The following is a 72,089-nucleotide window of genomic DNA, read 5'->3' on the forward strand; positions in this document are numbered from 1 at the left end:
CTATTCATTAAATATATTAGATTTTACATATTTATATCACAAAGTATACTTTTCATTCGGGTATACCCTTTTTATTATATAGATGTAATATTTTCTTAATTCTATTTATTTTTATTTATTTATTTTCATTTAACTTATTGATACACAATACCCTGTTGGGTCATCTTAATGGCTGCACTTTGTTCCGGACTATGTTCCACCATTTTAAGACAAATGGATAGTTGTGTTTTCATATTCAAGAGATTATAGATCAACCTTTTTTGGATTTGCATCAAAGGTTCTTCAACTTTCATGCTTGATAAATTTGTTTATGAATATAGATTGATCTGTTGAAAATAGTTATTTTGAGTTAGATGCCAAATGCTCTCCTCCTATTCAAATATGACATTGAAGGGGTGAATACAACATATCTGCCCACCGGCAACTTGTCACGCTGTCAGTCTCTGTTTTCCTGGGTGTCCACTAGTGAGCTCACTTCTCCTTAGGCACTTCACCATAGGCACTAGAATTCCTCTAGTCTCTTCCCGTCTTCACAGTAATTGCACTCCAATTAATTGCACCAGGTGCAGGCAATCTATTGTCATTTGTCTCCTTATAAATACCTGTCTTTCCCTGTTGTCTGTATGGAGTCCTTACCCTTCGTGTACCAATGTTCTCATCTCCCGAGACTTACCCTTGCTATCTCGTCCTCTGAGTTCCCTTTCCGTTCCATCCGGTTCTCTCTTTTGTTTCGTTTGTCTCCTTGGACTGTTTTTTTTTTTGGATTACCCTTTTTTGTTAAAGGTGCTGTAGGGAACTTTTGTAAAAAAATGTTTTTAACATATTTATTAAACCTGTCATTATGTCCCGACAGCAGAATATGAGACAGATAATCAGTGAAAAAATTGCAGAAACTCCATCGCTCCCGGTAAAAAATAACCAATCAGAGCTGCGGTCCGTAACTTTGTTTTCCTGGTGCATGAACATCACACAACTATAGTTGCCACACATTCAAATACGATTTTCAAGAAAAAAAAAAAATTAAATCCTGGGAAAAATAAATGCAGAACATGTTCACATAGGACACTATAAACATGGATATATGCATGAAAGCATTCAGAAAAAAAATTGGGCACAAATGGGTTAAATATGAACACAGAAATCCGCTGTTAACAGGTTAATATAACATTTCCCATTCCATGACTAGTAAAATAACAGCAAGCCATGTTCTTCTTGTGAGACAGGTCAGGTGTCAGCGTTAAAGTGCAATACTGCCACCTGGGAGCTCAACCAGGTACTGACGACGAGTGTTTACATGTGCTGTTATCATAAGAGAACTGTTCATTTTAATACTGGTATATCGCCACACACTAAATTAACATGATATCGATAATTGTTGTTTTGAATATCATGGTTATCGTCATACATATTGCGACACCCCTAATATGCAAATACTCCTAATGCCATCCCAGATGTGTATGACTTTCTTATTCAAATAAACAGAAAATAATCAATTTCTGTTCATCTATATACAGCATTGTAAGTGATTATAGGTCGCAAAATGGTAATGCTCCGAAAAACACACACATGCCAATCGTGATGTAATAAAAGAGCCCAGTTATGAGACATCAAAGTCTTGTGAAACGAAACGGTAGGTCTGAAAAATATGTACATTTTCAGCCTATTAACTATCAGCCATGGCTTTTTCTTATCTTTTCTTTTCTTTTCTTTGTGAACTGTTCTTTTAAGGAAAAGTTTTCTGTTTATGTGAACATATTCACTGTTTTGTTGTGTATTTATGGCTTGATGTCTTAATATCTTTATTCTATAATATTCTTGCTGCTGTTAAGGTGGCACTTTCTATTTGCAGAGCCAAGAGGTAATCCTGAAATCTCGACATCATCTAAAGAGATCTGTTTAAAGGGGTCATATGATGCTGCTAAAAAGAACATTATTTTGTGTATTTGGTGTAATGAAATGTGTTTAATCCATTTGAGTTGGCGGTGGCAGCTACAACAATACTACAAGGAGAATAAAAGGTACACCTTCTTTCTTTGTGTGAACATCTGGGCGGCGTTATGCAAATCTTCCCACATACTGACGTTGATATATGGGGGCGTTAGAACAAGCCATTTTTGGTGGGCGTGGACGAGTCCACTTATTTAAAATTTCCACTTATTAATTCATATAATAAGATATATAACAAAACGTGTCACAAAATTTGAGTTCAAACATAGTACAGTTTGATGAAGAAACTGAATAACATCATCTCTGTTTGCATGTTAGTGTTTTGACATTTAAATATCTCTAGTTTTCCTTATATGCAAATATTCTGAACTAAAAGTTGTACATTTGCATACTAACATATCTGTTGAATGCAGTGTCACATGCAGCAGACATGTCCAACAGTTTGAGGACGGATGATCTCGAGGTTCTTCTCACCAGTTGTAGTGTTACCAAAACCTGCTTAAATGTGGTAGACATGTTTCTTGTGTACCTACAGTTATAAAATCATGTCATTCAATTAAAAATTTACCACAGAACACTGTATTGGGCCACAGCTTGTGCCAAGAATGCAATCAGACCCTTTGATTTTTTTCCCCCTTTGCAGATTCATTATATAAAAAATGATTTTCCTCACCAGTCAACATAATTCTACACTCCTTTCCCTATAATTAAGTGTGGAGTATAGACAGAAACAAACAAACAAAAACTCTAGTTTAAAGCATTTCAGCACTAGGCATCATAAGAAAATGTTTAAAAAACGAAGTGGTCATTTGCATTTTACGTTCTAGTTATATTGTAAAAAGCAACTTAAATTGCATTAATGGTATACATTTTATCAGTTTATGCATTCGCTGCAATCAAACCCATGTTGATGCCATTGCAAGTGTCATTGCAAGTGCCATGTTGTACTGTTTGAGCTAAAGGAAACCTATTTAAATATGGAATGGCAATATTTTTGTGTTGCTACTGGATTCAACAGACCCACACATCAACTCAGCTTTTTCAACTTGGCTTTATTGCTAAAATTTTAATAAAAACAAATAATTTTAAATTAAACACTCAATGAAACATGCAATTTAAATAAATATACAGTACAGAAAATAGGTAGGTTACACATTACCTGTCTTATTATTTACTATAAATAGCATGAAGAAAATACTTAGCATTGCACATAAATGTAGTGAAAGTCTCTAAAGTTCAAGACTGAAATGTTATTTTTGAACTCCACTCATTTTTATATTGTATTGACAAAAAAAGTTGTCTGATAATTGTTCAAAAAATAATATCATTTGAGTTCTGCAGAAGAAAGTCAGTCACACAGATTTGGAACAAAGGAAATAATGGCAAAGTATCCAAAATCTCCCCGTAATTCCAACATTAGTCTGATGAGTAAATATGTAGTATGTAGTATATAATATGCAAATTATTTGGATGTTTTAGTTTGAGTGAAATGTTTTGGGGCTTTCCCAATGCATTACAGGTATTCTCTAGCCATTGAGTGTATATCAGTGGTACACTTGTTATTGTGGTGCGTTTTGGTATTGAATGAGCACTCCAGTTTCAGAAACCAATACAAATGGCTTTCCACTTGAAATGGAACACCTGATACACCCTATTTTATCAAAAATGCTACAGTAAAAATCTGTTAAATTTTTTACGGTAAATTCCCCTACTATATACGGTGAAAAAATGTATTGGAAAATACATTGTAATTATAAGGAAGAATACCATTTTTGTAAGTGGAAAAATAAATAACCATGTTTCTTTCTTAGATTTTTTTTTTCTTATCAGTTTTGTATATTAAGATTCTTCCTTTGCATACTCCTCTAAATGACATGGGTCATAATGGATTTACAGGGTATAATGGGAACAAATATAACTTACACAGGCAATACAAAGTATGTAAAAAATATAGAAAATACAGTAAAATAAACATATAAATAATAGCTTAGAGAGTGATGAAAGAGAAAGAAAAGAAAAGAGGACTGTATGCTAATTAAAAAAAAACTGTCAACAAAAAATTCTTCACAGAATAAATGTGCAGTGCAAGTAGCAATAAAGTGACAAATTGTAAATTGTCAAGTGGTGATAAAGTGTAAAGTGTAAAGAGTGTATGCCTTATGAGTGTATGAAGGTCCAGCAGGTAAAGTGCAGAGTGCCATTAAACAGGCTGAGTTTATCCTGATGATACAGGTGGAAGTGGAAGTGGGTTTTGACTATTTATCAGTCTAATGACCTGGGGGATTAAACTGGAGTCTGGATGTTCTGGCCACAGTGCTCTCGTACCACTTGCCAGACTTCATGTGTGTCCTTGATGATGCTGCAAGCCCATTTGCAGATCCCTTTTTTTGTGTATGTCCTGTAGTGAGGGGAGATGAATTCCTGTGATTCTCCAGGCAAGATTTATCACCCTCTGTAAAGACTTTCTATGCTGTGTTGTGCTGTTGCCAAACCACACAGCAATGCAGCAAGTTAACACACTCTCCAGAGTGCTTCTGTAGAAGTTATGGAGAATCTGTGATGACATGCCATATTTTCTTAGCCTTCTGATGGAAGTACATTCTTTGATTGGCCTTACTTACTAGTTTCTTTGTATTTACTGTCCATTTACTGTCTGTCATGAGGAGGATAGTAAGTTGAAAGTAGGATGCTTTGGCAGATTTAATGCTTTTGCAAACATCATATCTTGATTTTTTGCATGCTTCAGAGCGCCCAGATTTAAAAGCCACAGAGCGAGCATGTAGACTGGAGCGTACTTGTGCATTATTAGGGTTGTTTGTTACCATGATGGTGTTTAGTGTCTGTGTGAATTACACTGTGCACCTTCTTTAAATGTTATTATTTATAAGCTGCTTGTGATGGGCTTCGGTTCATCGTGTGCTTTTCTTTTCACCACCTGCATATTGTGGTTATCAGTGTATTACAAAGATACAAAACAGATTTCAGTAGTTCAATAGGTTGGTATATTAACATTATATCAGTTAATTAAATTATGGTATTTAAATGTAAATCAAGTTAAAACCGTAGAACCTAAAATGTTTCTACCATATTTCATTTTGGTCATGAGCTTTGGTCATTTTGGTTGATAAAATGTTATGCATAGGTTATTCCTATTGTTTTTCAATGATGAAGGTATCCAAAGTGGATAAAGACTTGGAATGAGCTTCTTTCTGTTTTTCTGGCCTTGCTGTCCGACACATCCACAGAAAGATAGAAAACCCTGTCAACAATAAAGTTGATGGGCAAAGTAATTGTATTATCATCTTATAAAACGGTATGTATTCAGACATACTTTCCTCCTATGATTTTGTGTCTATGAATAAACCTACCTTGAACTGTATTTGAAATGCAGAATATGTAGAGTATTGGGTAGCTGGTATATCCATAGCCAAGAAAAACCAAACCCCATGATGTACCCAGCAGACACATGAGGCCCAGAACTGTGCTGGCATCCTTCACTGGTATTTTCTTATTCTTGTTGTCCAATTTCCTTAGCTTAAAGATCTGCCTGGACACTGTGATTAGAACCACTGTGTTGAACACAAATATGATGGTGAAGTAGGAAAGGTTCACGCCATACAGGATGAGAGGCTCTGTGATCCAGCAACTGTAGAACATATAATAAAAAATGCTAAAAGTAAAGAAGAGCTAAAAGCAAGGTAACGATGAAAAGGTATTGTTATAATATTAGGACTCACACTGGATTTGTTGCCTTCGAATTTAATAAGGTCACATTTCTGGCACCATAGAATGTATGTGTGAGTTGCTGAACCGACATCAAACTTCCAACAAGAACAGCAGGGACTCCTGTTAAGAGGAAGAGAATGCAGGATGAGCAAATCTACACTTCTACACTTATTACAATTTTTGTAATACTTAACATGCAAACTGTCATTGTTTAACCTTTTTTTTTTTCATGAGATTCAAAAGACATGATATAGGAAGTATGTATCAGAGTCATAAAGCAAGTTTAGACCTTTATTATGAAATAGAGATATACATGTAAAAAAAAAAAAAAGTTAGTTTGCATGCCAAGAGTTTAAAGATGATTTTAAATCTAGTTTTGTGTCTAAAAAGTGTATAAAAAAAAAAAAGAAAAAAAAAAAAGAAAGAAAATATATATCGGCAGAATATTCATTAATGACTGATCATTTCTTTAACACAAACTAAGGAATGTCCGTTTGCTTACATGTTCTTTAGGTTTGTTTGTTTTTTTCTTTTCTTTTTGGTAACAAATAAAAATACTGAAATAAAAATAAAATACTGCAATACTGGCCATACTATTACTGAATTCAGCTTCATAAATACTGTGAATAGTATGGAAATACATGGTTCCCTTTCAGTCTGTCACGTTCAACGTTACGAATGGGATCTCGCCCGAGAGTCCAGTCACCTTCGAATGGTACAAAACGAGCCAATGGTACACAAAGCACCTTGGTCTGCGGGATTTGCATCGCGAACTCCGCCCCGCAGAGCGGGTATATAAGGAGTAATGCGAGCAACTCGCATCCAAGATTTCGCTTTGGAGCAGAGCACATCGCTTGCTGCAATCACCGGAGTGTTACAAGCAAGAGCTGGTGTTGGTGTGACGCTGCAATTCAGTGGTTCGTCTGGGTTTCCTGCGACAGCTCCTGCGTTCCCCTGAGCACTTCAACTTCAAATTTCTTTCACAAAAGAGATACGGGCCGATTTGCATCTTTTTAAAGATGTCATTTCACCTGTGTGTTTCTGGGTGCGGTCGATGCATCGCTCCTCGTGACGGTCACGATCACTGTGTCACGTGTCTGGGTTTCCAGAACGCTGAGACTGCGTTCGTGGATGGCTCATGTTCTCATTGCGGGGACATGACCATCTTGGTGTTGAGATCGAGACTTGATTACCTTAAAAGTTATAGAGTCCCCTCTGCCACACCCCATTCTAGCTCTTCTTCTCGTAAGAGGGCTACTTTGGCTGGTGGCCAGGGTGATCTGAGGGTTACTGTGTGGGCTTCCCCGATGAGCCAACCTCTTCGGGCCACATCCTCCTCACATACGCCGCAGCCGGTTGAGTTTCCGGATGAGTTTGGTGGACCCTCTCAGGCTCCTGACATCTCATTCGGGGCTCGCGAAGAGGACCGTATGTCGATCGCCTTCACTGCCCTTCACTGTTTGCTGGGATTCCCCCGGTGGAGCTTACTGTTGCGATGCAACTGTGTCCACAGAGCGCCTCCGCTTGTCGTGGTGGTCCCAAGCTGCCCTCAAAGGCCTGTAAGTTCTCATCCACGCTTGTGGCCAAGGCTTACAGAGCTGCGAGCCAGGCCGCTTCTGCCCTGCATGCCATGGCCTCACTTCAGGTCTATCAGACCAAGCTGCTCCGGCAGATGCACAAGGGCAGTGCTGACCAAGGGGTTTTGCAGGAGGCGTGCACTGCTACCGACCTCGCTCTCCGGGCGACGAAGGTCACTGCGCGCTCCTTGGGTGAGGTGATGTCCAATTTGGTGGTCCAGGAGTGCCACCTATGGCTGAACCTGGCAGACATGAGGGAGTCTGATTGGGCTCAGCTCCCAGGATGGCCTCTTCGGCGACGTGGTAGAGAGCTTTGCCCAGCAGTTTTTTGCCGCCCAGAAGCAGTCGGAGGCCATCAGACACATTCTGCCCCGGCGGCCCACTGCTGCTTCAGCCTGCTCGTCGCCGAGGGCGCCCCCCTGCCGCCTCCTCCACTCCCGCTCGGTGAATGCCTCCACAAATGCCAGGCCAAGCGGCGTTCCTGAGACAGGCGACCTGGAGTTTGAGACGTCAGCTCATCAGGAGATGGTCGCAGGACCACTCCTTCTGCCGGAGGAGGGCCGGGGGAGAATCCCTTGTTCTTGTTTTTTTTTTTTTTCTGCCACTGGCCCTGCGGCTGGTGGTACCCAAACCTTCACTAAAAGAGCTGCTTCCTCTACCTCCGGGTCCCAAGAGGCCAAGAACGACAGTTGGCGATGTGCTTTCTCGCCGCTCTCGTTCTCCTCTCCCCTTGCCAGTTTCCATGCAAAGCCGGCTCAAGAACGCTTTGCCTTCTCATGCCCTCTTTGCTACTTGGAGTCAGACGAGTGCCCGCACTCCGCCCCCGCTAAGAGACGCTATGCCTCCCATGTCGGGGCTGTCTGCTCCACCATGCTGCCCCACTGTGGGTACACCTGTAGTCCCCTTGACCCCGCTGGTTCGGTTCCTGGGATATGTCCAGCTGGAATATGCTACCCAGTGTATTCTGTGTGAGCTATAGGGCCTCACTCGTGCTGGCCTCACGACAGGGTGCTATCACTCACACGGGTCGCTGGAAGACAGCCATTTTTTTTTTTGTTTCATTGTTTTGTAAAGGACCCCATTCGTAACGTCGAACGTGACTGACTGAAAGGGAATGTCTTGGTTTAAAATATAACCCTCGTTCCCTGAAGGAGGGAATGGAGACGTTACTTCCCCTTGCCACATCGCTGTTCCGCTGAACAGCTGGGTCACTGACTCGCCTCCTCAGCGAAGACTTTGATGCGAGTTGCTCACGTTGCTCCTTATATACCCACTCTGCGGGGCGGAGCTCGCGATGCAAATCCCGCAGACCAAGGTACTTTGTGTAACATTGGCTCGTTTTGTACCACTCCATTCCCTCCTTCAGGGAACGAGGGTTACATACGTAACCAAGACGTTCTCATTGATTCAATACGCACTGGTGTTCTTATGGATCACTATTGATGTTTGGACTTTGTAGACATCATCAAGTGGAAAAGTTTAGTACTACGCCCAAACAAAATCTTACTGAAAGTTAATTATCTGTGATATTAACCTCAAATTTGGATCACCAGTTTAGATTGTGTTTTCTTTGGAAGATTAGTTTTGCCATTGAACAAAACTATACAAAATTTAACTGTGACTTTTTAATCTTACAAAAAAATAAATAATAAAAAAATTCTCAAGATAATGACTTTATATTTCACACTTGCAAGTAATAGACTTGTAATTGTGATTTTACAGTTTTCAGTTCTGACTTTTTACATCTTGTAATTCTGTTTTATTTTTCTCTTAACGAAACTGTCACAGTATGCATAACAGAAATACAAAATAATTAAAAGCAAACTGTAATTGTTACTTTTTATTTCACATTTTTGACATTGAGTTTATATGTCACAATTCCGAATTTTCTTAGAATTTTGATGAATTAAAATTTTGATGTTTTTTTTTTTCCCAGAAATTGCAAGTTCATATCTTGCGGTTCAGGGTTCATGACGGAAATGAAATATGACTTAAACAGATTATTGATCCAAGGATCTTCCCCCCAGTTTTATAGTGGAATAATTATACACATCCTTACAATTACAATAGGGTTTGCACTTGAACATCTAAATATGTAACAAACACTGCCTCCACTGACTTACTGTACAAGTTGTTCAGTAATTCAGTATCAAGGGAAGTCGTGGCCTAATGGTTAGAGTCAGACTTGAGTCTCATACCAGATTTTTGTGCAGATTTGAGTCTCATACCAGCAGCCACATGTCAGTGTCAGATTCATTCCCTCACTTGTTACTTAATGTTAAATGTTAAAAAGTTTATTAGTTAATGTTAAATTTGATGCTTACCCCATCCGATCAGGGACAACTTGACCATGTAGTGTCTGATGTTAATGTTGAACACTCTGATGAGAAGAAGGTAGAGGTGCATGGCTTCGATAGCCATCCAGGTGAAAGAGCACAGCAGGCTGTAGTGTATCATCACAGCAATAAACACACACACTTCATTCACTGTCAGTGTGGCGGCCCACTCGCTGAACATGAAGCTCAGGTTGAGGAGAAACAGAGCAGCGCTCAGAGACACGTGGATGCTGTTGGACACTTCTGCCCTCGCGTTACTGCAAAAACACACAAACTGTATATCAGTTTTAATGTTTTTTTTTTATGTCATCCATTGTGACTTGATACATTTAAACAACCAATTTTTGGATTAGTGTAAAAATTAATCTGAATCAAATTGCAGATTATATAACCATTTATATGAAAACAGAAGGATCAGCACCTGCTGAAAATAAACAACAAGACAGTACAGGCAGAAAAGAACGCAGACAGACCGCATCCTACATAGCTGATGTACGATAAGATTTCCCAATGCTGTCCATCAATGTTATTCACCTCAACCTATTCAGAGTGTAGGAGAGATACAGGAAATGTGGTAGTGAAGGAGGGAATTAAATTAAAACAATATCCGCACAGAACGGTTTCTGTTACCTAGTAATGGCCTGAATGAATGGCTCAGTACTCACCAGAAGAACAGCGAAAGCAGTCATATGGTCACAGGAGCACTCAACAACATCTACACTGATCTGAGTGGTGTTACAGCCATCCGTCTTCCAGGTGTTACTTCCTTCATATTCCATATTATTAATACATTTTAGTACAAATAAATAAATACAAATAATACAAATAAAATAAAGAGTACAGGTGCATCTCAATAAATTAGAATGTTGTGTTCATTTATTCCAGTAATTCAACTCAAATTGTGAAACTCGTGTAACAATTCACCAATTTTTTTTTTTTTTTTTTGGTCTTATGAAGTATTCTAAATTGTTGAGATAGTGAATTGGTGGGTTTTTGTTAAATATGAACCAAAATCATCACAAATAAAATAACTATATAATTAAACTACTTCAGTCTGTGAGCAATGAATTTATTTAATACACGAGTTTCACAATTTGAGGTTGAAATTATGAGTTTTCGTTTTTGACTGAAATACTGTATTCCTTTAGTTCCCACCCACCGTGTTCATCATAGTATTGACAGGAATATTTGTAGCTTTTCTAAGAATATCAACACAAAAGCAGAATTAACAAATAATTACAATTATTTGAATATTTTAAGAACATCTGAAAAGGCAAGCTTACGGCTGAGTGGTTTGTGTAGTTATTGACTGGAAAATGTATTATAAGTGGATTGGTCAAATTCACAATGTCACGTCCAATAACTTCAACCCGTATGACTTTGGACATGATAGAATAATTTTTTGTCTGTAAATCCACAATCAGACAAACAGGCAGTTTATATAATAAACTGAGTGAAGGGGTTAAGTTAACAGTTTCAATAATTTTATAAAACAGTCAGAACAAGAAATTAAAAAGTTTACATTAAACTGCTGAATGGAATTGTAAATGACTATTCCAACTTTCTGCACGGCCTCAGAGATATTTTGGAAAGCTTCCACTGGGATCAATGTTTGTACTGATGGAGATTGATCAGACACCTTAAAATGAAAATGTATTAATTAAACATTTGCTGTATTAATTCATATGAATTTGTACATAATACAAGCGTTCTCAGCTGTAAGTACACAACCACAGACAACAGGCAGTTTATATAATATAGAGTGAAGGGGTTAAGGTAACAGTTTCTTAGTTTATAAAACAGTCAGAACAAATGAAATACTTTACATGAAACTGCAGTTTGAAATAGTAAAAACGGTAAGCCTCCACTGGGTTTAATATCTGTTTTGTTGGAGCTGTATTAGACACCTAAAAATGAAAAGAAATTAAGTAATTTAGATTACACTATTAATTATAATATATATTTTATAACCTTTTTAAGCAGTGTAAAACATTTAAGCTGAAAACTGTTTCATAGTGCCATCTTAAAAGAAAACGATGTAATATTTTGGATATTTGGAAGAAGAGACTTACTTTTGGAACGGTGACTGGAACAAGAATATTTGTTAAGTTCATCACAACCACAGTCAAATTTAGACCCCCAAAATTGTAGTCAGTGGAATAATTTGTCTTTTCCATAATGTTGTGTATGGCTTCTTTCTCCAATCTGCACAATAATGCCATTGATATGTATGCAACCAAACCCAGACAGATTCATACATTTTGTTTAGATCTTAAACACAAGATAAGTACCTGTTGATGATATCCAGGGCCGTTTCATTTCCTAGAGTTTCAGGGAAATCATTGGTAATACTTGGAAAGTTTGGTGGTAATGAATCTTTCTGATTCTCTGAGGGGCAAATAACTCTGACATTGTCCGTTTCTTTGCAACAAAAGTTATTTGTAAACTGACATGCTGGATTCTGTACTAAAAGAAATGAGGAAAAAATATTGTAAGTAATCAGACACTTGTTTCTTTAATTTACAAATTATTAGACCATGACATTTTCACAAGGAAAAAATGAAAACTGATTAGCTTGAAACTGACAAAATTAATTTGTTTGTAATAAACAAAAACATTTTAACAGTTTATAGTTTTGGAATAATTAAGCAATGCGGCTCACAAGGGCTGCATTTATTCAATCAAAACTACAGTAATTGTTACGGGACCAACAGAACAGAAAACGTGCGGATCCAAATGCAACGCTTTATTAGACCACATGGTAAGGCAAACAGGAACAGAGGATACAATACGAAGAGTGATGCATAGGCAGGTGTAGATCTGCGAACAATATCCAATTGGGTAGTCCAATGGGGACATCCGTATACAGGCAATGATCAATCAAGGGGCAGACAATCTCCAACAAGGGCAAGACTAGAGAGGTAAAACTAAGACAGGCAGAAGCTCGAGGCACGAGATGAAACTAGAATGATTAAACTAAAGCTTAGACAAAAGATAACTAGGTTAGTAGAACTAAGAACTAAGGAAGGAACTAGAATGACAGAACTAAAGCTAAGAAACATGAAACTCAGAAAGATAAACGGCTCTGTAAAGTAGCTAACGCTCTCAAGCACTAAATGCTAACAACACTCGGCCCAGATGAGCAAGAGAGCGAGCCTTTTGTAGAGCATGTGATTTGGCCTCAGTTGTGCATGTAATCAGTGTGATGCATTGTGGGAACAGTAGTCCAGGGTGATCTGTGACAGTCTGTGTGGTGCAGTCAATGTAAAACACAGGCAAATTCTGGTGGTGATCGAACAGGAAGACTACAAACCAGGTTCATTACGGTAATATTGTGAAATAGTCTTCTATATTTATATACTTTAAAATTCAATTTATATCGCTGCAAAGCTGAATTTTCCATCTTTCAGTCTTCAGTGTCACATATTCCTTCAGAAATCCTTCTAATATGCTGATTTACTGCTTATTAATGATTAATTATTAATTAATATTGGTGCTCAACAAAAAAATAATTTAAAATAGAAATATTTTGTAACATTATACATATCTTTATCTTTACTGTCACTTTTGATCAATTTAACGTGTCCTTGCTAAGTTAAAACATTCATTATTATTATTATTATTATTATTATTATTATTTTAATCTTACTATCTAACTTTTGAATGGTATAGTGTATCATGGTTGTCAAACATATTAAGCTTAAAAAACATTGGCAACACTAATAATAATAATAATAATAATAATAAGACTAAAAGTTTCTTGAGCAACAAATCCGCAAAATTAGAATCATTTCTGAAGTATCATGTGACACTGAAGACTGCTAAATGATGCTGAAAATTCAGCCCTGTTATCACAGAAATTAATTACATGTTAAAATACATTACAACAGAAAACAGTTATTTTAAATTCTAATACTATAAAAAAAGCTGTTTTATTTTAATCAAATAAATTCAGTCTTGGTGAGCATAAGAGGCTTTTTTCAAATACATTAAATCCTGAATACATTTATCTCACTACTGTCTCTAATAATAAGATCTAAAGTACAAGTCTAACAATACTATAATAGTCTGATTTGAGGAGGGTTTCAGGAACTTACAAGGTAGCAGGGTGCTGGTCTCTAATCTTGTGTGATTATTTTGTGTCTCAACTTTGATATCCACTTCATGGATCATGATCAGAAGCAGCAGGGTTTTCATATCTGTCACAGCTCTGTGGAAAAAATAGAAAAGACAGACATTCAATGAAATACAAAAAGACAAATCAATTCCAACATATTGAATACACGATAAAGAATGCATATAATACAAAAGGTTTCATCTTCTCATTGTTAAAATAGTTCATAAAAACACTTAATAATATAAACAGTACTACTAAAATAAACTGTACTATACTGTATTTAGACTATATATATATATATATATATATGTATAATAAAAACATAAATAATCACAAACATTTTAATAATTATGTATAATACATAACCTATATTTGTTCTTTCTTCTCTTACCTTAATGTTTAACTAGTCATCAAGGATGAAGTTGTGACAGTTCTGTGGAAAGTTTGCAGTTCACACACCAAGAAATGAATAGCCAAAATCAAATTTTGTGGCTTCAGTCAAACTCAGTGAACTCTACTGTTGACACGCTACTTGGAAAATACTGTTGATAGAGAATAATGACAAGCATTGTCATCAAAGTGCATCTCAAAAAATTTGAATATCATGGAAAAGTTTTTTTATTTTTTGTAACTTAATTCAAAACAGCAAACTTTCTTATATTCGAAATGCATCGCACACAAATTGAAATATTTCAGGAGTTTTTTGTTTTAATTCTGATGGTTATGACTTGCAGCTCAGGAAGAAAATAAAATCAGTATCTCAAAAAATGTGAACATTTTCTCAAAGATCAATCAAAAAAAGATTTACAAAACAGAAATGTTCAAGATCTCCAAAGCAGGTGTTGCCATACATGTTTGGAGCTCCTTTGGCATGAATTACTGCTTCAATGCGGCATGGGAGGCAATCAGTTTGTGGCACTGCTGAGGCTCCTCTGTAATGTTTATCAGATGTTAATTATCTTCCTCTTCACAATACCCCATAGAGTCTCTGTGAGGATCAGGTCAGGTGAGTTGGCTGGTCAATCAAGCACAGTAATATCATGGTCCACAAGCCATATGGAAGTGGTTTTGGCCCTGTGGCCAGGCGCTGAAGTCCTACTGCAAAATGAAATCAGCATCTCCATAAACCTTGTCAACAGATGGAAGCATAAAGTGAACATGTGAACATAAAATCCAAAAAGAAAACGAAAAAAATAGCATTATTTCTAGAGGTGGCTGATATATTGAATATTAATGGAATATTAATGAATTTTCTTCAGCAGAGTTAAATTTAAAATCGTTTAGTTCAAATAAAACATTGTATTTTGATTGCCATTTGAGTCCACATACGCGATCACATTCCGGTCAATCTATTTAAGTACACTTAAGTGGCCTTTAATTTAAATGATATGATATTATCTGCAAATCCACTTTTTAAAAAGTATACTTTTAAGATTGGAAGTACACAACAAGTACACTTTCAATACAATTAAACACACTCCTTTTTCACAACCTCCTTTCTGAAACGGGCCTCGGGACTTGTCACAGCATTTATATATTGTTGAGCTTTTGTTGGTTTGATTGCATGTGCATCTATTGTTTTTATTTGTAAATAGCTTAGTCTAAAAGCGTCTGCTAAACGACTAAATGTAAATATTCAAATTCGGCCTTTGATTGAGCACACGTTCGTTACGTCTCTGTATTACCATATAAGTATCCTATTATTAAATGAATCAAATGCTTTGCTTTGGGATGCACTACAATCTACAAAACTGTCCTGTAGGAGACGCTGTGTCACACTATTTGACTGTTTTCAGTGGGCTACACAATCTCATTCAAGTAGTCACATAAGCAAACAGTTGTCTCAGTCACAATGGTGTAGAATAAATTCGATACATATAATGGAATCCTGTTTATTTCGTGCACTTTGTAAATAAATAATTAATAATTAATCGTTTTTACCTGTCTGAGCTTGACCAGAGCATATTTCTGAATGCTTTTTCGATAGTTTTATAGAAATAGCCTACTTTCCAAAGTGAGCTAAACGCATATGGGTACTTTTTAAATTACAGAGCTCAAAAACACTGCAAAGCAGGACTACATTTCTTTGTATCCAGACTGGAGGTGGCACTGGATACTGTACTGGTGTCCGTCTTCTTGTGCCCCTCCTCCAGCTTTACAAGGCAGCGGGACACGCCGCAGGATTCGGCACAAAGTCCGAGTCACTCGCTGCACACGAGGCGCGTCACAACAAGCTAAGCACGCGGCGGATACGACTTGGAACCCGCCCAAGAAACCTGAAAGAAAACGTGGATTTGACCGAGAACTAACTATCATATTAAATATTTACAAGCAGGGCGGAGAGACAAGTGTCAGAGCACGTCAGTCATCTGCTGATCATTGGAGCGCTCTCGAGAACCGAGGGCACCGTTCGCGAGCGTCTTTCTGTCTCAGGAAAAGCCAAATCTCAGTTACATTACAGTAACACCAGCTGTTATTCATGTTGCGTTTACCGAGTCATACTACAAGAGGAAATTGCAATGTAAGTTGGCACAGCTTCTGCTTTGAAGTAGGTTTGTAGCTGTAATTTATTTATAGGCACCACGTGAGTGGAATTAAAAGACTATTAAGTGGGCACACCCGCTGGATATGATAGCTGCATACCTAACACACTCAGAAACTTCGGACAGGGCTTCGGACCTCTTCGCCTCTTGGTCCTGCGCCTGGGACTGAATGATTGTAGCGCTGAAGAGCCGCGCGCTTCTGCAGAAAGGACACACTACACGAGAGCCCAGAATGATGTTGTTTTCAATCTGAGTGCATTGGACGTTTTGTGTTTTTAGTCGCGGACAGTTTGATTTTAACCTGTTTGATTACACTTTTGAAGAGTTTTAGCTGCTATCACCGATCCCAATGACGAGAATGATGGCAGTATTATGGGATGACCCGTTCAGGTTGCTGTGGAGACGGACTGTGATTTATTCTCTTCTGATGCTCTTGATGAGTGGAGCGCGCACCTTTGGAGATGAAACCTTTAACGGAGAGGTAAATAGTTCATGCATTTCAATAATGATCAATGTACTGCACATTTTTGTATCACAAATCGATCATATTAATCATATTGATCATATATATAGAACTCATACTTGTTAAAAGTTGGGTGAGAACATGTTTTGGTCACTACATGGGCACCGATTTGCTGGCTTATAGGGAGAGATAAATTATATATGGGGCTGTTCAACTGTATATGCATAAATAATTTTGCTTTTATGTTGATTTTAATGTTCAATTTATTTATAAAGCACTTTAAAACAACCTTAGTATACCAAAGTGCTGTACACAGTTACATTGATCCAATCACACAATAGCATAAACAATGCTTTTTCTCTCTACTGAATGTGTTTGGAACAAGTGTCAGTCATTTAGGATATTTGGTCTATTTCTCATTTAGGTTTAATGCACTGAACAGTTGTTCTCTAGAGCAGATCTCAGGTCTGGTTTTTATATGACAGCTGATTTCAGCTGAACGCTTGTAACTCAGCATGTGAATGGCAGTGATATCAGAGAGCAAATTAGAAAGTTATTTAGCTTGTAACTATTTTTTTACCTCTTAAATTCTTGTAGCCAAACTTTGGGATGTCTTTAGTTTGAAGTGGTATTTAGTTTGGTTACTGTATGGGGAGTTTGTAGTCTGTGTGGTTTGAGGTTTGTTAGTGGTGTGCCACTCCATGTATGCAGTGCTGCAGTGGCACAAACTCTGTTATTGGTGGTCTGGCACACAGCAAAGAGACTAACAGAAGCCAAAGATCTAGACTTTCTCTCTCTGAATTGATTATTTTACTTATCAGTTTCACACATCTGGCAGGGAGCCTCATATTGATCCTTTTAGGTATCTGTTGCCTTGTTAATCTTTTACATCAGTCCTGACCCAGATTAACCTGACTCATCTGGAATAACATGAACAATAACTAGATGTGCTCCTCTGGGCTGACCTCAAAATAGGCAGATGCAACCTGCAGTTCCCACACACCTGGCTATCAAATTCCCTATACTATCGCCCAACAACTTTTGTGATACAGTCAACTTTTGCTGTGATGGCCACTTGAACACTTCCACAGCCTTGTATAAGAACACTCTTAGAAGGTATAAAAACTTTCACTGGGGCGGTACTTTTTCAAAAGGCTCACCTTTGTACCTTATATGTACTAATATATATTTTATGGTCTCAAATATGCACCCTTTAAGTACTAAGTTGTGCCTTTTGAAAAGGTACCTTTTTTCTGAGGATGTACTCTTTAAACAATTAAATTCAGTTTATTCATCTAACAGTGCACATCTCGAAAGATCTGTGTTTCTGCATCACTGTTCTGATCTCTAGGCTGGGCTTTCTTTAATCCCACAGCTGACCCAAACCCTTTTAGAAAGAAGCAGTTTCTACTAGTCACAAATGTTGAATGACAGCAGATAGGACTGCACATGCCTTAGTGGTAGATGGATTTTTGGGGGGATTATGTGTTAAAGCTGTATGACTGACTGACTGGGGTGTGGTGAGACAACTGTGGGGACAAAGGCTCAAATGCAGTTCTTAAACCTTAGATGAAAGTTTAGTATGCATGCATTCTCTTACCACAGTGCATGAGCTTTAATGGTTGTGATTAAAGCTGACCCTTCATCTAGCACTCAAAGTCCATAAACATGTTGTTTTGGATTTAAGAACATAGGTGTTGTACCTACAATTTGCATTCAAGGTTTTCATTGAAGGATATGAATGTTATATAAAAAAAGGGTCTCATTCAAAATTCACGGACTATTCATTTTTTTATAAACACAGTAGCCTAGGGGATGTACTTGTTCTCAACCTTAATGAATCTGAGGTTTATAAATGAGCGTCCACGTGCCTGAGGTTAGTAGTTTGCATAAAACACACCCAAACTTTCTCCATTTAAGGGCTTTCCACACAACTGTTCTCTTATAGCCTTTCATCACTATGAGCAAACATATGACACTCCTGTCCGAGAGAGCTTGAGCAGCAAGATCCTCAAGCAATGACATGTGTATCATCTTCAAAACCAGTTAAAAAAAAAGTCTGAATATAGAGTTACATGTTAGGGGTGAGAAAAAGTGCAAACTCAAAGCTTGTGTCAATTCACCCTTAGCACAGACAATGCAGACGCTTGAGTGAGAATAGGGAGTGTTGTGAGTTTCTGTGTGGGTGTTGCTCTCAGAGCCTTTTGTCATTCAGTTCTTTACAATACAATGCTTCATAGAAAAGCTTTTGCTTTCTCAAACAAATATATGATTTCAAAGTGGTGTCTTATGAACGTGTACTTCCTGGAGTAGGGATCTGGCCATTGTCTTTTCCCTCAGAGATAATCTTCCTTTTCAGCTAGCTTTATCTTGGCAATTTAAAAAGTTATTTCTGGATATGCCATGTCTATAAAGAAAAGCTATGAGAAGTGTTGCATGGAGGGTGTAGAGGTGTTGGCCTGCTCTTCTGTGCTGCATGTGATCGGTGAATGTAACAGCTGTTTTCTAAATAGGCCACAATGAAATGTTTAGGACTGCAGGGTTCTCAGGCAGCTGAGGCACAACAATGAGACTTCTTGTGTTCAGCTGACTTTATTCAGAGGTGCGGGGAGATAGAGAGACAGGAAGAGCTCAAGGAGCAGGGATAGGAGGGGTTTATGAGAACTGTACTTCATAGGGAGCAGACTGTATCACTTCCTGCGACCATATCTCTATCCTACATTTAAACCCTGGAGTACCACATTTTCCTTGTGTTCTTTTTTCCGCCCTCTTTGTATCCGTGGACCGTCGGATCCTTGCGATTTCCCACAAACTCGTGGCGTGCTATTTGTGTGGGCTGCCTCACTGTGACTGAGAGGGATAATGAGATGTGATTGGACCGTGGAACCGCATTAACTGCTAATTATGTCCATGTCTCAGCGGATGACTTGTACTTCTGACTGGTCGGTCTATTTCCTCTTATTAAGAACCAGGGCCACATTCACCAGCTCAATTACTGTACGGTCATGAGGGGATAGAGCCAGATTTGCTAGGCCTCCTTTGCACATAGGCAGCTGCTTTGTCCACACAGAAATGGACCATCATAAGTGATTGATTTGAAATACTTTTCATAAACGTTGGAAAATCCAATGTTTGGTGCATGTTGCCCCAAGAAAAGGAGTATTTAATCAAATATAGTTCTAAAAATTATACTATAACTTCATAATTTTATTGTTATTTTGCATTATTTGCTTCAATGACACCCGCAATGACGCTGATAGTGTACTAATATGAAAATTAAATAAATATAATATATAAATAATTATAATTGGAAAAAATTAAATGCTTTAAATAGGTGTATTTATCATAATCATTTATCTTAGTATCTCTTTCTTTTTTAATTTTATTTGTGTGTGTGTTTGTGTGAAATGTTGAAGTTTTTTTTTTTTTTTTTTTTTTTTATTGTAGTCCTGTTAATGATTATTTTTATCTACTTAGAATCTACTGTATTTTTTATGGTTTTAATTGTTTTATGCTTTAAGATTAGCATCCACAATGAAATGTTATATATTTGCCTAAAACAGTATATATTCAATATTAATGTAAAAAAATATCTAAAACACTAATATTGACCGATAGCTGATGTGATACAGACACACTGTGCATTTAATAATGCTTTCTAACTTTTAGAGCTACACATAGCTAGTAGTTAGTTGCTGAATAGTTTTATTTTTCTAAATAATCTCTTTTGGTGATACTTCCACCTCTTTCCAATAACTCCACATTTGTCCATTTTAATTTAGTTTGGCATCTCTGTTATCATTGATTTAATGTTATTGATTTACACAGCTTGAAAATGAAACTGACAAATGATTTATGTGCTTTGTCCTTTGACCTTGCTTTGAGTCTCATTACCCAATTGCCTGCCATTAAGGATATAACCTGAATATATATTTTTAAATCTATTTATTGTATTTTCTGCAGTGACACAGCTCCCTGTGGCCCAGTAGACTGGATGTGCAGAGCTGCAGAGAGAGAAGACCACATGGAGTTTAAATGAAATTTGTTGTTGCATTATTCCCCAAACCAGTTACCTGATATATCAGAGCCAGAATCATGCCAAAACCCCAGTCTGGCTTAACCTTTCACTCCTCCCCTCCTCCATGTTCTGTCTTCCTCTTAATATTTTTAACTTGATCTTGTTCAGTGTCTCTCCCTTCCCTCTCACTTAATGACCAAAAAATGGCATGCACCCAAGGCCCAGGAATAATGGCCCTCTCTAGTCGTTAGATTCTTGGCTGACATTGTTCTGGACACATAGTGTCTCTCTCACACACACACACTAAACCCAAGTCTTTTCACGACGCGCTGTGAATCACAGGTTCCTGGAGGACGTGCTGTTGGCAGCGGCTCTCAAGGTCCCGTTGAGCCAGAGCTGGCACAGGGGCTGATGGGAGAGAAAGATGGCTCTCCTTGCTTCGGTTCTCTGCAAAGCCTTACTCTGTATGCATGACATGGGATGTTGTGGTGCTGGAATGGATGCTAAAACACTTCAGTCTTTAAAAGCTTAATTTATCTCATCCATTTCGATAGCCTGCGACGTATGTCTAGCAGAATTATTCCAGGTGCCCTTGACCTAAAGAAGGAACATATAAAGCATGAAAGCAAGAACGTTGTTGTCCTTTATGAGCCAGTAAGCAGAAGCAGAACACTAGGTTAATGTCTTTCTCTAGTGGGAGGACATACACCCTCCCACCTTTCTCCCTGCTAAAAGCCTCAGGGCTCTGAGCGACTGAAAGTGAGGCAGTCTTATCTGTGGGGGTAAGGTGTGTCCTGCCCTGCGTAGCTCTTTAGCACTTCCCTCTCTCATAGCCCTTTGGCAGACACAAACAGGACTGTGTTCAGGGGGGGTAAGAAAGCTGGGAATTATTTGATTTGTTATGGAAATACAAGTTGACATGATGTGGTGGATAATAACACTTTTTATTTAATAAATGTAAATGATTGTAGAAAAAGTGTAGATTTTAGATACAATCATTTGTCATTGTTGTTTCTCTTCTATGCCTCAACTTTCTGAAACGTGTATATTTTTGCAAAGCTCATCGATCTCAAAAGAGCGGTGTACGCTGATTGGCCAGCTATCCAGTGTGTATTGTGCCGCGTAAACCTAAAACCATGTCTGCATTTGTGATCGGAGAAACTACAAACGACAAGCTCTAACAGTTACTCTACACTGCTTAAAACTTGCGTTTAAATAATCAGTGGCAAATCCTTTACATATGTAAACGTACTTACAGGCTGTGAGTCAGAAACACCAGACTATCCTTGCAAATTTGAAATTGGCCCACTTTATAGAAACAGACACCGGCATTGTAGGCTATTCTCACAGGAAACAGTCCTTGTCCTCCGCAAAATGAGCTGCACACATCTGCATATTTGGGTTGAACAGTGTTGTAAAAACAACTTAGCTACTGATTTCTAGTTGTGTCCTCTTTTGGAAGGCAAAACAAAGTAGCTTTGCTTTCACAATGAAATGCACAGCATCTCCACAACATGGCGATGGCGGCAATGGCAAGAATCAAACTTATGCCTTCTTTCTTTGTGTGAACATTTGGGCGGTATGCAAATCTTCCCACATTGTGACGTAGACACGTGGGGGTGTGTTAGAACGAGCCGTTTTAGGTAGCCGTGGTTGATTCTTAACTTTTATAAAGAATATCTCTTTGGATTTGAGACTTTAGACTTTGCAACTTTACAGATCCTCTTTATGCACCAAGAGCTTGTAAGACTCCAAAGAGAAAGGAAAAATTTAAATGACCGTAGCCCCCTAGCTCAGGTTAGCCTTCCGTTTCTGCCTGATCTCCATGCAGAGATCAAAAGGAATGGAAGAGGCCATTTTCTGCTAGCATCAATTGGGGCTTTTTGGGCAGTTCTTGTGGTAGTTTAGCAGCGCTCCCCTTACCAAGAAGGGTTGCCTATGAGTGTGCTACTCTTCTTCTGAATTTTGAGTTCTCCTCTCATGTGAGATTGAGTTCTGTTCTTTCCACAGAGCGCTCCAGTATTATTTCCACAGATCGAGTTGATGACTCTGAAACATATTGTTTTGGGATGCACCGTTCCATCTATGAGCTCCTCTATAAGAGTGCCACGAGAGGCCTTAGAACAGTATTTAAAATCCATGTTATGGTAAGTGTGCAAGTGAAATCTTTGTGCACATTCTGAAATCCACACTGTGGTAAGTCCTCACCCTAGTGCTCTGCATTCTTTATAAAATCCTATATGGTGAGGGCTTCGCGCGGTTGCTTCATGCCCTTTCTTGAGTTGGTAAACCCTGTTCGTCTTGGGTGCCACTCCACCTATGTATCCTCGTATATCTATCTAAACAGGGTGTTGCTACTAGGGATCTGTTGAGACCGCTCCTTCACCAAGCTTATGCGAAAGCTAGTGGTAGGCCCTGTGTGACAGGCAAGACTTAGTATAAAATGCTAGGTTCTTAGCCGTATCCCTTTAAAGGAATCTTTCTTGATTCCAAGCCTTCAGCTCTACCCCGGGCCGAGGCCCTAACAAATAAGTTGGGTATGTAGCCTAGGTCTTTGGCCGTAAGGGGTAATGTCAAGGACAGCCGTCTAAACGTCCCAGGGGTAACTCCCATGGAAATGGTAGAGTTGGTACTTAGTGTTCACCATGATTCTGGCCTGCACTCCCCTCAGCATGGCGGCATGGGTATATTGTTCCCCATAGCGACCCATAGAAGTTCCTTTGAATGGGAACGTCTCAGGTTACGACACACTGTGTCCTCCAGCTCCCTGCCATGTTTCGGACGCAAGCTTCAGATGAAGAAGTGAATGACGTGTTCTCCCGGCGCCTATTTATCCATAGTCGCACCAGTAGTGATGTCAGGGGCTGTCTCCGGCCAACTCGTTGGTGTTTTTTTTTTTCAATGAATGCTTTAGACATGGGTCATGATGAGGTGTTCCCCATAGCGACCCCTGGAGGATGCAGTGTCTCGTTCCCTACTCCATGGTTACATTCGTAACCTGAGATGTTTCAGACCCAAATAAAATATGAATGCTGTCCAATAGGGTCAGGGGAGGGGGAAGCAATTGGACTCTGATTCGGACCAGGCAATTGAACCAAGTGTGAATGCACCCTAATATTATTTATCTAATAAAAAAAAAGAAGTCCTTGTGATTTGTTAGACACACTAAATCATATTGCACTGTTTTGATCCCTACACTCTCAGAATAACAGCTGTCACTGGGGTGGTACCTTTTCAAAAGGTGCATATTAGTTCATATAAGTGTACTTATCAGAACCTAATAGGTACAAAAGTGTACCTTTTAAAAAGATACCACCCCAGTGACAGCTGTTCTACCTTTTTATTTCCGAGAGTGTAGTCTATGGAACTTAAACCCACAACAGACAAGAATTGTTAATCTGATGACTTTGCATTATTTGAAGCATCATTCATATCTGTAGCATGGATGTAGCAGAATGACTTAGGTGTAAAAGTTTAATACTTATGGTATAAGGCATTTGGGTTATTATATGTACCCAAATCTAAAACCATAAAACAACTTTTTCGCTACGACCCCCTGCATCCCCCGAAATTATATACATATACATTTATGTGTGTTGTGTGTTTCCAAGGCAACATTTTTTAATTTCGTTTGTTGATGTACAAAAATGGCTGAAACAAAAATGAATAAAAAAAAAACGTAGACATACATGCATAGACATTTAAAAAAGCAAAACGCAGCAACTCAAACTAGAGCTAAAATTAAAATCTCAGTGGTAACACTGCGAAGGATGGCCTGTTTACTTTTGCCACAGGCTGGGCTTAATAATGGGGATGTTTAATTACATAATTTGTGCCAATTACCTGACTAATGATGATGAGCAGTAGGTTTAACCACATTTAATTCAAATCAGAGCTTTCATGTCAAGCTTTTATCCTCTTTAATGGACCCTCTGGCCTTTTGGAATCGCCCACTGGATCCGACGCGAGAGCCAGATGGGGCTGGAGCTGTGCCTCCATGCATGTCTCTGCCCTGAGGAAAGTCCCCCAGCAGTGAGGGTAGACTGTCTGCTCTCTGCTTCTAAAGCCTGATAAATTGGCTTGCCCAGCTGGTGCCGTCACCCCTCAATCTGTGGTCACAGCCTTAAGTGTTCTCACACAGTCTGGACCAGTATTAGATGTCACATATAACAGGTGTGCCGGTCTTCCGGTCTGTGACAATATCTTCTTTATTCTTCATTTTCATGGCAGTGACGGACTGATGACGTGATCTACTTTATAGCATAGCAAATCATTTTTTATGCCACTTTTGTTTTTTGGGGGGCTTAATTTAGTTTTTTTATAACCTTAAAGAATAAGTTTGCAGATCTTTAACCAGCTTTGTATTTTTACAGTTTCTGTAATGCATGTTATCCCAATTTATTTGTCTGTGTAAGTCAGCCGCATGTCATGTCATGTCATGTCATGTGATGTCATGTCATGTCATTTCTTGCCTTTTGGCAGACTTTTAAAGCTTTCGTTAAAACCGATCAAACTTCTGTATTTTTGTATTCCAGTTTATAGACCGTCAAATCAACAGAAGGGCAGTGCAAAAATCAAGTGCGTTACGGGTGCTCATGTTTTTGGTCAAAGGGAATGTCACATCCCATTTCTCCTTTGTTTTTGTTTTTTTTGTGCTCCTACTGCATACTCATACCCACTCTGTGCTAATTTATTAATCTGTTTGCTGAATACATGTTATAAATATTTCAAATAGGAAAGTCAATTTTCAGGAATTTTCATAATCAATTAATCAAATCTCATGCAGTAATATTACTTTTTACTTATAATTTAAATACATAAGGAATTCATTTTAACTGCAGTGTATTTAATTAGTCAATTTAATTAGCAGTTTATTTAAACTATTACTGTTAATAATAACATGCACAGAAAATACTCATTCTACATTGAAACTTAACTTTTAAGATTGTGAAGTATGTATTAATATACATTTTTGACGAAATAAATAATAACAATAACCATGAACATCCCTGATCACAAAAGATAAAAGAAAATTTGATTTCCAATGAGATCACTTATTTAATTCCTTTTGTCTTTGATTTACATTCAGTCATGGCTACGGCAGTACGGCTACCTCCCGCAGGCCAGCAAGCAGATGTCTACCATGCGCTCAGCTCAAATCCGGTTGAACGCCATCAGCGACATGCAACGCTTTTACGGGCTGGAGATCACAGGAGTGTTGGACCCCGCCACCATCGAGTAGGACACTCACTCCATCACATGATCTAATGTATCAGCTAAACTGTTAGAGCTACTAACAATTCATATTCATCTTAATTAAAGAATACATATTTTCATGAAGCACTTATATCCTGCTAAACCTGTAATTGAACAGAAAAATTAAGGTCACCTTATTGAGAAGAACCTTGAAGGAATACTGCAGGTTATTTAATGTCTATGGAACTACTTTTCTAGGTGGAGGATCATGTGGTCATGCATTATCACTGTTAACATTTAGCTGGTCATGACATGAGTTTGATTTTAAATTTCCATAGACAGGGGTTTAGAAGCGGTTCTTTTGCACCAATTTATGAAAACGCCCAATACTAACGCATAACACACAATGTTGAAATGTTTTGTTACACGTTCAAAACAGTGTGATATTAGCCTACTTAAATTAAATTAAAAATTAAATTACATTTATGCATTTAGCAGACGCTTTTATCCAAAGCGACTTACAGTGCATTCAGGCTATCAATTTTTACATATCATGTGTTCCTGGGGAATCGAACCCCCAACCTTGCGCTTGATAGCGCAGTGCTCTACCAATTGAGCTACAGGAACATAGGAAGCCTACTTAAGGGAATAGTTCACCGAGTTTGTTTCTTCATTAGAACAGATTTGGAGAAATTTCGTTTTATATCCCTTGCTCAGCAATGGATCCTCTACAGTGAATGTGTGCCGTCAGAATGAGAGTTCAAACAGTCCATAAGTAGTCCACTTAACTCAAATTCAAGTCTTGTGAAGTGAAATACTGGTTATCAAGTTACATTTAACTTCCAGCAACAAACCATAATATTGCTTTCTGTAGTAAAAAAAAAAAAAAAAAAAAAATTCTGATTAAGGAGAGCAATATGCACAGATCAAGAACAGTTTAAAAGCCAAAACAGTCCAAAATGTCTCTAAACAAATTTGTCAGTGGATGTTGATGAGAAAGGACAACAGGGTAAGGACTTTTCACTGGAGGAAATCTTATTATGGTGAAGGTTTAAAGTTGAAAGGCCTTAATGATAGATTTGTTTATTACAAACATGCAGCTTTTCACTTCACAAGGATTATTGTGGTTTACTTGTGGATTATTTTGATGGTTTTTATCAGTTGTTTGGACTCTCATTCTGACGGCACCCATTCACTGCAGCGGATCCATTGGTGAGCAAGTGATGTAATGCTAAATTTCTCCAAATATGTTCAGATGAAGAAACAAGCTCATTTACATTTTGGATGGAGGCTAGGCAAATTTATAAATACATATTGTCTATGATAGACAACATATCTCAGATGTTTGCCATAGTAATTATAGCAAAAGTCCACCACGCTTCACATTGATGGATATAAAGGGGCTTCCATTTGTTCAGCTTTCTTAACATGCCATTATTTTGTGCTTGCCTATTAAGGTTCCTTTTCTACACTTCAACTTATCCTTTCTTTTTAGGGCCATGAAGAGACCCCGCTGTGGCGTCCCAGACAAGTTTGGGGGTCAGATCAAGACCAATGTACGACGGAAACGTTATGCCCTCACTGCCCACAAGTGGGACAAGAGCCACATAACTTTCAGGTGGGTTTGGATCTGATTCTTCGGTCCATATAATCACCATTTCCAGTGGTTTTGATTTGTAATTGTAACACTATTCGTCTTGTGTCTGCCATGGCTGCAGTATTCAGAACTACACGCCTAAAGTTGGGGAGTACAACTCATATGAGGCCATTCGACGGGCCTTCAAAGTGTGGGAGAAAGTGACGCCCCTGACATTTGATGAGATCCCTTTCCATGAGGTCAAATACGGCCGTCGGAAGGAACCTGATATTATGATCTTCTTTGCATCTGGTTTTCATGGTGACAGTTCCCCGTTTGACGGAGAGGGGGGCTTTCTGGCACATGCTTACTTCCCTGGTCCAGGAATGGGTGGAGATACTCATTTTGACTCAGATGAGCCTTGGACCGTCGGTTCAGAAAACCTACAAGGTGAGTTAAAAGGACCCAAGCATTTTATATTGCATAATATCTAATAAACATTTACGTAAAACTACATTCAAACACTGCCACTGCTAAGCTTTTTTAAAATCTTTGAAAGAAGTCTCGTATGCTTATCAGGGCTGCATTTATTTGTTCGAAAATTTAGTAAAATAGCATTATTGAAATAGATGAAAACATTTTAACATATCAGTTTTTTTTTTTTTACTTTTTAAATGTAATTTATTAAAGTGATGGGAAAACTGAATTTTCAGCAGGTTTTACTCCAGTCTTCAGTGTCACATCTGATTTTCGAGTTTAATGATTAAACCTGTGTAAAATCTAGGGCAAACAAAAAGAAAAAGGTCACTTTGCAAGCCTACATTTTTGTGTTCACTCTAATACTAAATGGCTGTTTTGTATTTGCTATTGTGAGGTTTTCATGGTCCTGTGGAGGCGGGTGACATCATTTGAGACAGATGAGTGACTATGTGAGCCAGTGAGCAGCATGTTGATGTATTTAGAAGGTCACACATTCCCAGAGACCCTTGCACTTTGCAGTTAGAGAACTGTAAAGTATGTAGTAAACAATGAGGTACAGTGGGGTCCAAAGTCTGAGAAAACATACTTCTGATGATTTAGGATTCTGAAAAAAATGGAAGGGAAACTTTGTGAAATAGACCATTTGAACCTATGTACAAAGATCAGAAGTTTAAAACCTGAGGCCATATTACAGAAATATCTTAACTTTGCATGTCTGTACAGTAACTATGTTGATTTCAGTCAAGGATCTAATATAGAACATTGCCTTCTTCGATCTTAACCGAAGACTATAGAATACCCAAGACGTGTCACTCGAATAGTTTTAAGGGGGGGAGTGCCAAACTCAATATGGCCGCTCTATTGAATGAAGCCTTCTGAGTAAAATAGCTAATTGCTAATCTGTAAAATCCTCCCATTACTGCAGCTGCCATTAAAAGTCCCAGTTTCTATACAAACAGTTAGCATTTGGAGATGGTATTTGATCCAAAGAAACAACATTTATGAGATGGCTGTTGTCGGATTGCATTGGTGATTTCAAATATTAAATTTAATCATATCCTTGGCAAACAGTTTTGGAGAATTTGATGTTTTCCCATTCAAAAATAGAAGAGCTGCACTTGAATGCTCGAGAGGACCGGAGAGTAAAATGACTTGTCGTAAGGGTCATTCATCTTAACTCAGGTTCTAACATTGACAGCCAATCAGAATCCACCCTACTTTAAAGAGCTCAAGCATTTAAAGCTGCATGCTTATAATAAACAGAATGCTGTTTCAACATTCAACAATGTCCGACTAGCAACGATGGTGTCAAAGAGGGATGCAACAAATTATTATTTTGATAATCAATTAATCTAATGATTATTACAACGATTAATCGATAAAGCATTGATTATTTCACTGATTAATCGGTAGACTTCGATTATTCAGCTTTTGAGATTTATTTAAAACTTCAATTTTAGAAAAGCTTATGTAATAACAAATATTATACAATAAAAGCAATTAATAAATGGAAAATAAAAATATTTGGCACACAAAATATGATGACAGAAAGAGAAACTCTCTCATTAACCATTTAATTAGCTATGTGAAAAAGTAACTGAATTACATAATTCTGCCTAACATCTCCTTTTATAAATCATATGTGACCCTGGACCACAAAACCAGTCTTAAGTCGCTGGGATATATTTGTAGCATTATCCAAAAATACATTGTATGGGCCAAAATTATAGATTTTTCTTTTATGCCAAAAATCATTAGGCCATTAGGTAAAGATCATGTTTCATGAAGATATTTTGTAAATTTTCTACTGTAAATATATAAAAACTACATTTTTGATTAGTAATATACATTTCTAAGAACTTTATTTGGACAACTTTAAAGGCGATTTTCTCAATATTATTATTATTATTATTTTTGCAACTTAAGATTCCAGATTTTCAAATAGTTGAATCCCCCAGAGTCATCTTGGTGTGTCATGGCCTTAAGATGAGAAGATGCAGTAATATGGCTCCTGATTTTGAAAATAACTCTGAAAGGCCTCTTGGTCTATAAAAGGGTCAAAGTTAATCAGGGGATGTCTAGTTTTTCAAATGCTTTAATGAATTATGACATTGTGAAACTTTTGATTAATTACAGACACACTGACTGCAGCGTTCACTGAGGAAGTGCATAATGCAACTTCAAAAGGAATCTCTAGGATTTTCCAGAGCCTATTTCCATAGGTTTCTAATGTCTGGCTACAGGATCATCATTGTTAGCAATAGTTGAAGTCTCGGTCACAATGACACAGCTGTGAGGAGAGATGTCTCCTATTGCCCTGAAGTTGCATCTTCTATCAGTCGTGACTCTCACACAAGAGTAGCTTTGAATGACGACTGTGTTTGTCTGTAAAAGCCGTTATTGACTGAACTGTCGGAAAGCATTAGGACAGCACGTTCAGTACTTCTCTTATCTGCACAGTTATTAGCCCTAATGATGTTGCCTCTCTGAAAAGAATCTCTGAACAAGCAACATTACTGTTTGATGACTTCAGACATCCTGCATGGATGAATTGGATTGTCCACACTAGATAATAATGGATACGGTCAGTATTAAAAGGAAGCAGTCAATCAGGATTTAAGAATTGCATAGAGCCATTTACACCCGCAGAGTCACAGATCATTGTGACAGCTGGAAAATTGAGATGGAACATGATTAAAATTAGTCACCAACTGAATGCACTGTCACTGTGAGCATTTCAATAAATCTCTGTAGTGTGCAGATAATTGCAAATGTTCTGCACTGTCACTGATACAAAAACTACTTTCATATGAATATGTATTGAGTGTGCACTTATTTTTCTTAAAATGTACTGCAGATAATGTAATATTAATTAAATGAAAGGCTGCTTACAGTAAGGATCAGATTTACTAGCAATTGCGCCAGCGCAAACAGTCTTTTAAAACAGTCATTTAAAAAAAGGATTTATGGGCATTGAAAAATTATTGCTGAAAAAGCATGGACGGTCATTTTTGTGGCTGATCTTATTGCATATGCATTTGTAGGAGTGTCCCTTTTAAGACACAAAATTTAAAGCTGCAGTCGGTAACTTTTGACGCTCTAGCGGTTAATAAACAGAACTGCTTGCGTCTTGCGGAAGAACATCGTAGCCGGAACTACTTCTCTCTGTTTATGTCTATGAAGAATCACAAATGTACTGGGTTACTCCGCCGCGGTATCCCCGAAGCAATCTAAAATAGTCTGAATATAATCACTTATTATAGGTGCACCCTAGTGATTCAGGACAAGCCAAAAACACGGTTTTGAAAATGGATTCATGTTGTACTTGCTTATTATATACATTTTTCTACATTTTGAACACAAACAAAGTTACGGACCGCAGCTCTGATTGGTTGTTTCTTACCGGGAGCGGATGAATTTCTGCAAATTTCTGGCAATAGGACCACTGGGAGGAGCCAGAGGAGCTTGATTTTTTTTCACAGATTATCTGTCTCATATTCTACTGTCAGGACATAATGACAGGTTTAACAAATATGTAAAAAAAATATATTTTTACAAAAGTTACCTACTGCAGCTTTAAAAGTAATAAATTTAAAGTATTGAAGTGAATCGCACAACATGATTTAAGGTTTGTGGTAGAGAGTTAACTGGTATTTGCGCCATTATTTACCGCCCAAACAAGCATGTCTTAAACCATACGCTAATCTCATGATCTTTCAGTAGATCAGCTTCAGAACTCTCTGCTCCCATCCGCGCTTTTATGGGATTGTACTCTCATACTAATTTGCCATGTTTAGTTAATCTGGCTATATGTATATTAAAAGAGTGTACACTTTCACAACTGTTTCTTAACACACTTCAGTATTACAAAAGTGCACTTTTTAAAAGTATAGTCTCAAATTTAGAGTTTTATATTAAAGTACTTCATTGTAATTTTTTTTTAATTATTATTATTTACTTCTGCTTAACAAAAATTAAGTGTAGGCCTTCAAAAATTTTTATTTATAATTGTAACTGTAGTGCGTTATTCAATTTTACATTTAATTTATTATGAATGCACTCAGTTGCAACTTTTAGTACAAAAATGACAAATATTAGAACATTTGGTAGTACAGTACGTTTACCATGTTGATAACAGAAGACAATAGTAATTATGAAATATATGCACTTACTGTAAGTGAATCAAATTCAACAAATTGCCTTTGATGTAAATTAAAAGAGATTTTCATTTAAAGCTGCAGTAGGTAACTTTTGTAAAAATATATTTTTTTACATATTTGTTAAACCTGTCATTATGTCCTGACAGTAGAATATGAGACAGATAATCTGTGAAAAAAATCAAGCTCCTCTGGCTCCTCCCAGTAGTCCTATTGCCATTTGCAGAAATCCATCGCTCCCGTAAAGAAACAACCAATCAAAGCTGTGGTGCGTAACTTTGTTTGTGTTCAAAATGTAGAAATATTTATATAATAAGTGAGTACACCATGAATCCATTTTCCAAACCGTGTTTTTAGCTTGTCCTGAATCACATAAACAGAGAGAAGTAGTTCCGGCTACGATGTTCTTCCACAAGACGCAAGCAGTTCTGTTTATTAACCGCTAGAGCATCAAAAGTTACCGACTGCAGCTTTAATTAATTATCATTTAATTAAATGTTAGAAAAGTAAAAGTATATATACAAACCTGATTACAAAAAAGTTGTGACACTGTACAAATTGTGAATAAAAACAGAATGCAATGATGTGGAAGTTTCACATTTCAGTATTTTATTCAGAATACAACATACTGTAGATGACATATCACATGTTTAAACTGAGACAATGTATCATTTTAAGGGAAATTAAGTTGATTTTAAATTTCATGGCATCAACACATCTCAAAAAAGTTGGGACAAGGCCATGTTTACCACTGTGTGGCACCCCTCTTCTTTTTATAACAGTCTGCAAACGTCTGGGAACTGGGGAGACATGTTGCTCAAGTTTAGGAATAGGAACGCTGTCCCATTCTTGTCTAATACAGGCTTCTAGTTGCTCAACTTTCAATCTTCCTCTTTATTATGCGCCAAGTGTTTTCTATGGGTGAAAGATCTGGACTGCAGGCTGGCCATTTCAGTACCAGGATCCGTCTACGTGGAATAGCATGCACCGATGAACTGTTTAGGTCAGAAAGATGTATTAAGATCAGGATAGTCCATTTTTATTTCATGCCCCTTTAAAGTGCACATCTTCTCAGCACTGAGCAAGAACTAACAGAAGGAACCCTTTCCCAGCTTCCCCTAAAATGCTCCACACTCTCCTCTTCACTCATATCTTATTTACCCAGTCAACTAAATATAGCTGCACTTCTATATCTTCTGCAAGACTAGTAGCAAATTTGTGTAATGTGCACACTTAATTGCAGCTAATGTAATGTTCTAGTTGATTCTCAGTATATCATGTGTCCTTAAGTCAGAGTGCTCATATAAAATGCAGCTGTGATCTCCCAGAGCGAATGAAGATTAATAAGCTGTTGTATCAGACATTCTTTACTAGTGACCTCAGTAAATCAGTTTTTATTCTCATTGCTGACCATCAGATCGCTCTTATTCCACAGCCTGTGATATTTAATATGTGTCTCCCCGTAGGCAATGATCTGTTCCTGGTAGCCGTACATGAGCTGGGTCATGCCCTTGGACTGGAACACTCCAATAATCCTTTGGCTATTATGGCTCCTTTCTATCAGTGGATGGACACCGAAAACTTTGAGCTGCCTGAGGATGATCTCCGTGGAGTTCAGCAGATTTACGGTAACCTGACAACAGTGATGTCTTAAACATGGCATGACATGAAAAGTAAAAAAAAGTAATTGCGACTTTATATCCCACATATCCCAATTGTTTTATTGCCAATATGCAAGATATAAACTCTCTAATTTTTAGAGTTAGAATTACAAATGTATGTACTACAAATTCAATACTTATTTTCTTGCAACTCTCACTTATAAACTCACTTGTTTCCACCAAGGTATAAAAAGGTTAATTGTGACTTTGACAATTTCCCTCAAAATTGTTATCAGAATTGAAAGAAAAAGTCAGAAATGTGCGAAAGTTGCAATTACCTCTTTAAATATTTTATAATATTGGAATTCTGAAAACAAAAGTCTACATTGTGAGAAATTAAAAAGTTGGAATATATGAGAGAAAAAGTTGAAACTACAATTTTTTATTCCTATGTTGTTGTTTTTTCAATTGTGTGTTTGATTTTATATGATTTTTTGTGAGTCAGAATTTTGAGGGGGAAAGTGTCTAAATTGTGAAATATAAACTCAGAATTGTAAGGGAAAATGTCTGAATTGCAAATTAATTTATTATCTTCCATATTAATCAACTGCGCAGTTTAAAACAGAACTTTTTAGTTGAAGTTATGGCATATCGCTTTGTTCAGGTCTGATGCATTTCATTTCCGGATCCTGTTATCTGTTGTTCTCCTATGAGGAAAAAGTGCAGAAAATGTTTATAGGCACTTTATAGATTTACAGCTTTAGATTAAGTTTTGTTAGCTGTTAGTTTCCTGGTTCAGTCTGGAGCAGAGTTATTATAAACATGGTGCTGTAGAATTGTGTTTGTTACAGTAAGTAGTTTATGTCCACAAAGACCAGAGTATTTCAGAGAAACACGGGCTGGCCAAATGCAAAGTAAACCAACTTAATGCAAAAAACTAATATTAGAAATTTTACCCCATACACTTGAATACCACTTAAGAAATGTTTGTTTTAGTTTTCCATGAGGGAGATTCAGCTTTGGGAAAACTGTAGGCATAATACCCACTTTAAGTTATTTTGGTTATGTCATGGCAAATAAATTATTCATTTAATTTGTTTTTGGAGTTTGCGAAGGCCAGCATCACTTATTGCTCACACAATAAAAATAGAAGAAAATATTTTCTATTTTGCATGCAGAAAATGAAGTCTAGTTTTTGGACCAATAGGATTTAAAGTTTTGTGACATTTGTTTTCCTGACAAATAAGCGAATCCCCCCTGATTTTCAAGTAGTGTTTCTCTGTATTGTCATTATGCATGGCATACACTAATGATTGTAATACGATTTACTTTTTTAAAATCTACATAAAGACAGTACAACAAATACTGGTATGAATGAATGGTATGAATAAATATTACTATTTATTTATGACAAATGTAAGGGGAAATAATGTCACATGATTATTATGGTCAGAAAATAAGCTTCATTTATTTTAATTATAATATATTTTCTTATTTTATGACCAGGAGGTGTTTTGTAGAATTCACATAAAATGTAGTTCTCCATATTATATTTATCATAGACTGAACTTATTGCCACAAATTCTATATTATTATATACAAATTCTATAAGTATTTGTATTTGTTGGTTTCTTGTAGGACCCCCAAGCAGTTCTCCCACTCAGGCTCTCCCCACTGTGAACCCCCGGCGACCAGCCCCTCCAGACCCCAGGGCACCCCATCCTCCTAAGAACCCTCCTGGAGCGCCCCCTCGCCGGCCGGACAGGCCTCGCACTACCGATCGCCCAGATCACTACGGCCCCAACATCTGCGAGGGCAATTTTGACACAGTCACCATGCTCAGGGGAGAGATGTTTGTTTTTAAGGTAAGCTAAAGACCCTGCATATCCACAAGCTTTGTTCTGCGTTATGGTAATGAGAATTTCATTGAAAAAATCTTTATAGTACAAAAATTGGTTAATCCCCCATTGGATTAAATATGTCCCAGGCATGTTTTTGACAGGCTTCGTGAGATTCACTCAGCTTTCTGAATCGGATCAGGTCAAGCGCTGAAGCAATAACAGTGCAATGTTCCAGGTGGAGTCCTGCTGAGGTCGGCCTGCTCTCAATCAGGCTTTGTTAGGCAATGGGCCGTAAAAACCCCAGTGCTGGTCTTTGTTATGGGGCAGAGCTCCATAAAGAGGAAAGGAGTCGTCTGTTTGAAATCTGGAGTTGATCAGTGAATGCATCAGACCGTTTGCTTGAGTTGTGGTTTTGTGGTCCCGTCATGTGATTTTGTTTTTCTTTTCTTTTTTTCTGGATGGAAGAAGTACTTTCTGTGGCAGAGTGTCTTTAATTCATCTCTCTTTTTATCTGGAATCTGCATCATCTGATCTTTCGCTTTCTTTCCATTAGATGAAAAAGGCTTTTGTCTTGCTGTTGGTGAAATTAGAAGGAATGTTACAGTATCTAAAAGAATGAAAAGATGTTTGTACTTGGAAATGCTTGACAAAACATGCTACACTAGGTTATTTAAAAAATCCCCATGATGTCATTGAGCAGCCATAGTTTACCTTACTGCAGATAGATATTTAGGGACCAAAAAGAGCATGGACACCTGTTTTGACCAATGAATAAATTATGAATTTTACATTTGTGTTTTTTAAATGTTTTCCTTTTTTATTGTAAAATATTTTTTATATAATAATAATAATTATTATTATAATAATTGTTATTATTATTATTATTTTAATTCTATATAATTCTTTTTTAAATATTTGAATAATAATAATTGTTATTATTATTATTATTATTATTTTAATTCTATATAATTCTTTTTTTGTTATTTATAGATGTTGTTACTTTTATATAAAAATTGTATTGTAATTTTATCGTGAAACATTCTATTTTAGTTCAAAGTATTGTTAGCCATCTTATCTGTAGATGTGGTGAGCCAGGGGCAGAACTTACTGGACGAGCATAGTTTGTTGGCAAATATGCATGCGTTTTTGTTACAGGTGTTACTGTTTAACTGACCACACTAGTTAAGTTATCCATTGGACAACAATCAGATGGCCTTGAGGAAAGGACCACCCAATAGTAATCTGCATTTTCCATGCTTAAAGAGGCAGGTTTCTGAATAAAAGCCATTCCCCTTTTGTAACACAGCCCCACAGGATTGTGTTCCTTCATGCGAGAACAAGGTGTGTGTGTTTGTGATGAGGTGTTGGGGTTGAGGAGTGTGTAGGGAGAAAGCAGGATAAATTAATAATGTGTTGGCCGCAGACTCGGCTCTGGTTTTAATCTGGGCTTGGTTTGAAACCAACTGAAGGTCCCAGTGGAAAGCCTGAAGTGTAAATGATACAATGAGTGTATGTACATGTACCTGATGTGTTTGTCTTTACTAGTGGTGGAAATGTTGATTCTTTCAAGAGATTCGATCATTTTCAGTTCGTTCACCAAAATGATTCATTAAGATTTGTTTACTGATTCATTCAGTGACCATTTCTTCATATTACACAAATACACCAGAAAAGTCAACCAATGTATTCACGTGTTACAGAAACTGATTTGGCTTTTTTAAAATGTGTGCATAATCGCATTAAATAAATGAAGTCTAAATAAGTTGTTCAGATGAACAAAGCACAAGGTTTTCTTGCATAATTAGCAATTTGATTGTTTGGTCAGACAGTTCATATAGGTTAAGTTGTCATCATTTACTTACCCTGATGTTGCTCTAAACATTTATGAGTTTCTTTCTTCTGTTGAACATAAAATAAGCTATTTTGAAGTTGCTGATAGTCAATGACTTCAATAAGTCGGGGAAGTCATGGCCTAATGGTTAGAGAGTCAGACTCCCAATCGAAAGGTTGTGAGTTCGAGTCTCGGGCCGGCAGGAATTGTGGGTGGTGGGAGTGCATGTACAGTTCTCTCTCCACCCTCAATACCACGAGTGAGGTGCCCTTGAGCAAGGCACTGAACCCCCAACTGCTCCCCGGGTGCCGCAGCATAAATGGCTGCCCACTGCTCCGGGTGTGTGCGGGTGTGTGCTCACAGTGTGTGTGTGTGTGTTCACTGCTCTGTGTGTGTGCACTTCGGATGGGTTAAATGCAGAGCACAAATTCTGAGTATGGGTCACCATACTTGGCTGAATGTCATGTCACTTTCACTTATATATATTTTTTTTCCCATATGGAAGTCAGTGGCTACCGTCAACTGTTTGATTTGCCTACATTCTTTAAAAGATCTTCTTTTTTTGTGCTCAATAAAACAAATAAACGAATACAGGTTTGGAACAAATGGAGTGAGAGTATATGAGGACAGATATTTCTTTTTATTGTTTATATAATCTATAAAATGTTTTAAAAAGAGCTATCCCTTTAATGGAAAATTATTTGGAGGATGTACAGGACAGGTTGGAGGCCTAGAAGTCTGAGAAGACTTCTTGGTCTGGAGGAGAACCAGAAACCCTCCTATGCTAAGCAGTGCATATTTCAACTTTGGGATCTGGGACTGCTAATAAACCTGACCACTATTAGGACAGAAATACACAACCATCATCATGTGGTCTCTGATTCATGTCTTATTGCCTCTTCAGGGCCGATGGTTCTGGAGAGTGAGGAGGAACAGAGTGCTGGATAACTACCCAATGCCTATTGGACACTTCTGGAGGGGTCTGCCGGGAGACATCGACGCTGCGTATGAAAGGCATGATGGGCGATTTGTGTTTTTCAAAGGTATTTTCTCTTTCCAACTGCACTTGAAAATGTATATTGCCCTGTGCTCTTAAGTTAATATAGACCATAAAAATTTTTATATTTTTGAGAGAAATTATTACCCAGGCTGGTAGAATTACTTCACATTGAAGTGCTTTACATTAGAACAAACCATTGATTTTGATGTTTGTCATTTAGTACAGGAAGAGCCCTTAGTTTCCATCAACCATTTATGTGTTAGTCTGATGGATTTTACAGGTAGACATGACTTTTGGGTTTATACATGAGTTTGAGGTGAATGGAAAAATTAGATTTTGGAGCTGTATAATTCCGGAGATTGGCCATAAATTTAGCAAAGGAAGCAAAACTCGGTAAATGCTTTAACACGTATTTGTTTTGCTTCAATCAGGGCTTAACAATAAGGTTTTGTTTTTTTTCAGCTACTGAAAAATATATTTTTTAGCATTTAAATTTGTCATTATATATTTTTTTTTCATTAAAACATTTAATTTCTCAATGAAAACTGTCCTATTGTCAAAATTAATTTATTAAAAAAATATATATTATATATGTACATCAAAAAAATTAAAACACTTATTATTATTTTTTATTATTTTTTTAAAAGCACAATCATTTATCTCTATTACACATACACATTCATAAACATACTTTGCTTTTTGCCTAATGCATTGTTACTGGGGCTTCCAGAACCTATAAAGGTCATTTATGCAGTTTCATTAACATCCAGACTAACAAAAAAAAAAAAACACCTGCTCAAACCACAGTGAGGTTTCCTACATTAGTTTTACATATTAACAGACATCTAATAACTCTCTGGGGAGGATTTCTGTGTAGATGAATGCAAATTTGTTAGACTTGAGGAACGCTGACTCCCATAAGGAAACCGTGTTGAGCAAGTGATGTCATTGGCAAGGCCCTTTTAAAATTTGTATTTCTGCCTTTGGAGAAACCTGGGAGACCAACATTTTTTGGGAAGAACATCTGTTTTCAGTGAGGCAAGGCCATTCCGTCAGCTAGCAGTTTTACCAGATACTGACAGCAACGGTTGGACTTGGATATAGGCCCACTGAATCTAACGGGTCCATGAGGATGGTGCCTCAGTGTCTGCCATACTGTAAAATAATAAAATATAAGCATTATCCCAGTGTTTCTGTATCAGCTCCATGCAATGCTTTGTCATCACTTGTATCCCTAAAATGTGGGATTCATACCAAACCCGCATTGTTGGTGCATCTCTTGCAGTGTTGTAATGCAGTTATTTGTGTTATAATAGAGAGTAAACACAAATCTGTTGGTGAGTTTTGGATTTTATTTTACTGTAAGGTTGGAAAGTCCCTCTACATGGACTGTGAAATCCGGTTACCAGCTGAGTGTTGCTGCCGCCGCTTTCTTGTCTTTTCTGTTTGCTTGCCATTGTTTTCAACCTCCCCTCTCTCTCTCGATGTCCATTTTTGAACTTTGAGGTTTTTTTAAACGGATGGCTGATATATAAACCTGTATGATGGCAAATGAGACAAAAGCGGTGTCTCAATTCAGGGGTTGTATCCTTCAAAGGATGTAGACTTCGAAGGCCACTCTATAAAATCAGAGAAGGCGAACCAAGCATTGTTAAAGGAATTCAAAGCTCTAGTCCAATAGAGCGGGAGATTTGCATCATGGATGTGCAGCCGACAAAGCTGCAGCAACTGCGTAATGCTATCATGTCAATATGGACCAAAATCTCTGAGCATGTTTGTAACACTATTTTGAATATATGCCATGAAGAATTAAGGCAGTTCTGAATGCAAAAAAAAAATCCAACCTGGTCATAGGTGTACCTAATAAAGTGGACAGTGTGTGTTCACCTTGGTCCATTTATGTACATAATATATAAAATCACCTCTTGGTAAGACAAGTTCTTTTCATTTTGTCTTTTAACATTTATATTAAATATTTGAGAGAGTTGAAATTTGCATTTAAAAGTATGATCCAGATATATATATATATATATTTATCACTACTTCCACATCTCTCTCTCTCGTGTCCATCCACCTGTAGGAAGTCAGTATTGGTTGTTCAGAGAAGCCAACCTGGAGCCCGGTTACCCTCAAGAACTGATGAGCTATGGCAGAGACATCCCATATGACAAGATAGAGACAGCCATTTGGTGGGAACCTTCAGGCTTCACTTACTACTTCAAAGGAGACTGGTGAGGGGATAGTCTTATTTTTAAGTTCCACAAATAATACTGCCTCTAATGTTTATTGTCTAATCATTCCCTTGAGTTGTTTACACCTGGTGTTAACTTCAGTCCCGGCTGACCTGATCACAAGTGATCAGCCGAGACCGATTAGAGTTTACTTATGGTATTATCATGTCTAGTTACCTTTCTGTGAAATTAAAAAAAATTTATAAGCCATACATCTAACAAAGTTTGAATCCCTTTGATGTGGCACAATGATAAAATGTTTGTTTTGCATCAAGTGACCAGACTGAATATGGTTAGTGGTTTTAGTGCTGTGTCCTTGTGATCCGGTCATCTGTGTTGAATGTTATTAGCATGTGTAGTGGGGTCAATGTGCTGTTACTTAAATAACTGCATCAAGAAAAGGCAGAATTATTCTCACTGAGGTATGATTGATAAACTACAGGTACTGGCGCTTTAATGAGCACTCCAGAGCTGCAGATCAGGACTACCCTAAGCCAATCAGTGTGTGGGGCACTTCTGTGCCGTCTTCCCCCAAGGGGGCCTTCCTCAGCGATGATGGAGGTGAGTGAGTGAAATGGTGTGTGGGGTTGAGCGGTCACCCAGTGCCTGTCACCTTAATGTACAGGATGGACACAGAACAATCAAATCACTCAGGCGGTGAAACCAAGGAAGTGAGATAATGTAATGTATGAAATGTGATTTGTGGAAATAATGTGATATTACTGGGAAACACTTATATCACTGAAAGCTTTCCCATTCAAAGGAATATTCTGTGGCGTGCTAGTATGATTTGCTTATGTTCCTCAACTGAAAGTCATTTTGGATAAAAGCGTCTGCTAAATGAATAAATGTAATACCACAGAATATAATTTTGACTTAATTTTGAAAGCCCCAAGTATGAAAAAAAAAAAGTTAAGTAATGCACATGTAATGGTAAGTTTATGAGTTAAAAAGCAGAAATGTGCAACTTGTTGTTTTGTTAAAGCAAAAATGTTAATGTTTTTTGAGCTGTAAATTCCTGTCTAAATTTTCCTTGTTTTAGATTAAGTACTAATTATTTGTTACTAATGCAATTTGCGTGGCTTGATTTGTTTATGTCATTGGTCCCATTCTGGTATTCTTGAAGGTAATGTGCAAAAGGTATGGAGTTTTATGATAAAATTTGAGACTGCAAGCTATCAGATTACTCATTATCTCAGGACTACCTCAGCTGTCTGCCATTGCATGGAAGTTAAATATGTTGATTTTGCCACAAAAACAAAAATTGTAGTTTGGATTTATATTTGTTATACTGTACATATTTACATGGTCAGCTGTAAATCTAACCTGCGATGGCAGTCTGATTGATGAAGAATCATGAGATGACTAATGTAAATAGGTCAAGTGTGTATATTAACCTTCATCCTATAGATCCATTATATTTGTATACATTTACAGTTGAGCTTTATATTCACTTAAACATCAGCCCATATATATATATATATATATATATATATATATATATATATATATATATATATATATATATACATTTATGGAAGTCAAGACATATTTTGGTTATGTCTTGTCTATATTTAAAAAAATAATAATTATGTGTGTGTGTGTGTGTGTGTGTGTGTGTGTGTGTGTGTGTGTGTGTACCATTTACAAATATATTTTTTTCTCCATATATTTCAGTCCAAGAAAATACATTCTTGTCACATTTGAAGAACAACTTAATTTGTTGTCTATATAGCGTGTGAACATATAAGCCATTTAAATACAATTCTGCCAGGAACATACTTTACAATTTTCCAAAAAAGTGCAACATAAATAATAATATTTGTATAATACCTTTTTTAATACATTTTGGTATATGAAGGTTGAAACCAAATATATTTTCAATTTCATAAATATATTTTATTCATATTCACAGTTTACAACATATATTTAGCATACATTTAAAATGTATTTTGGCCAGATTGTTGTTGTTATTCTTTTTTGTAGTTTATTGTTATTTCAGTCAGCAAATAATGAGCAGATAAGCTATCTGGTATATAAGCTTTAGTTTTTATATAATGTCAGTGATGCACAAATAAATTCTTGTTTGTCTCTCATACAGCTTATACATACTTCTACAAAGGTACAAAGTACTGGAAATTTGACAACCACAGAATGAAGAGCGAGCCAGGATACCCAAAATCCATTCTTAGAGACTTCATGGGCTGTAATGTGGACCTCGATCCTGACAGAGAAACTGATGTGGATCCGGGTCGCAAGGCGCCTGAGAGACCACCCTTCAACCCAGATGCTGGCCGAGACAAAGACAAGGAAAAGGACAAAGAGAGAGACAAAACCAATGATGCTGACTCTAAAGAGGAGACGGAAGAGAAAACAAACGAGGTGGATGTAGTTCTGAAGATAGACGAGACAGAGCGTACCATGAACATCATAATGGTGACGGTACCCCTGGTCCTGGTGCTGTGCATCTTGGGATTGATCTATGCTATCATTAACACATTGCAGAGGAAAGGAGCACCCAAGTATTTAGTTCACTGCAGACGTTCACTGCAGGACTGGGTTTAACCTCTCAGAATGACCCTCGATCTCTCTTCTGCCCTTTCATTTCACACGTCAAAAACTTGCACACAGACAACACCACCATAAACATGCTTGCAGATATTGACACACACATTCATGTTCACCCTTTTTTTCCTTTCCCATGGTGCTCTCCTAACACGTTGACTAGTATATTTATATCAGAAAGTTTGCACATTGATTTTGTTGTTCGGTTTTTCTTTTCATAATTTTATTTTCTAATGAATCTGTCGTTTGTGGGTTTCTCTACATTTCTATTTTTAGGATGTCACAATTAGTCATCTGCAATCACAGCATAAATGATGAAGGGGGAAGTCTTGCAGAGCAAAAAGAGAGGAATAGGAAAGCGGAGAAAGGAAATATCTGTTAGGAATATTTCTGGATCCATTCACCTTTTCTCAGGACTTTCAGCTGTGGTTTCCCAACTGACTGGGCAAGTCATAATATATCATCATAAAGACTGTAAGGACTGTGGCCATTTGCATCATAACTTGTTAATAATGTGTTGATATACAGTGTGGTCCAAGTGTCTGAGAGTTTTAGGATTTACTTAAAAAAAAAAAAAAATTATTATTATATATCTTTTTTTGATCATGCAGTTTGCGTGAAGAAATTCATGTACATTTTTCAGCTCAAATTGTTATGCTAATAATATTTTAATTTATAAAGCATTTATTCCATAAAAATAAACACTACATTAAAAAGGAGGGTCGAAAAGAGAACTGTAGTTGAAAATGTTAGAGTTAATTCACAAACAACTGGACCTGGTTATTCAATCATTAACTATGTCCAGCTGCATTTGACTAAATTTCGCCTGCTATTTGTTTTGATGTCATAAAAATAGGGACTTTCCTTTAAAATTTGCTTACCTAGTGCAATCATAACGAAAAGTCCGATTTTATTACCCACCTGTTTTTATCAACTGTGCCTTGATCGTGCCAGCCAAACATGTTTTATGTGGTTCTATCCATATTTGTAGAGCCTTACTGATTTTTTTCTTGCAAGCTGTGTTTTTATCGCTCAAAAATCCCATGACACTGTGGCAATTATAAATTTCATTGTCTGAGGAACATAACACTTAGGTTAGGTAGGAAGCTTAAAGCAATATTTTGCTGATGCTGAAGCCATTTGCTGAGTGTATATTTATATAATAGCATTTTCATATTTGAATTTGAACAAAAGAGCTATAAAATGAATACCACTAGTGTATACCAATTTAAAACACACTTGTAAACACACTGTAAAATACACTTGAGAAAGCTTCTCAGGTACAGTTATAAATAAAAGCATTAGTAGGGGCCCACTGTTGTAGGGAATGTTAGGTAATAGTCTAATTTTAAAAACAGCAGGAGGTGGAAGCCATTGCTAACCTCTTTCTACCCCAACCCAAAGCTCTCCCTACCTAAGAAATACTACTCACATTGACCAAAGTGGGCTGAAAAAAGAGGGAAAGAATCAGGGACAACTGTGAGTTTAAATGAGGGGGGTTTAGATGCAGAAATGTTCTATCTTAAGTCTTTGTGAAAGGGCTTATGGTGTGTTAGTAATAGTATGAACTGGATTGTGTTACAGGGATGGGAATACTTTATAGGTGGGGTTGTAATAAACAAACAGAAGTGGGATAAACCCACATCAAGCTCACTCTCGGGCTGAAACATACTCCTACGCAAGTATGTGAACGTGTTTATTTAGCTACCTCAATTTTATGTTGCATTCTCAGCATTGCCACAAGGAGTGCTATTGCATATATTCGTATAAACGTAAAAGGGAATTAATTTCCAAACAGGAATGAATTTCTTCTGGGGATAGATGTTCTTCTGTTATGCAACAATAGAGAATCTTTCTGATCAAGTTTAGGTTAAACTTTTGACATGTTTCTAGCAAGCTACCTGAATAAAACTTTCACTGATACTTGACGTTTTAAGGTAAATCCACCTCTCCTTGAGTACTGAGGTTTGAATTTGAACGCACATTAAGTATGTCTGATGAGACAGCCCACTTGCAGTGCATTGGCCTAGCATTCACATCTGCGTTAGTATACTTGCGTAGAGTATATATTTGGCCCAAGCTTGAGATGTTTGGTGGATAGTGTGTGTAGCAATATCATCCCTATCTGAGAGCTTGCTGGCACACAATCCCATGGCCCACATTGCAAGAGTCCACTGCCAGTTATTTTTGGAGCGCATTTCTTGACCAGCAGAGGACACAGAAACCCTGTTTCATACACGACTTATTCATGCTGATGATATCTACTAGGCAAAGTAGACAAATTAGGCAAGTTTCCTAATATTGTAAGATATAACTGCTGTCAGGTAGGTCTGTGTCTGCTTTTTGTGGTGTTTGCTTAGTCTAGTGTCTAACCTACATAAACTCAGCTAGTATACTCGGACACGGAAAGCATTAAGAAACAAACTGCCGCCACTTTTAAAGTGCCTCTGACAAAATCTCAGTCATTTACTATTCACAATCAGCAAGAGAGATTCTTATTTCACAGTGGGAGAGGCGGAGAACGAAAGTGAGTGCTATTATAAATATTGTCTTGCCAGACAAGGTAGAGCAGAAAGCACTTTGATAAATATCATAGGAAGAGTAGAGGAGACACAGGACAGTCATGATCGGAATGCTGTCACTGATGAATCCCACCGAAAATCATTGCCAGGCAATCTGCCCCTCCTCATAGTGCTCCTGTCGTCAGAGGAGATTTGGAGGAGAGTTAATAAGACATAAAAGCTCTTGCGTCCCTCCCCCAACACCCTCTACCTTCTCCAGGCGCCCAGATCAATAGAGGAATACATAAACAAGCCTGAAGTATATCTGAAACACTCACTCTCAGGGGCTCACCCAGGCCTTATCCTTTTCCCACCATTGTCTGATTTTCACACACCTTTATAGCATTTTTTCCATAATCAGCAACTTTTACATGGTATTTCCATAGTAAAATAGGTTTTGGACAGGTTTTGGACAAACCCAAAATTATTTAACGTAACAGCATCATGCAGCATTGCATTCAGGACCAGATCATGGTTCCTTGAGGCCCCCTGGGCAAGCATCTTTGGAGCCTTTTCTCCTAGTTCCACTACTAGTGGTTGACTTCTTATCCTGCATCAGGCAACTATTTAGAGAACTCGTTTTGCAAGGATAATTTTAGGTGGCAAGCAACAGTAGCCCTAGCCACTGAGTGCACATAATGGTCAATCTATTCTGTATGCAGTGAGGGGACTGGGGCCCTAGTAGTCAGCTCGTCTGTATTCTTCAAGGGGCTATGGGCTCCAGTGGTCCCACTGTAAGCACCTTGGTGCCCTAGTAGTCATGTACCACTGATGTACTGAGTGGCCGAGGGCCCTAGTGATAATGTCTTGTTGCATGTGCCTGGAGATGCCTAGAACTGTAGTGGTCATGTCCCAGTGTGAGGACTGTCTAGACTGTGGCACTAGTAGTAGCATCCCACAGGATGCATTATGGGGCCTGGTGCCTTTGCAATATATGGGCTGGGCAGGTCATGGCCGTAGAGTGTGCACCAAGGGGGCTGGGGCCCCAATGCTCATGTCCCACTGTATGTGCTGGATTTTCCATTTAAATATTGGTAAAATCCCACTGTAGACTGCGGCCATATTGGTAATGCCCCACTGTATATGCTGGGCAGTCCATTATCCTAGTGGTTATGTCCCACTGTATGTAATGGGAGGGCCCAGGCACCTAGAGGACATGTCTCATTGTGTGCACCCAGGGCCCTGATGTAGTTGATGTGGTCAGTTTGTATCCATGGCAGTGGCCATGGCCATGGCAGTCTAAGGTCTCTGGCCTTCAGTATGACTCTATAATTTTCATAGTCATGAAAATAAAGAAAACTCTTTGAATGAGAATGTGTGTCCAAACTGTGTGTATATAATATATATTATTATTATTATTTTTTTTTTTTTGTTCACTGTACCATCACAATAAGGTGGCAAGGGCAATATTTTAGAATGCATAAGAGAACTACTTAGTATCTTTGTTTCTACAAAGATTTATTTCATTTTCAGAGATAAGGTGAACAGTGACTGATGAATATTAAAAACAGTCTGTTTATCTGTTAGTATGGGATTCTGTAGGTTCATAGATCTAACATTTTCTCCGCCATCTCAAATCATCTCTTGGCCAAGTTTAGGACTTGCTCTTGTAACAATGGCCCCTCTCTCTTGCTTCATTATTGTCCTGCACATTGCTTCTGGCCAACAGGAAGATAGACTGGGCCCTCAGCCAGGGTTAGAAAGCTTCCTCCCACCAGTCCTCACACTAGCATTGCATACTAACAGCCTTTGTTTAGAGGGCTTTCGGTGTGAATCATGGACGTTGACAGTTTTGGTCACACCGTTCTCATAAACGCAGCTCAGGGCCACTGCTAATTTTTCTGACCACCCAAGTGGACCGTACAGTGACGCTACATATGCAGAGCGTGACTTCTGTGTGTATGTATATTCTCCTGATATAAACTTGAGCTCTAATCAGAGGTGCCTCTAAGAACATCCTTCCACACCATTTGTTAACCAGTTGCAGTTATTGATTTACTAAATAAGTAGCCAAAAAAAGGTTGAGACAATATGTTGACTTCACCTTTGTGGAATCAGCTGAGTAGAATGAGACCGTGTATTTGCTTTTGTCTGCAGTGTTCTGTGTCAAGGGTAGAATCAATATCAAATCAGCCTGTTGTGCAACAATGCATCTAGGCTTGCACACAGTCCTGAAGGGAATCTGAATGAGCCTTATAAAAAAAGTGCTGTTTGACAAAGCATTTTCAGACAAAATATTGTGGCAAATTACTAACATTTAAAGCAATGCTGTTAATGTGCACAAAGTTGTGCTGCATTATTTTCTTAAACACCTCCTTATCTTCATTAATGATGGTAAAATGAGATTTAGTTTAATTGTATTGTCAGTTAATATTTTTTTCTTAATAATACCTTAAATTTGGTCATTTTAAAATTGTAAATAGTATCTTTTCAACTTTTTTTTTTTTTAGATTTTTACCCTGTTAATAACATTCCAATTTGTGTTTTTTTTTTTTTTTCTTATGTAGAAACTGAGGATTTTATACATTTGTGTTTGTTCACATCTTCTGAGTGTGTTTAACAATCCATGCTGGACATGTAAACAATAATAAAAGAAAAAAAAAAAAGATGTTAAAGAATTAAGTCTCCATTTTCTGTTGGATCAAGAAAGTGCAAGTTACTTAAATAAAAAAATAGACCTTTTTAACAGACATGCAAACGTGTCTTCAACGTTAACATGAATTCAAAACTGACCTAATTTACTTGCATAAAACCGATTTCTTGGTCTTGTGCACAATTCAACAATGTATTTCACAAGTAAAATGGGTTGCAAACAGTGTCATGCTGACTTTAAATCCTTATATCATTAACCAATCACTTTTGAGTATGCATGAAAAAGTGGTGTTTCACTTTAATCTGATGTTCATTGTTGTGCTTACCTTTCATGATTGCCCCTATTTTGTCCACACTGAACTGTACATTGCAAACCACCAGAGATCTCCACTGTAAACAAGCCATATCCTTCCCAACCTCCAATGCTGGGCTCCTCTCTTCAAAGATTGGGTCCCTGAATCAGCCAACATTTCCTCTCCCTCAGGAAAGATCAAGGCCGCATGGGCCATGGGAGAGTGGGTGGGATATTTATAGAGGTCTGCTGAAACACAAAGAGAAAAGAAGAGAAACAAGTGATCAAAGCATGAAGAACAGGTGCCACAAAGTGGACTGCGGGAATCCAAGTGGAAACCGTATATCCTGAATGTGCGGTTAATTTTTTAAACAGTTTTAATTATTGTCATCTGTGAAGGAAGCTTTATGGATCACTGCCAACTTTACTTTCTGACAACTAAATGGTAAACCAATGGCACTTCACAATACTACAGTTTGATTACAAAACGTTTTTCAGCAACACTGCCTGACTGTTTCTCAGAGAAACACTATTTCTACCATTCCACTTCATAAATGTAGTGTGTTGCATGTTTAAATGAAAAATTTAGGTCAGTTTTTTAACCTGAGTTCTCAAAAAATTATAATATTTTTTTTTGATGAACTCCCATTCCAAAATTTGAGCTATATCTGTGATGTGAGCTATCGGCAACCTCGCACTCTCTCTCGTGAAGCCAATAAAGAAGTGACTAAAACTGCAATTCATCGACTGGCCGCTTGAGGCTGGCTGCAGAAGAGAGTCAGTCCCGTAGACTCCCCATGTTAAAATGCCCAACTTTACATCAATAAAAAAAACGTTTACAGCCTGGTTCAAAAAATGATTTTGGTCTATATTGCAAATATTTGCCCAGTTTGCAACTGTGAGGGGGTGCATTTTTTTTTTTTTATAACTCATCCGTTTAAATTATATTAAGCCGTAAAGTTCTGCATAATTAAGGGCGTGGCCACTTGAGTGACAGGTGGATTGCCGCTTCTGACAATGCCATCGCTCTAGGTGGGCGTGGCTTCAACAATCAGCTCCCGCCTTTTTGCCCATTTCCTTTTTTTTTTTTTTTGCCCATTTTTTGCCCATTTTCGATTATCCGGGAGAGTTGCACGGTGACGCGCTGCCAAGATGGCGACGGCCCGCTCTGCACACTTTAGGCTTCAAAACCAGGGGGCAAGGAACTCGACCGGAAGTTGAAGTCGGGTGGGGGCTGCCATCTTTTAGCAGAACTTCACTTGCGTTAGCATTCCCATTGACTCCCATTCATTTTGGCGTCACTTTGACAGCGAATAACTTTACATCTGAGGCGTTTAAAGACTCAGTTTGTCCATTATTTATTTCTAAAGATACACGACAATGTATAAAGGGCTCCATTACCTTCTATGTTACATTATGGCCCCGTATAAACAGTTTTTGTAAAAAATAGGCTAACGATTGCGTCATAACCACTCGTTCTCTGTCGCATTACCGTACAGACAGGAGGAGAAGCTCGCAGGCAATTAACTTAATATGGCGTACTGGCGTTACATTTTAAAATACTATACAAAATAATTAATCAGAATACTTACTCCTGCTCACTCACGACAAAAAACTCCCCGCTCAAGCTCGCCGTCTCTGCAAGATTAACGATGGCAGTTTGCACGCACAGCCACTTAGAAGATTTACATCTGCCAGACAGGTTGCTGATGTCGTCAAGCTTCGTTTGAGTCTGCGCGTCAGAAACGGAAGCGCTAAAAAACGCTAAAAATGGGCTTCACTTGTCTCAATTGAGTTCCAATGGGGTCGCTGTGTCCATTTCTTTTACTGTCTATGTTCAAAACCGCTATTGAAGAGTCTATGGGTGACGTCACGGATACTATGTCCATATTTTTTTACAGTCTATGGATGCAACACAAGTGATGCTGGTAGGTTACATGATAATGACACCATGGGCAAATATAGTATGTATAGATTATATTTATAATACATGCAGTCATACTAAATAGAACACTCTTTTTGTGTTCACAAAGACATTTGAAAAAGTAATTTCGGACACAGCCAAACATGATCATAACATAATCACTTTTCAAAACTACAATAAACGATTTGTTTGGAATACAAAATTGCATATTATACAGGATTTGTGATATCACAAATATCAATGAATAGGAGGAGACCTGGGTGAGCTGCACTAGAGAAGTCAACGAGTGTTATCACAATGTTGGAGACATGCAAGCTTTCCCAAGGCAGACGAACTTAGAGTGGTTACAATCATCTGGTTTTAAATCGCACTTAAATTTATTTGATTTTGACCGAATATTTACACTGAAGTTTGCAGGCAGCCATGGTAAGGGGCATGACATTTCCCGACCAGGTGCTGAGTGGAGCCAATCACAACACAGACTGGCCCTAGCTAACCAATCACCGCACATTTTGTATATCTGAAGACAGACCTTAATTTGATACAGTAACTATCTGAGCCTTTCATGACTTGGGAGAGAGGTATTGTTATAATATAAAATGTTAAAAATAATGTGCAACCTAGTTTGAGAGCCTGTTCTAGTACACCCCAAAACAAAATCAAGACTTTGTAAAAGACTGTAATAGGAGCCCTTTAAGCTATTATGCTGCCTCAGAAGTCTGTCTGAAATCAGTTTCGGGACCCTGATAGCACACGTACATCTAGGAGACGTCTGTTTGACATCTGCATTTGACATCTGCGTTTGCTCGACTGCAATATGTCTATAGGAAGTTTCCTATCAGATGTCAAATAGACGTTTTGAAGATGTCTTTAATATGTTTATTATTCAGAATATATGTAAAACTGAAATCTTAAAGATATCTATCATATGTTTATACACAGCAGATGCTTTCCAGATGAAGCGAACTTTAACAGACATCTTGCAGATGTACAGTACGTGTGCTATCTGGGTAATGCCGCGTTCCAGGCAACCCATAACCTGTGTTTTTCCAACCTTCTACCTGTGAAAGTGCACTGGAACAGCAGACTTACCCGTGACTTCCCACCCGTGAACTAATACTAGATCGATGTACTCCCGGTCCCGAGCTCTGACGTCACATTGCCCATGAAACAACAATGGCAGCCTCTACGGATAATACTGCCTACGGATGCAGTGATTATGTAACTGGTACACGTTGAAAAAATGATTGTAGTACAATATAACTTTGCAATAAAATTAATAATCTAGCTACAATTCCTTGCGCTCAGGAAGTTTGCCGTGACTTGCCTGGAATGCTACAAAGTCGTGCACAGTTGTACGCATCATAAGCATGTCACATGGATTACTTTGATGATGTTTTTCTTACCTTTCTGGACATGAAGTTATTAGTATGACAGTTAGTTATTAATCGTCCCCTTGGAATTATAAGGTTCTATCTGGGTTCTGAGCAGTTTTGAGATATTGAGCTTCAAAGTTTTTGCATTACATATAGGAAAATTTATATGGGGAACAAGTTTCTTTCAAACATGAAATTAACAGGGACCCTAAATGTATTCTAAATATACAATATCAAAATCCTCTCAAATTTGTAAATGGGGATTTTTAGAATGGGTCAAATGCAAAAAGAACCTTCTAATTCTAAAAAAAAAACACTTTTCACTTAGAATTATAAGGTTCTATCTGCCAAAACATTATTTGAACAATAAATATAAACTTAATGTTCTAACAATGTCTCAACATGTGTTAGAAAGTAAAATTGTATCCTTTCTATGACATTTATTTTATATTTTTAGCACTTCCATGTATTTAGGACATTTCAAATTAAGCAAGGTAGGTCTAAATATTTTGTCGAATGCAGATGTAAATTTTTTGTAACAATTTGGTGGTTAATTAAACACATTATTGCAGAAGTTGTTACTTTAATCTTTCTTTTGTTTAGACAGAAAGAAACTACAGTAATGCATCTGAGCAGGACTTTATTCCACCTAGAGTGGGCCAGGTAAAATGGCTTTCTCTCTAGACATCAGTATGGCTGAAATAACATGCTAATGTTTATTGTTGTAATTAAGACCCAATCAATTAAATTGTCAACTATTTGACCTTTAAGGCTTAATATTGACATTTTAAGACTTTAAAAACAGCAAAAAAAAAAAAAAAAACAGCAAAAAAAAAAAAGACATGTTTCAGCAAATTAATTCATAAAGTTTAATAATCATTGAAAAATGATTCACTGACTATATATAAATCACAAAAAAATGTCAGACTCATTTTTTAAAACACTGAACGTCTCGGTTTCGTACGTAACCCTCGTTCCCTGATGGAGGGAACGGAGACGTTATGTCGACCGACAAATGGGGTCTCACTTGGGAGGCCAGTCATCTCTGAATTTAAGAGAAAACGCCAATGAAAATTGGCTAGTGGATTAACATACCTGAGCCACTCCCGTGCCGACGTGTATAAATAGGGCGACAGGTGCATCCACTCATTAGGTTTTACGCTGAGGAGCCGAGAACGTGTCCCGGCAACAGCGAATGGTTCAAGGTTGTGGCATGGGGACATAACGTCTCCGTTCCCTCCATCAGGGAACGAGGGTTACGTACATAACCGAGACGTTCCCTATCTGTCGGTCACTACGAGTTATGTCGACCGACAAATGGGGTCCTATGGAAAACGCCACAACCTGAACCTTGTCACAACCCTGTGGCGCTGCAATTGTTGACAAGCCCTGGCGTGCCACAAAAGCTATGCTTAAGGTCGTAACCTTCCCAAAGCCCCAGCGCAAATTCACTGACCTTGGTACCGAAGGGGCCAAAGGGTGAGTACATCGCTGCTGGAGAAGGCCATGCTGCTGTTCCGCCCACATAAGTAAATGGAAGGGATTTCAACCTTCGGTGAAAGATTGCTTCAAATCTTCCCTATTTGTTCTTTCAGCTGGCAAGACAATGGGGAAGCGAGCCTTTAGGAAAGGCCACTACGGAGACCACATCCTACCCGTAGGGAGGTGACATGTGGATATACCGATATGGACTGACCCAGGGGGCAGTACTACATATGGAAGGGGTCTCTGAGGCAGGTCCTACCTTGGAGTAGGGATGGAACGGCTGCCAGAAGAGACTGACAGAACGATCTGTCAAGGGAAGACACGGGTTTGCCAAGAGGGAAACCTTACCATGGAAGAATACACATATGGGATTACCCGTAGGGAACCCAGCCATATGGACACCTAGCCCAGTACAGGGGCTGACCGGCTCCGGGCATGCTAATGCCAATACTGGGCCTGGCGACAGACTGCTCCGCCAAGTCTGACGCCGAGGGTGCTGGAGGATGCTCGACCAGGGTACGCCCACCGGCGAACTCTACTGGGAGAAGAAGGCCCTCACATCCCCGTGTTAGGGGGAATGACGCAGCAAGCGAGACACCCAGCCAGCCCTTCCCGCCAATTACCTGTTACCCAACACACGGGAAGAAACTGGCTCTACACGGAGGTTGTAAAACCTCGCAAAGGTGTTAGGTGTCGCCCAGCCCGCAGCTCGACAGATGTCTGCCAGAGAGGCGCCGTGCGCCAACGCATAGGGGGAGGCCACACTCCGTGTGGAGTGGGCCCTCACCCCCAGGGGGCACGGCTCGCCTTGGGAATGGCAAGCCAAGGCGATGGCGTCCACTATCCAGTGGGCCAACCTCTGCTTAGAGACAGTGTGGCGAGTGGGGCGGGGCCGAGAGGCGTGGGAACGAGGAGTGAGGCCAGGTGTAGTGATTGGAGATGAGCTACACCTGAGCCCCACCGCTAGTATCGAGTCCCACGTAGGAGATGGAAGGATATAAAGCTGGAGTGACGACCGTGAAGGACGAGAGAGGACCAGGCCTGGGACGTTATTTTAATGTGTGTGCTTTTTATTTATGCGCACCAGTCGGCCGTGAGGGGCTGGTGCGCCGTTTTGTATTTATTTATTAATTATTAAAATGAGTTTTGATTGTGCGCCGGTTCCCGCCTCCTTCTTCCCGATGAATATGGAGATTTGTTTGTTACAGTGGTGCCGAAGCCCGGGAGAAGGAGGGACGCGCTGCTGAAGATCCCTCGCCGCTGTGGTGAATCCGCGGTGCCCTCGAGCTGGCGAGGTTTGTGCCGCCATGGACGCTCGAGGCGGTGGGCTGGAGCGAGTTGCCGGGGACGGGCGAGCTCGCTGCCGACCGCCCACGACAAGGAGGGGCGGCTGCCGTCCGTGAGGGAGCGGAGGAGTCGGCGCCGTTCGCCAGGGGGCCGGAGCCTGCCGCCTCCGTGACGGAATCCGGAGGGGCAGGGAACGGGGGACTCCTGCCGCTGCCCAAAATCGGAGGAGCCGTCGCCGTCCACCGGGCGGCGGAGGAGTGTCGTGCCGTCCGCCGAGGGCCGTCCAGTGCCACCGCCGGGCACCGCGGAGGAGATCACCCAGCCGGTGGAGGGCCGAGCAGCAGTGCGTCTGGGAACCGGATTTTTTTTTTTCCTCTCTCCCCTCTCTCGTCCCTGTCGCTCCTCCTTCCATCTCCTTTTCTCTCGCCTCGTCTGTCCTACCCCCAGGTTCCCGCAGGTCCCCGTGAGCGGTCTCCCCCGGAGGGAAGGGGGGGGTGGGGAGTAGAGCGCAGTCTCGGGAGTACCCCCCGGCTTGCGAGGGGCGATGGGGGTATGTGGCGAGTGGGGCGGGGCCGAGAGGCGTGGGAACGAGGAGTGAGGCCAGGTGTAGTGATTGGAGATGAGCTACACCTGAGCCCCACCGCTAGTATCGAGTCCCACGTAGGAGATGGAAGGATATAAAGCTGGAGTGACGACCGTGAAGGACGAGAGAGGACCAGGCCTGGGACGTTATTTTAATGTGTGTGCTTTTTATTTATGCGCACCAGTCGGCCGTGAGGGGCTGGTGCGCCGTTTTGTATTTATTTATTAATTATTAAAATGAGTTTTGATTGTGCGCCGGTTCCCGCCTCCTTCTTCCCGATGAATATGGAGATTTGTTTGTTACAGACAGCCTTCCCCTTCTGCTGACCTCCAAAGCAGACCAGGAGCTGCTCAGAGCTTCTAAGCTCTGGGTGCAGTCCACGTATATACGAAGCGCTCTTACGGGACAACGACAAGGCTGGATCTGCCTCCTCCAGGGGCAGCGCTTGCAGGTTCACCACCTGGTCTCGGAAGGGAGTGGTGGGAACCTTGGGCACGTATCCAGGCCGGCGTCTCAGGACAACGTGAGAGTAGGCCAGCCCGAACACAAGGCACTCTTCACTTACCGAAAATGCTTGGAGGTCCCCGACCCTCTTGATGGAAGTGAGCGCAATCAGGAGCGCTGTCTTGAGAGACAGGAACTTAAGCTCGACCGAATCCAGCGGCTCAAAGGGACCCCTCTGAAGTCCCGCCAGGACAATAGAGAGGTCCCAGGAGGGATATAGGGGTGTCCTAGGAGGATGTAACCTTCCGGCACCCCTCAGGAAACTAAGGATCAGGTCATGCCTCCCCAGGAACCGGCCGTCCACTGCATCGTGATGGGCTGCAATGGCAGCCACATACACCTTCAGGGTGGAGGGTGACAGCCCACGCTCCAGCCTTTCTTGCAGGAAAGAAAGCACGACACTGACCGAGCATCTCCGGGGGTCTTCTCGGTGAGAAGAACACCAATTCGTGAACAGACTCCACTTCAGAGCATAGGCCTGCCTCGTAGAAGGGGCTCTAGCCTGAGTGATAGTGTCTACCACCGCTGGGGGCAGATCACTTAGGTCTGCCGCGTCCCGTCTAGAAGCCACACGTGGAGGTTCCAGAGATCTGGACGCGGGTGCCAAATGGTGCCAGGCCCCTGAGAGAGAAGGTCTCTCCTCAGGGGGATGCGCCAGGGAGGGGCTGTCATGAGGAGCATGAGTTCCGAAAACAAGGTCCGGGTGGGCCAGTAAGGCGCAACCAACAGGACCTGTTCCTCGTCCTCCCTGACCTTGCACAGTGTCTGTGCGAGCAGGCTCACTGGGGGAAACGCATACTTGCGTAAGCCCGAGGCCAGCTGTGTGCCAGTGCATCTGTGCCCAGGGGGGCCTGGGACAGGGAATAGTACAGCTGGCAGTGGGAGGACTCGTGGGAAGCAAACAGGTCTACCTGGGCTTCCCCGAATAGACTCCAGATCAGCTGGACCGTCTAGGGATGGAGTCGCCATTCCCCAGGGAAAGTGAGCTGTCGTGAGAGCGCGTCGGCTGCACGATTGAGCTCCCTGGGATGTGGACAGCGCGCAGCGACTTGAGCCACGTCTGACTCCAGAGGAGGAGATGGCGGGCGAGTTGAGACATGCGACGTGATCGTAGACCGCCCTGTTGGTTGATGTACGAAACAGCCGCAGTGTTGTCCGTGCGGACCAACACGTGCTTGTCCAGCACTAGCGGATGAAACCGTTGCAAAGCTAGATGCACTGCCTGCAACTCCAGGCAGTTGATGTGCCAAAGCAGTCGAGGTCCTGTCCAGGACCCTGAAGCTGCCTGCCCGTTGCATGTAGCGCCCCAGCCCGAGTTGGAGGCATCTGTTGTGACAACAACGTGCCGGGACACTTGTTCTAAGGGCACGCCGGCCCGTAGAAAAGCAAGGTCCGACCAGGGGCTGAATAGGCGGTGACACATCAGTGTGACGGTGACACGATGTGTACCGCGGCGCCATTCCCATCTCAGGACTCGGGAGTGTAACCAGTGCTGAAGTGGTCTCATATGAAGCAACCCGAGCGGCGTGTCTGCGGCTGCGGATGCCATATGCCCCAGGAGCCTCTGAAAGTGTTTCAGTGGTACCACTGTCCTGCCTCTGAAGGAACTCAGGCAGTTCAGCACTGACTGGGCACGCTCGCTGGTGAGACGTGGCGTCATACTCACCGAGTCTAACTCCATACCGAGATAAGAGATTCTCTGCACAGGGGAGAGCTTGCTCTTCTCCCGGTTGACCCGAAGCCCCAACTGACTGAGGTGCCGGAGCACAAAGTCCCTGTGATCGCACAACTCTTCTCGGGACCGGGCCATAATGAGCCAGTTGTCGAGATAGTTGAGGATCCTGATGCCCACTTCCCAGAGTGGGGCAAGGGCGCCCTCCGCGACCTTCGTGAAGACACGGGGGGACAGGGAGAGCCCGAAGGGGAGGACCTTGTACTGCCATGCCTGACCCTCGAAAGCAAAGCGCAGAAACGGTCTGTGACGAGGGAGGATAGAGACATGAAAGTACGCGTCTTTCAGGTCGATCGCTGCAAACCAGTCCTGGTACTGGACGCATTTGATAATCCTGAACGGGAGCTTGTGTAGGGCCCGATTCAAGACTCGCAGATCCAGGATAGGTCGAAGGCCACCACTTTTCTTGGGCACGATGAAGTAAGGGCTGTAAAACCCCGTCCTCATCTCGGCTGGAGGGACCGGCTCGATTGAATCCTTCGCCGGCAGGACAGCAATCTCCTCGCGCAAGACAGGGGTGTCCCGGACTGCCCCCGAAGTTTTCAGGCACGGCATTGAACTTGGGGGGTCGCCGGGCGAACTGAATCGCATAGCCGAGTCGGATCGTCCGGATGAGCCAGCGTGACGGGTTGGGCAGCGCAAGCCACGCTCCCAGACTCTGTACAAGTGGCACCAAAGGGACAGTCGACATACCCGCAGTGGTGCAGCGATGGGGAGTCGTGCCAGAAGGCCCAGAAGGCTCTGCGTCCTGGGTCATCACAACCACACTCCCCGTGTTCCCGGAGGAACTGGCCAGAGACGCGTGGAGAGGCGTTGCGTCTCCGAACAGCGACCTCTTGGCCGCTGGTGAAAGGGGGCGTCGTGGGTGAGAATGAGGAAGCTGTGCGTCGCTCATTGTCAGCCCACGAGCCTTGCAACTCGGAGGAAGGAGAAATTGCTCTTTCAATGAAAATGTGGGTGCCACTTGTCGTTCCATACCCGCAGTGGTGCAGCGATGGGGAGTCGTGCCAGAAGGCCCAGAAGGCTCTGCGTCCTGGGTCATCACAACCACACTCCCCGTGTTCCCGGAGGAACTGGCCAGAGACGCGTGCCACTTGTCGTGCTTCAGCGTGCTGAATGCCCAGACACGGAAGAGAGCGAACGTGGTCGTTGTCAGAGAACAGGAAACGACCGCATCCAGAAGGACGCGGACGAAACGGCGTCTTGAAAAAGACGCGAATCGTCCGCGATTTGCTCTTTTAGGAAATCTGCTCTCTTAGTTGAAGCGCCCAGGGGAATCGCTGAAAGGGACACCGCTGTTTGCGCCGTACCGCCAACCAGAACAGCTTCCCGACACAGCAGATGAATGGCTTTGTGGAGTATAACAGCTTTCACACAACCACTCGGCTCCGAAACAAAAATCTAATGAGTGGATGCACCTGTCACCCTATTTATACCCGTCGGCACGGGAGTGGCTCAGGTATGTTAATCCACTAGCCAATTTTCATTGGCGTTTTCTCTTAAATTCAGAGATGATTGGCCTCCCAAGTGAGACCCCATTTGTCGGTCGACATAACTCTTAGTGACCGACAGATAGGGAACTATTATACTCTCTGTGACTCATTTTTAAAAACAAACTTATAATGCTCTCTGTCTGAGACACTTCTTTTCTGAGTAGCCCCCAGGTCTTTAATTTGTAAACTGGTAGGTGCAGTCACTGGTTCCCCACTGGTTTGTCTGGTAAGACCCTAGGCCCTGCTGCATCTACCTTGTCACCTGCCTGGAGAAAAAAAATATATGTGAAAAAATACATATTTAAACACAATATTTAAATACATTATATATATTTAGCATGGCATACCATTGAGTAGCTACACAGTCTACAATCATTCTTAAATCGTTTTAATACTGAGGTAACTGCTTTAACGATCTTTCACATGTTCACATAACGATCATAACTTACTGTAAGCGCATTATTTTGAGTAGGATAGGTTAGTTAGTTTTTTTGGTTAATTTTTTTTATCTTAGTGCTTGCCTCTTAATATATGAAACTATAAAGCTAGCGCTGCTGGCTAGTGTGGTGTTTAACTATGAAAACAATCTTCTCAGCAAGACCTAAAAAAAAATAAAAATAAATAAAGAGTGAACTTGCCTGGAATTCGAGCTGCGGTCCTTGACAAGATCGTCAATAAAATTGTAGATCTTTAGGTTTCTTAAAAACTTTGTTTCGTGCCATAATCCTCACACTGTCATCTAAAGCCGGTGACACGACATATAAAGTTGATCCTGATTGGTCCTCTTCTGTGCATTCGAAGTGCTGATTGGCTCACGCAGATAGAACCTTATAGAGCCAAGTTAGAGTTCTTTTTTGTAGATAGAACCTTTTTGTTTTTTCAATAAAAAGTCCCAAAATGTACACAACTTCAAAAAAACCATCAAATAATGTAAATAAGTAGTCACAGAACAAGAATATGTGAATAACTCAATTTTGACAAAAATGTCAGATAGAACCTTATAATTCCAAGGGGACGTAATGACATAATTTTCATTTTTCGGTGAACTAACCCTTTAACACTCACTCCTCCTTCAGACGCATACTATTTCCTAACAGATCATCTTGATGAAAACAGGTAATGTTGCTAACGTGTTTCTTTTTGAAACCACCCCCCCAACTCTGCTAATCTGTCTTTGTCCCTCCTGGGAATGAGGTCAGTGTTTTTAGCAGAAAGCATTTGGTATGGGGTGTTTATTTGTGCGAGGATGGGCAGCTATCGCACACTATAACATCTCTCCATAAAACCTTTACAACTCTAACAAGATCCAGCAATCACATTCTTTTACTATTCATATGGTTTCCTTTATGAACAGTTTAGAGTTTTCCTTTGCTAACTTGTAAACATCATGGTCAAAAAACCTTAATTGCATACAGCATATTCATGTCTAATGTGAGTCAGGGGTATACTTGCCTGAATGTTGAAAGCAAACTAATTTCACAATACAGACGAACACCTGCAGCTCTGAGGCGTTTCCTTTAAAATAGACCCTCCAAGGATATGCCTGTTTTTCTAACCTGACACACTTATGACCACACGTACTGCATGTAACCCTAGAAGACACTAAATGCTTCGTTGGCTTCTCTGCCCAAGGCCAGTCAAAAGACTGATTGGCACCTCTGAAGGTACACAGTGTGTTAAATTAACAGTGACACAACAGTGGTCATTAAACTGTTTCCTGATCAGTAAAGTTGTCAGCAAAGTCCACTGCATTAATTATTAGTGTATTAGTGAATGCATTAGCACTAGAAGAGGAAATTCAAGATCAATAGAGAATCTCAGAGTGTTTTAAGAATGATATTGTATTTATTATTCTGTAATATTATATATATATATATATATATATATATATATATATATATATATATATATATATATATATATATATATATGACCCTGGATCACAAAACCAGTCTTAAGTTGCTGGGCTATATTTTTTTGCAATAGCCAAAAAAACACTGCATTGGTCAAAATTATAGATTTTTCTTTTATGCCAAAATCCATTAGGATATTAAGTAAAGATCATGTTACATGAAGATGTTTAGTTAAATTCCTACCATAAATATTTCAAAACGTAAGTTTTGATTCGTAATATGCATTGCTAAGAATTCATTAGGACAAATTTAAAGGTGATTTTCTCAGTATTTAGATTTTTTTCCCATATAGCAGAGCAGAGAGAGGCTATGCACAGACAATCACTGATCAGAGCGAGAGCGTCGCGAAATATCACAAAAGGAGTGTGTTTTTGGTTGCCAGGGCAAGACAACCCTGCACAGATTACCAAAGAAAAAACAGCATTAAGGGACCAGTGGATGGAGTTTATTTTTACAGAGCATCAACGGAGTTGTGCAAGTGTTTTTGTTTGTTCCCTGCATTTCTAAAATGCTTGTTTTACAAACAAAGCCCAGTTTGACAACGGATTTGCGTATGGTTTATTTCTTAAGGATGATGCAATCCCAACAAAAAAGGGTCACGATTGTGTGTTGGAACCACAGGCGGTGAGTAAAACTGCTTAAAATATCTCTGCCTCCTGTTAGTGCGTCCGCCTCCCATCGGAGACCCGGGTTTGAGCCCCGCTCGGAGCGAGTCCTTGCTGCTGCTGCTCTCGTTCAGTTTCAGCCTTCACAGCTGTCACAGCTTCCAAACGCTCTCAACGCAACTGGCACTCGTGATTCTTTAGCTCCGCCCACACGTCACGCCTCCAGGCGCTCGTGTTTTTCCGGGAAAAATCGGTTCAGACTATCTTTCTCTTATGAATAAAATAAAACTAAATACTTTTTGGAGTTATGAAGGATGCAGTACTACTCTATAGGTACTCAAGATTAACATGATATTGAGTGAAAACGAGCATTTCACCCCCCCTTTAAGACTGGTTTTGTGGTCAAGGGTCACCTATTTTTAAAAACTGTACTTTCACATAATATAATTTTAATGAAGTAAAAGGCCACTTATACACTTTCATGGCTGTTTCTTAACACTCATGCATATATTTTTAAAAAGTGCACTTTGTGATAAGGTCAAATGAAAAGTTTTACAAATGTTGTGCTTTAAAGTTGACCAACATACTAAAGAACATGTAGTATTTGATTATTTTAACCATAATGTGTCATTTATTATTAAATGTTCTTAAAAATACTTAAGATTTTATATATTTGAAATGTATTAATTTGCAACTTCCTCAAATGTGTAATTAAAATAAATTTAAATAAAAGTTTCAAGAGAAATGAGAAGTATAATTTAGATCTACTTATGTATACTTAAGTGGGTAAAAACATGCATATGTTCAGCACTGTAAAACAAACAATTTGTTGGGTTAACAAATTTTATTTTTGTCTGGACGATTTATAAAAAAACTAGGGCTGTCAAATGATTACAATTTTTAATCAAATTAATCAGAATTTTCAGTGGATTAATCAGGATTAATCACTATTTGCAATTACACCTGAATCCTAACCATTTTTTTTTTTCTGAAATGCATACCAAAAGATAAATAACAGGACACAGATACATAATTTTCATGTATTGATTCTTCAATATGTGGTTCTTTTTTTCTGAATTTCAAAAGTTTAACATTTTCTTAGCAATCTAAGACTTTACATTTCTTTTTCCTGATAAAGTCCTTGGCAGGGTGTTTTGGGTCATTGTCCTGATCCAATATGAAGTGCTTTCTAATGAGTTTGGTGGCATTTTCTTGAATATTGGTAGCATAGATGATTTTGTACCCTTTTAAATTAATTCTGCTACTGCCATCTTTCATTTAGTCATCGTTAAAATGAAGAGGTCCTGTTCTAGAGACAGCCATGCATGCCCATGCCATGACACCACCTCCACCAAGCTTTACAGATGAGGTTGTATGCTTATGATCATTTGCAGTTCCCTTTTTTTCTCTCCACACTTTTGCTTTCCAATCACTTAGACAAAGGTTAATCGTTGTCTCATCGGTCCATCAACTCACACTGACTCCCATTTGTGAAGAATCTTACCTTTCTATTTTTGGAGCTAAACAGAGGCTTGCATCTTGCAGTATAGCTTCTGCAATTCTGTGTCAAATTCTCCTGCGGACTGTAGATTGACAAAGCATTACCCCAGCTTTTTGGAGGTCGTTGGTGATTTTACAGACATGTATTTTAGGGTTCATTTTCACAGCTTTTATGATTTGTCTGTAATCAACTACTGTTGTTTTTCTCAGCCGGTCAGGTCATCGTTGGTTGCTGATGTCGCCGGTAGTTTCCATACTCTTGATTTTTCCATACTCTTTTCTTTTAGCAACTAAATTACTTGCTTTTCTTTCAGAATCGACTTCCTCTATATCACAAACACTGTGCAGTATGCATTAGAAAGTTCTAAGCTAATCTTAATCAATTGTGCACAGTAAAAAAATAAAAAATAATTAAAAGATAATGTCTTTATTTGAAAGGGTACAGAAACTTTCTAATGTTTCCATTTTGAGATCTACACGTATTTGCAAAGAAGGAATTTAAATGTGCAGAAGCTTGCAGAAGGAATTATTCAACATTATTGGGCCTTTTCTGAAGATTAAAAATCTTCATCACGTGAAACAGTGACAAGTAGGCTCTACATGAGTTCAGTCTCGAAAAAGCACTTTTGAGGTCATTTAGCAGTTGGTTAATGGGCTGGTGGTGTAATGGCTGCTGAAGTCATCCATATGTTACAAATTAGTGGAAATTATCATTTTAGTGATCATAATGAGATTCTTGCTTGTAATGACCTTCCGGTAGAGCTGTAATGTAGAGAAGCCTTCAGAACTGGCAGTAAAGCCATGCTTTTCTGACAAAGCATCTGCTAAATGGTAGTAGTCACAGCATGTGGAAAGCAACATTAAGAAATAGCTAGGGAAAATATTATTTTATCTTGTGAAAGATAAAATAATCTTGTGAAAAAGAACATTTTAAAGAAGCATACTTTTAAAAAGAGTAAAGGGAAAATATAATTTAATAGACGATACATAAGTGTGCTACATAACTTCATGTTAATTGCAATTAATCGAAATTTATTACACTTATTATTTTAAAGCAATTAACTGTTGTTTCTTTCATCTGTTATTATGAAAACATTTTCCCGTCTATGAGAAAATTCAACCAGTAGAGTGTTGTTTTGTCTGGAGGTTTGAACCGAAGAAGAGCACCATGGGATGGATTGCATAACCTCATATTGACATATGTGGTGGTGTGTGCTAGCAGAGGTCAGAGGAAGTGGTCTTGACAGGGTCAGGTTGCTTTTGTAGGCCAATCTGTTTCCTGAGAAAAAGTCTTGATGAAGTAGTCGAGGTCTTTGCTCATCACAGCTCTTATTCTACGGTTTAGTTCCCATAACCTCCCTGTATCTGTGACATTTTAGGCAGTACACAGACACAAACACACACACATACATCCCATTGCATGTTTACACCCCTCCTTAAACATTGTAATTATTCATTCATCATCATTTTTTTATGTTACAAAATGTTAAGAATTTACACTGCCTGAATCGTTCCATGTCCCCTATTTAGTGCACTACGCGCCATTCACCATACAGAAAATACTAATTCTGTAAACAAGTGACTGATTACAGCTTCGGCTTCAGCAACTGTTTAAAGTGTAGGGGGCGGGCGCTTTGGATTCTAGAGAGCATTTGATTGGATGGAAGATTTGATGAGAAGATGAAGTACGATATGATGTCATGAAAATCCGTGATCCATTTTAGCGGAAGTGAGAGACTGTACGTTTTGAATATCTCCTTATATCTCCTAAATGTGAATTTTGATTTCATGGGGATTTTAAAGTGATTTTTACTGCTCAGCTGTAGAGTTGATAGAAAATAATGGCAATAGTGTTGGCATTTTAATGTATAATTACATGTCATGGTTTGCTATCCTTCTAAGGCTATTTGATCCCCAGGAAATATGGCAAATGTTTAATTATTTTTTATTATTATTATTATTATTTTTATTTTTTTATTTTTTTTTACTTCCAGAAAAGTTGTGTTCATTTATTTAGTCTAATTACAGCTTCCTTTTTGTTGATCAAACATGACCTTTGGTTGTGTTTCTGGTCAAAATTCAGTATTCAATTCACATCTACTTGTGGTCCTGTTTACCGATTAGTCAGACATATCCCGGCCCATGATGTCTGCTGGTCTTGCAGCTGTGCAGTGGAGACCACTACCAGGGGGATCAGCATCTGGACTCCATACCCTAATTTCAGGGTGTGTTCAAAGTTCAGGCAGCACAAAGTGTCCTGGGAAGACTTACAGGATATGGAGTCTATCAAAAGTCCTCCTTTATTTTAAATGTAGTTTCATAACAAGGTTCAGGAGAAGCACGTCAGATACTTAACCTAATTAGCACAGGTGGAACCACTCAAGATAATCAACCTTAGGGTATAAATACAGCTGAATCAGCCTACCTGTCTCCATTGACGGTTTATCAGCATGCCGGTTCGCTTCGTCTGTCACCTTACCACGGACCCATTTTTCGTACCAACGAAGAGAGCTTCACCGGGGATTTATAAGACCTGTTGTTTTTGCCGGACCCGCGATCTGTCCTACCCAGTCAAACACGACCATTGAGCAGCATTAAGCGTCATCGCGACAGCTGCTCTCCCCGTCAAGCCACAAGTCATGGCCAATAGACCGTGCAAGCTCACTTCCCGTCGCGGCTCAGCCTTTCACACCAGCGTTCCGGCCGAGTTGCAGTTTGACGCCGCGCAGACCGCGCGATGTTAACCAACACATTTTCAGGTGAAAACTCTAAAAGCAGGTTCTTCTTCATTGGATTTTATGGCAGTTGGCATCCAAAGTGTTGCATCTAAAAGCAGGTTCGTGGCTAAAGTATGTTAAATGGCGTCATGACGCAGTTCTGTCTCCTACTAGTGTTTTGTGGCGGTTTTGGCAAACCAGCGTAAAGATGCATTACCGCCACCTGCTGATCTGGAGTGTGGAGTGCGCATAGATTTGGACTACAGATACAAACGTAGATCCGTCAGATGATGATGCCACATTTAACCACGAACAAAGGCATTATTTCCAGTCTTCATCCACACTGAAATGTCCAAGACAGTACATTTGCCTTACCGCGCACATTTAAACCTCATTGAAATGATACAATAATGTTCCATGATAAGTAAAAAAAAAAAATAAATAAATAAAAAAAATGCCTGAATGCAACATAAGTCGCTGGATTAAACTGTCGGCTAAATGCATAATTCAATTTTAAATTTTTATCTCCATGCATTTTTCTGGCAGGACCAAATTATTTAGGGACTTATTTAGTGATCACTCAAAATCCATTGTAAAACGCATCTGCCCTCGTGTTTTGACGCAGGACAGCAAGTGGGAGTAAAATTACTGTTGCCTTTTCAGGACCGTAATATGAAAAACAGGCAAGTAAATATCTTTAGAAACCACTTAGAAGCGAATAGCACATAACTGCTATTAACCCATTTGCTTGCAAGCATCGCCTACGGCCCCAGTTTATTATCATTTCACTTCCACAGCACGTTAAACTTCACTCTGACTTGATATGGATAAACCGTGCATCAATTGAAAGTCTAAAGACTCTGGCTTCGATATTTGCCCAATATTTCGATAAAACATCTTTTCAGTGAAAGTTATTTAGTAAATTGTATCAGGAATACGATTCCTATTCCTGAACGGTAAAACGTCGAAGTGTCAGCTCGTGGACAAACGTTGATAATGTATCTAGTCAGAAAGAATCATTTGGCTATGTAATTTCTGTCTCCATGCAAAATGGGGGGTGACTGGTACGTTACTGCTATAATCATGTCCTCAGGTATAATGTCTTGCAAGACTAAACATGCTTCATCGTTTCCAAAACCCTCTTTTTCAACAGTCCATACAACAACGTGAAAACAGCCTTACAAACGTATCCGCCCTGGAGACCGCCTAAGAGCCCGGAGGCCAAATGAGAGGAAAAGATGCTTTTCCAACAGTAACATAATAATGTGGACAAGGCTTGAGGAATTGTCAAATCAGGCAACCAATTGCTAAGCTGGTAACACAGTAGGCTACCCATTCATTTTTTGCTTGCCCCATCAAATGTTACTAACCCTTTTTACTCTTCCCGCAGCCAATATCTACAGCAGCTGAAAGCAAGTAGCCTTTCCTGTACCTCCTCACTGCCGCAGCAGCGTCTGCTCCAGGAGGAGCCTTTCCTCTACCTCCTCACTGCAGTATCTGCTCACGCAGGAGCTTTTTCCGTATCTCCCCACTGCCACAGCAGCGTCTGCTCCCGCAGGAGCCTTTCCCGTATCTCCCCACTGCCGTAGCAGTGTCTGCTCCCGCAGGAGCCTTTCCCGTACCTCCTCACTGCCGCAGCAGCGTCTGCTCCCGCAGGAGCCTTTCCCGTATCTCCCCACTGCCGCAGCAGTGTTTGCTCCCGCAGGAGCCTTTCCTGTACCTCTTCACTGCCACAGCAGAATCTGCTCCCGCAGGAGCCTTTTTTGTATCTCCCCACTGCCGCAACAGTGTCCACTCCCGCAGGAGCCTTTTCTGCATCTCCCGCATTTGGTATTGCATCGAGAACTGTTCTAGTAGAGCTCTTACGTTTTCTCTTTCGTCCAGTGAGCATTGGGTCTCTCAGCGGACGCAGTATGAGAAAATCTTCCGGTCAAGCTCTCATTTTCTCTCTTTCCTGTTTTCTCTTTCTGTCCAGCGAGCATTTAGTCTCACAGCAGACTCAGCGAGAACTTTCCCGGTAGAGCACTTACATTTTCTCTTTCGTCCAGCGAGCATTGGGTCTCACAGCGGACGCAGTGTGAGAAAATCTCCCGGTCAAGCTCTCATTTTCTCTCTTTCCTGTTTTTTCTTTCTGTCCAGCGAGCATTTGGTCTCACAGCGGACGCAGCGAGAACTTTCCCGGAAGAGCACTTATGTTTTCTCTTTCGTCCAGCGAGCATTGGGTCTCACAACGGACGCAGTGTGAGAAAATCTCCTGGTCAAGCTCTCATTTCCCTCTTTCCTGTTTTCTCTTTCTGTCCAGCGAGCATTTGGTCTCACAGCGGACGCAATGAGAACTTTCACGGTAGAGCACTTACGTTTTCTCTTTCATCCAGCGAGCATTGGGTCTCACAACGGATGCAGTGTGAGAAAATCTCCCGGTCAAGCTCTCATTTTCTTTCTTTCCTGCTTTCTCTTTCTGTCCAGCGAGCAATGGTTTCACAGCGGAGAAAGGCACAAACTCGCCTGATCAGTCGCTCCAAATTACAATTGCTCCCCGTTGCAGGCCAGCAGGGCCCGTCAGTCCAGGTACAGTGAGCCGCCATCACGGGCCCACTGGACAAACATTCAGACCCTTTCTCGAGATGTCAGCCCGCCAAACGCGGCACTCATTTGGGGGGGTCTTTAGTTCGGCGGCTGTCCTCCTGCTCTTTAGCTTTTTGGGGGGTACTCTAGGTTCGGGCCATTCCCGAGCTCGGAGCCCCTTCCCCGGACAGCACGCCAAATATGCATTATAATACTTCAGTTAATTATATGTAAGTGTGAATTTGTGAAATGTAGTTTCATAACAATGTTCGTGAGAAGCACGTCAGATACTTAACCTAATTAGCACAGGTGGAACCACTCAAGATAATCAACCTTAGGGTATAAATACAGCTGAATCAGCCTACCTGTCTCCATTGACGGTTTATCAGCATCCCCCCTCCACCCCATCTCCTCCACTAGAGTTCATTTTACACTTTTATATACGGGGGGTGGGGGGGGGGGGTTTGGTACACTAGGTTTGGGCCATTCCCGAGCTCGGAGCCCCTTCCCCGGACAGCACGCCAAATATGCATTATAATACTTCAGTTAATTATATGTAAGTGTGAACTCGTGAACTGGACATTAGAGGTGGGGAAGTAGGGATACACAACTTGCTCAGAGTTCAGAGAATAGAAGTATTTCAATAATTGTCTGCACTCTGAAATTCAAATCCCACATAGATATACCCAACTTATGTCTGTCTTTAGACGTCTGTGATGATTCCATCTTGAAAGGTCATTCCTCCCTCTCTCGCCTACTTTGCCAGAGCTTTATTGTGCTGCACTCATCCACTCGCTCACTGCAGCGCTCCATCCATCATGTTGGTTCTTGTTGGCTTATCTCCCAGATAAGATCACTCACATAAACACCTTAAACACTAGAGAGAGGAAGAGACCTGGTGGAGAGAGACTTCCTCTTACTCTGTGGGATGTTAATTAGGGTAACAAGAACCGGAATCACAGAAACTCAGTTCAAGTTTTGTTCCTCGTGGGGGCTTTATTCTCCTTTCCTTTTGTCATTCATCATCATGTTTGTGTGTGTGTGTGTTGCATATAGTTGATCAAAAATAAAGTAAAACAGCAATAATGTGAAATTGTTACAATTTTAAAGAAAATCAAAAAGTTTGGGGTACAGAAGATGTAAAAAATATTTATTTTGTTCAGCATGTATGCATTAAGTTGATCAAAAGTGACATTTCAATAAAATGCTGTTATTTTCTATTCATCAAAATAAATAAAAGTATCAACAGTTTCTACAAATAAGTATTAAACAGCATGACTGTTTTGAAAATTAATGATAAATAAATGTTTAAGCTGCAGCAAATCAGAATATTAGAATGTTTTCTGAAGAATCTTGTGACACTGAAGACTGGAGTAAAAATGCTGAAAATTCAGTTTTATCATCACATGAATAAACGGCATATTACAATTATTAATATACAATAGTTTTTTTTACTATATTTTGATCAAATACTGTAAAAGAAGTCTTGGTGAGCATAAGACCTTTTTCAAAAAAACAAAAAGAGTGAAATTAAATTCAGAATTTTGGGTAATGTAGATGTCAAGATTAAAGATACAGTGTTTTCAATATCAAAATGTGAAAGACTAAATGCTGCATACGGACACTATTTCTATATGGCTTTTAGTGGGTCCAAAGATTTAAAAAAAATAAGGCTTTCTGTAAAGTCTAGGTCAAGGACTGCATTATTAAAGGTGTTTGCTAAGGCGAAGATTACTATGTAGTGATTAGACTTTTGATTTTCATCTTGTTGACAATCAAACAGGTGAAAAAAAAAAAAAAAAAAAAACCCTAAGAGTAACAAAGTACCTCAGCCGTATATAGGGACCAGAGTATCTTTAAAAGTTCTTTTGATTTGGGCCAGTAAGTGACCACAGCTAACCACTTAAGGGCACTCTAGCACCTGCACAGCAATGGCATGGCAACCATCCAAAGCATCACTGTGTGTTAATGAGGATTTATATAAGCATTTGTGTATTGCATTTGCCTACATGATTTTGTCAGCATTAGTCATAGGTAAAGTGGCCACAATATTTTAGGTGAAGATATGTGTCACTAAGGCTGTGCAATAATGGTCATAATATTAGAAATCAAATTGTAAATAAAGTAAAAAAAAAAAAAAAAAAAACTTCTCAAGTACAAAGTGTCCATGTATTAACAATAAGCATAAGGAAATAAATGAAAAAAGGCAAGAAGAGTGACTACGTTTACAAGCAGCCAATAACCCGTTCAAAACCGGGATATTAGCAATAACCCGGTCGCGCACGGCCATGTAAACACCGGCAAAAACCCGGATATGCTCATATCCCAGTTTTTAAAAACCGGGATATTATACCTGGGATACCCCTTTTCTAACCCGAATATTTGGTCTTGTAAATGCGTTTCGGCATATCCCCATCAAAATGTGTGTTCTGCGCATGTTCTATTCACAAGGAATCTTGGTCTTTTAAATGTTTGGATACAGGAAGAAGAATCGGAAATGACGCATATTGCGTCTTACGTCCAGACGCTAACCGTGCGTTGCCGTTTACATCGGGATATTGGCGACTGATTACACATTCCATGTGTACAGGAGTAACTCTCTCTGCTCACGCATGTAAACGGGTTATCCCGAATGTTTCAGAAACCCAAATAGTGACCTTAACCCGACCATAACCCGAATTTTAACAGCTTGTAAACGTAGTCAGTGTGTAAACTTGTCATCAAAAACTACACTCTGACCATTTTATTCGCCTCTTAATATTTTAGGTTCCTTATATTTAAAAACAAAAAGCTGTAGCAAGGCCTGCCACTGTCTGTCTTTGCCCTTTCAAGTACTTTTAGTCCAGTATAATCTTTAAAGTTGACTTCACATGTGATTTAAACTGAAAGAAGCCAATGATGCAGAAGAGATTTCACACATTTTCCTTTGATATACTGTCCTGATCTCTATTTGTGCAACAAGGAAAGGGCAATAGGCTTTAAAGTCTTTAAAGGTAGAGGCATAAGACTTCTGTTTATCTTCAGAACACAAATAAGGATAATTTAATATTCTCGCATCATATTTGTCCATTTTATTGAAAGTTAATGAAACCACTTGTATATATTAGGAAGTACAAAAAGACATTGCAATTTGCATTTTACCCATTATTCATTTTGTTTATTGTCTAATAGTTGTGCTTCTTGGTTCAAAGAGTCATGTACTGCCAACACTCAAACTTCTATCACCGGTTCAATTCACTGTAGATTTGCAAACTGCTGCCACTGGTTCAATTAGATTTTAAGGTTAGACTCATGGTTAGGGATTAGTTTTAAGGCAAAAGGTAGTGCCACACCAAGTTGAAGGTCGGCCAGAGGCCAAAGCCAACTAAATACCTTTAGTAGTGTTTTTTTTTTTTTTTTTGAGAAATCACTAAAAAACTGTTCATCTTAGTGAAATGGTGGATGAGAAGAAAATGCAAATGACGAAAGCAAGCAAACTACAAACTCATGAGACACCTGCGCCACTCACTGTTCTCAAGTCCCAAGGAGGAGCAACCTAAAGATAAAAGGAGGAGTAAAGACATTAAAGGACGTCATTTAAATGTCCGCCGGTTCCCACCTTCTTCCCGTGACCGTTTATTACATTGTCGTCGTCCTTAAATTTTTAGGCATACTGTAGCTAATGGTCAGGTTATTAGACTTAAAGACTTTGCTTGTTTAACAAGTATGTTGATCCAGGACCAGCAGAAGATCTTGATCCAAAAACACATCCTACT

The 72,089-nt window shown here is 39.5% G+C and overlaps 2 protein-coding genes across 5 annotated transcripts; one reads left to right on the top strand and one right to left on the bottom strand.

The window, feature by feature from the left end:
• Positions 1-3,021: 3,021 nt before the first annotated feature.
• On the bottom strand, positions 3,022-14,850 carry LOC113051780 (adhesion G-protein coupled receptor G5-like). Its single transcript, XM_026215847.1, has 15 exons — positions 14,555-14,850; positions 14,095-14,245; positions 13,684-13,796; positions 11,878-12,052; positions 11,659-11,791; positions 11,413-11,493; positions 11,109-11,225; positions 10,870-10,992; positions 10,746-10,785; positions 10,252-10,352; positions 10,008-10,126; positions 9,575-9,843; positions 5,685-5,793; positions 5,316-5,593; positions 3,022-5,206 (listed from the first exon to the last, which is right to left on the bottom strand). Exons 3-15 carry the CDS (start codon positions 13,781-13,783, stop codon positions 5,097-5,099), a joined length of 1,755 nt encoding a protein of 584 aa, XP_026071632.1. The 5' UTR covers positions 13,784-13,796; positions 14,095-14,245; positions 14,555-14,850; the 3' UTR covers positions 3,022-5,096.
• An 877-nt stretch (positions 14,851-15,727) lies between these two features.
• Positions 15,728-43,525, top strand: LOC113051786 (matrix metalloproteinase-15-like). 4 transcript variants are annotated; one of them, XM_026215853.1, is made up of 11 exons: positions 15,728-16,224; positions 16,572-16,727; positions 25,817-25,965; positions 27,419-27,541; positions 27,642-27,949; positions 33,603-33,764; positions 35,376-35,602; positions 38,314-38,452; positions 40,490-40,640; positions 41,083-41,201; positions 42,742-43,205. In XM_026215853.1, the coding sequence occupies exons 2-11, from the start codon at positions 16,596-16,598 to the stop codon at positions 43,203-43,205; spliced, it is 1,974 nt and encodes a 657-aa protein (XP_026071638.1). In that variant the 5' UTR covers positions 15,728-16,224; positions 16,572-16,595. The 4 variants fall into 4 exon arrangements, with proteins under 4 accessions (XP_026071638.1, XP_026071639.1, XP_026071642.1 ...); XM_026215857.1 differs by lacking the exons at positions 15,728-16,224; positions 16,572-16,727 and adding exons at positions 24,357-24,900; positions 25,263-25,305 and having other exon boundaries at positions 42,742-43,525; XM_026215854.1 differs by having other exon boundaries at positions 15,733-16,727; positions 42,742-43,525.
• The last annotated feature ends 28,564 nt before the right edge of the window (positions 43,526-72,089 follow it).

This window comes from Carassius auratus, chromosome 32 (genome assembly GCF_003368295.1).
Source record: "Carassius auratus strain Wakin chromosome 32, ASM336829v1, whole genome shotgun sequence".
In the NCBI taxonomy this organism is placed as follows: Eukaryota; Metazoa; Chordata; class Actinopteri; order Cypriniformes; family Cyprinidae; genus Carassius; species Carassius auratus.

Bases quoted from the DNA above. Each gene is read 5' to 3' on its own strand.
- LOC113051780 (XM_026215847.1), bottom strand. From the start codon at position 13,783: ATGAAAACCCTGCTGCTTCTGATCATGATCCATGAAGTGGATATCAAA. The intron at 10,993-11,108 runs GTAAACTTTTTA...GTGGATTTACAG, and splicing joins ATTCCATTCAGCAGTTTAAT to ACAAAAAATTATTCTATCAT. The intron at 9,844-10,007 runs GTGCTGATCCTT...GTGTTTTTGCAG, and splicing joins TTGTTGTTTATTTTCAGCAG to TAACGCGAGGGCAGAAGTGT.
- LOC113051786 (XM_026215853.1), top strand. From the start codon at position 16,596: ATGACGAGAATGATGGCAGTATTATGGGATGACCCGTTCAGGTTGCTG. The intron at 16,728-25,816 runs GTAAATAGTTCA...ATTTACATTCAG, and splicing joins ATGAAACCTTTAACGGAGAG to TCATGGCTACGGCAGTACGG. The intron at 27,950-33,602 runs GTGAGTTAAAAG...GTCTCCCCGTAG, and splicing joins CGGTTCAGAAAACCTACAAG to GCAATGATCTGTTCCTGGTA.